General features: G+C 39.0%; 4 protein-coding genes and 2 pseudogenes across 5 annotated transcripts in view; 3 read left to right on the top strand and 3 right to left on the bottom strand.

Moving 5' to 3' along the window:
• LOC122348098 (heat shock 70 kDa protein 12B-like) overlaps positions 1-5,735 on the bottom strand; it is a 13,241-nt gene extending 7,506 nt beyond the window's left edge. Inside the window, 6 exon segments of the mRNA XM_043243364.1 lie at positions 453-557; positions 746-932; positions 1,031-1,155; positions 2,358-2,452; positions 3,524-3,595; positions 5,361-5,735. Of these exon segments, the coding sequence (XP_043099299.1) occupies positions 453-557; positions 746-932; positions 1,031-1,155; positions 2,358-2,452; positions 3,524-3,595; positions 5,361-5,364 (588 nt within the window). The 5' untranslated portion in view covers positions 5,365-5,735.
• A 6,915-nt stretch (positions 5,736-12,650) lies between these two features.
• On the top strand, positions 12,651-14,083 carry LOC122348107. Of its 2 annotated transcripts, XM_043243372.1 has the most exons (3): positions 12,651-13,717; positions 13,789-13,846; positions 13,917-13,931. In XM_043243372.1, exon 1 carries the CDS (start codon positions 12,676-12,678, stop codon positions 13,522-13,524), a length of 849 nt encoding a protein of 282 aa, XP_043099307.1. In that variant the 5' UTR covers positions 12,651-12,675; the 3' UTR covers positions 13,525-13,717; positions 13,789-13,846; positions 13,917-13,931. The 2 variants fall into 2 exon arrangements, with proteins under 2 accessions (XP_043099307.1, XP_043099306.1); XM_043243371.1 differs by having other exon boundaries at positions 12,651-13,846; positions 13,917-14,083.
• A 4,551-nt stretch (positions 14,084-18,634) lies between these two features.
• Positions 18,635-24,062, top strand: LOC122348110 (annotated as a pseudogene).
• A 1,071-nt stretch (positions 24,063-25,133) lies between these two features.
• Positions 25,134-28,073, bottom strand: LOC122348106 (N-acetyl-D-glucosamine kinase-like). The gene is given in 10 exon segments (XM_043243370.1): positions 25,134-25,373; positions 26,083-26,161; positions 26,240-26,337; positions 26,433-26,520; positions 26,620-26,702; positions 26,705-26,734; positions 27,399-27,509; positions 27,586-27,727; positions 27,810-27,908; positions 27,994-28,073. Coding segments are annotated over 9 exon segments (876 nt in total). The 5' UTR covers positions 27,870-27,908; positions 27,994-28,073; the 3' UTR covers positions 25,134-25,188.
• Positions 28,074-29,565: 1,492 nt separating this feature from the next.
• LOC122348102 (docking protein 1-like) lies at positions 29,566-41,018 on the top strand. Its single transcript, XM_043243367.1, is given in 7 exon segments — positions 29,566-29,950; positions 35,312-35,555; positions 35,558-35,604; positions 35,842-35,932; positions 38,474-38,604; positions 38,606-38,647; positions 39,599-41,018. Coding segments are annotated over 7 exon segments (1,713 nt in total). The 5' UTR covers positions 29,566-29,893; the 3' UTR covers positions 40,700-41,018.
• Positions 41,019-44,124: 3,106 nt separating this feature from the next.
• LOC122348103 lies at positions 44,125-70,126 on the bottom strand (annotated as a pseudogene).
• Positions 70,127-72,089: the final 1,963 nt, after the last annotated feature.

Raw genomic sequence — 72,089 nt, 5'->3', positions numbered from 1 at the left:
ACCACAGCCCACTACTGCTCTACATTATACTGGAGGTTCATGTTCAGTCTGGTCCTGGAGGGAGATTTAAGTTGCATAACTAAAACAGGCAACAAATGCCTGAATAAATAAAAGTATAACCAACATTTTTAAGAATGTTTCACAAATGTTCCATTTGTACCAACTTGATTAGTCAAAGTCTACAGGTCTAGATTAGTGGCTATTTACCCCAAGTGTAAATAGTGATGGATGTTATTTACACTGAGTGGAGAAAAAGTTTTGCTTTTTGGGGGGCAACTGCTTGTCACTAGTGCAGTACTCTAGTAAGGGATTAATATGTACTATTTGGATATTGACAGGTTCTCTTTAAATAGTAAATGTATCCATAGTGTATTTGGCTCCTTAATGGTTTGAATGTGTCCTTCTGAACTTTTGTTGAGACCTTGTTAAGTGTTTTGTGTGTTTATGTTCACCTTTAAAGCATGTTCTCTGAAAAACCTCAAGGCATGAGCAAACACCTCAATAGCCCGGACTCTTCTTCCACTAACAGACTCAAGCTCGGTCTCCATAGTGAGATCCTGTAGAAAGTAAGAGAGCCTGTTGCAGAAATTCTTACAAAGATGTGAAATAAATAAGACACCTCCCTTATGCTCTGCTTCAGACAACAGATGTTCTTTGACGGTTGTGTGATACCTTATGACCCAAGCTGAGCAATTACTCTACCTGAATAAAAACATAGTCGAGATACAATAGACGCTCTGCTTACACTGGTGCTGTGGATTTTCATTTTGAATTTGTCAAAGTAGAGCCAATGCCTGGCTTCCTCAGGGTCAAGGTCATGATAGCTGTCTCGAGCTGCAAAGCCAAAACTGTGGAACCGGAGATCAGGGGTCAGCAGTAGACAAGTTGGACTCTTCTGATTGGCTACACCAGGGTCGCCACCCTCCCACCTTCTGTAAAATAATAAATAATAAATGTAAGGGAAAATGTAAGGTAAGAAACGTATTGGGGAGTTATAATGTCATGTTATTTGTGTTAATGTCATAAATACCTCATCATGTGAATGGTCTCAGGATCTTCTGTGAAACTGAATGCATAGCCACTGGAGGTGGTGCCAAAATCTATCGCAACAACCACAGAAAATGGACGAGCCACACGTGGTCTAACCTCTGTCCGCTACAGAGAGAATGGAAAAAAAAAGCAAACAGAAAGAAAATAAATCTAAGGCCTTATCACTTTTTCAAAGGGTGACTTTACAAAACGTTCTCCTGGTACGGAGAGTAGCTGACCCCACCTTCTCCTTTTCTTCTCTTATCTATAAATCATTTCCCTGACCTGAGTGTTACTTTGGCCAAACACATCACATAAGAGTGTATCATTTATAATATTAAGGTCATGTCACTTGTTTTTTTTAGTCATGTAAAGCTGATTGGACTGATTTGTGTTGAAAAATGTGAGATGCAGAGCAGTGTAATGAAGACAATAAATGCAAGATCTAGAGGAATTTTGTTTGGAAGCTTTTCTTTATAGCACTTTTAGAACACTGTACTGCACAAGAAGCTGCAAAAGATGTCTGCATGTTTACATAAAACAATGGGCAAAGTAGCACAGTGGAACACAAAAGGTGATACTGGAATGGAAAAGAAAAGCAAGGTCTTTTTTTAGAGCTGAACACATTTTAAAAGCTTCGTTAATGTCAACTCTTGTGTGCAAGATACGTCAAAATACAAAAGATGCAAATGATGCTCTGTGTCAATGACTCCCAAGGGGTCACTCACACAAATGCATTTGTTCATAGAAAAACATGAGATGCAGGCACTGGAAAGGAAAAATATCAAGCATTGGGCTTCTGTTAACTCAGCTATGCTTTCAGAATGCCATGTTGTGCTTGAAAAAATGGAGAAGCAGCACTGACAATAAATACATATTCCATGTGTATAGCTACTGGGACAAGGCTATCGGCTCAAGCAGTGGCATGAGTCGAGTAACTGTGTGATGCCCAACCAATGGCAGACAAGGTGAGTGTTTAAGAAACCTGTTCAAAATGATTTTCACTAATCCTTTTGAGACACTATAGTTGCACAGAAACCTGCTTCAAGTTATACAGGAGTAAGTCAGTTTTCAAACAAAACATTTTTGTGCTGCCTCAGATTGCAGTGCAATTTAACTGGAGGATTAGCTAATGATAGTTCTGCTTTAAACCGACTGACTGACTGCTAAGTAAAGAAGCATAATTGCATATTTCTGGTGATACCACATCCTCTTTTAACATTATGTAGTTTAAGGAATCTGACTTTGGCATTTAATCCAGTTCAGAGGACAATGTTTATCATATAAAGGGTGCATGGTAGAGCCAAATGTGTCTGTTGAGATCTTACTGGAGAGGGGGATGGAGTAAGAGGTGTGATACTGCATTCATTTCTGGAAGGAGATGGAGAACCAGATGGAGATGGAGAGGCTGATCTATCTTCACCTGAAAGAGAATGAATAAGGAAGAAAGGAAGAAATACTATACGTCTATAAATTAGTAGTTGCTTATATACTGTACTGGAAAACACAAGTTTGGAGCTCTTAATTGCGGCTAGGCAATTAAGAGACATCTAGAATTTCTGGAAAAAATACATTTCTGCTGTCTGGGCAAGTGCCCAACTGGCATGTGTTTACCAGCATATAAGAATTTCCAATAGATGTTTTCTTTGGAAAAATAGTGCACTGTATTTTATATAACATTTAAGCTTATGTTTGCTGATTGACTGAATACATTTATAAAACAAATGGAAATACAGCTAGCTCACAAGTTTTTAAAATTATGATAAAACAAGTAAAAGCCATAACAGATCTACAGATCTTTCCCTCTCCTTTCGTGACGTGCACAATGACATTAAATAATAATACGATTTTAAGATATGGCTATTACACCTAACAATAGTGGCAGATCTGAATGCCGGCTTGCAATTAGTTGTGGGCACTGGAAGATTGAATTATAACATTTTTATAAAAAATGACAGTCAAAACAACTACACCACTGTGCCAACAACTGACATGAAAAATCAAGGGCAGAATTCCAAGCAATCCATAATTCCTAATGCGGTCAAATGAACATATATTTTCCAGAACAAAATGAATTCCATGGCAAACACTTTATTAACATGTTGTGATGCCGCCATCAAGGTTGCTTTAATATGCCTGCAAATGAACGCACACTCAAACATGGGTGGAATTCACTCAAGGGTATGACAGGAATGTTATCGACATGTACAGATATTCTCAAGAGTGCAGAGCGAAGATAAGAGAGGGTAACACCCCTGTCCAGTATTGTTAATGGAATAGACAGGAATTACAGGAAAATTCCTGTGGAAATACACGTGGATGACCACAGGTTTCTATTCAGCTGTACATTGTTCTACATGTCTTCTGTATATAAACTTGGTTATGTACTGTGCAAGTACTTGTTAATATAATAGCTTATGTAACCTACAGATTTAATTTTCCCAAGTGTTAATTATGGTATAAAATCACAAAGAATCCGTTTAATGAATGTTACCTGGCACTTGTAGACTGTTGGTATTAAGCTGAAGGACATCTGCCATTGTAGAGCTCACAGGACCTTTACAGCCTAGGAGGAAAAAAACTCAAATGAAACCTAAAAGTTTTTTTTTTCTATTTATTAGAATTGAAATAATGTTCTTTTTGTGTTATAGTACTTTACATTTTAATCAATATCTCGGATTGCATTACTAAGTAAATTGAAAAGATGTTTTTTTTTCTTTTTTAAACATCATAATAGGTCGTCCCAGCTGCAACAAGAAAATCATGGCATGATGCTGGTGGGTGTGTATTAGTCAGGCTGTCTCACTAGATTTTAAGCTTCCCAAAGCTCTTGTTGGGCTCGGTTTTCCTGACCAAATGATGTGAAACTGGAGAGAAACACAATAAACATTAAAATGTGATAAGTAAATGTTAAACTATAGTCTGAGTACTCTAATTCTGGGTTAGTTACAAAAAAAATGGATTTATAGTTATTTCTTTTATGTGATGAACACAGAAGTTTTTGAAATCCAACCTCATGCTCCCCTACCCCCCAAAGTGTTCCATTGCCCTCTATTTTCCCCATTACGGTTGCCATAATCTTTTCTTTGGACTCTTTCCCATTTTCTTTTTCTTTCACTGTTCATTTTAAACCTTCTCGGTGCCTTTAGACACAGGGTACGAGGGAAGCAGCATTCCCTTGACAGCGTGTGTGTGTGTGTGTGTGTGTGTGTGTGTGTGTGCATGTTGTACAGAAGAGAAAAATGGTTTTGGAAAATGAGAAAAGGTGGAGAGGGAGAGGTAAGGGGCCTCCCACAATGCTTGTTTAGGAAATGGATCTGACTGAGATATACTCTCCAGATGCTATCCGCACTGTTCTTGCACTAGCGCAACAAAGAAAAAAGTACCATATTTTGAGCACTTCACAGCACTTCACTTCAAAGAATAGTTAGCGGCTTTGGCAGAAAAGGTAGAAATATAAACACATTTAAAAGGTAAAAACTTTCAAGTGATTAAACACTGAGCTTGATTGAATTCAGATGATGATGAATTTTCACCGGCTCTCCATATGGTTTCAGACACACTTCATATAGATTACAAATGACATCAAAGAGGCTTTCTGGCACTGAGTCCAAGTCATTTGAAACAAAGACACATAATATGTTCATATTCCCAGTCACTGTAAAAAGGAAAAAGCTAACTAAAATTAAACATTAAAAGCATTTTTATTATAATAAAATGAAACACTTGCAAAAAAAATAGTTTAGTTTAAGTTCTAAAGCTAAACTAAAACTATGTAGTGATATTAAAAACAAATAGTTAAAACTTAAATATTCAAATGATCAAATATAAATAATAACACAGACGATACTATTATATCAGTGACATTAAAATAACACCATCTAGTAACCTCTTTATATTCATCAGCATCCGTGACGTATTGTCAACTGCCACCAAAAATCATTTCATCTCGTTTCAACACAAACGCAAACACACCTCCTACTTCCTCAAAAAGCTTTTTAGGAAAATCTTCTTATTAATTTCCACCCTTGAGACGCAGCGACAGTGATATTTGCAGAAGCCGAGGTCAAGTATGATTCACTTCTTTCCAACTACATTATAATTATAGCCGGTTTAAAGGTCAATGTGCAAAGTCATATTTTACTGTCTGTCAGGGAAACACAGTCCGGCTGTCAACTTAAATCCCATTTGTCTCTTTATGTCATACTAAAACATCTCTGGAAAACCCAATCCCATTCCCGTCGGTCATCACGGCACAGAACACAAAGCACTGCACCTGATGTTGGCTCCATATACATTTCGCTCTTTTAACACGTCAGCTTTCTACTCACCCATTTGTTTAAGAGTGTTCCGTTGTACCCTGCCTGGGGTTGTTCAGTCCCCAAAGTTTCGGAATCCCCAAAGAAATCGGATGTTTCTGTAGCGGTCCGTGTAGTGATGCCTAACGGAAGATTCGGCCAAAAGCGCGAAAGAAGAAAAGCCCTGTATTTTTGGTCCGGGGTAGTTTTAACTGCAAACGAAGAATATTCCTGTGACTTTCTTTGTTTCTGTGTCCCAGCAGTCAATCCCACATCTGCTGTGGAATGTCAGGGAGGAATGGTTGAGAGAACGGCACGCACACATTACAGGGACTGGATATGAAGGTTGCTGTAGTGCAGGGGGAAAGGGAGGGGGATCTGACTTCATACTGACACAGATTCAATCACTGTGTATCGGTGTGTGTTTGTTGGACTGAGAGAGAGAGAGAGGGTGGGGAGTATTTGGAGTGGCAGCGTGCACTGATTAAGTCATCCGACCCCCTTCTCTCCTGTTCCCCTCTTTCCTCCTCCTGCCCACCCCCTGCACCCCCATTCTTCCTCAGCTTCTCGTCCAGCTCAGTCTTTTTTTCTTTCCTGTCTATATTCTCTTCGCTCTCTCTTTTGTTTCCTTTACACTCTTTAAAAAACTTTATAAACTGGAACGATCTCGGCCAGATTAAAACTGTACAATATCCAAAAAAGCTTCATATGAATCCAGCTCATCTGTATTCCATTAGTCTGACCTGCTCATTGAAAGCCTTATTGAATGCACATTATTCTCAAAAGAAATAAACAGAACAGTACTGCTGACAAAATAAGCCGTGGTCACCATTCTGGGGTGTCGTTACGGGTAGCGGGTATGCGTTTGTCCTTTAGAAACAGGGAAGAGCTACACATGACACATAGAACCTAAAACTAAACTTAAATATGAATATTAGATGAACACTTAAAACATTCAGTAAAAACTTAGAAGGGTTGCATTGGCAATAACTCAAATAAAATAAGTTGAGTGCGGCTAAAAATGGCTAAAACTAATAATAATAATAATAAAAAACAGAAAAAAGCCTGGAACACTACATAAAACATTCCAGTGTACATAAGTATAAATTAATCAATAAGAAACAAAAAGAAAAATAACTTTGTATATATATTTTTTAACACATAAAACATAGGCTATTTGACTGTGAAAGTATATGTATTTCCCTGTTAAATATATTTTTACTTTATACTAAATGTATTTATTTAGTTATTCAGTTTATTTATTTATGAGATAATTCATATCATTTACTTTTAAAAGTAAAAGCATGCACCATTACCACCCTAGTAAAACAGTAATATTTAAAATACATTTATTTCATGCGATTGTGGCAGAGTGAGTACGCTCCTCCCCTGTATTTAGAAGACAGCCTATCAGAGCAGAGTGCTGCGTATATAAAAGCCGCTTGTTGTGCTACCCGGGATGCGTCATCGCTAGCTCCGCCCCTTGGTGTGTGTGGGTTTCCGCATGGAAAAGGTATGGTTTGGTGGCAGTTTGTCTGGTGTTAAATTTTAGTTAGTGTATATCAATTAATTGAATTCACTCTTGTAGCTGGAATAGCTTCTGGTTTGCGGTTTTGCAGTGGTGCGCAGGCTGTCATTGATCCCCGGGTAAGCCCAGTTTGATAAACGGTTTATATAAAACAATTACATCTGTTTAAATCGCATGTTTTTATTTCAGCTGGGTTGAGTCCACTTTCCGTGTGAATTGTCAAACATTATGCTGTGAGCAATCATACAACTTAGGTTATTTTGACGAAGATTTGGGTAGGTATCAGTGTATTTTTATGTATTACACTTGTTAATTTGGTTAACGGATTGTTAAATCTTAGCAGGATATTCCGTGGAGACGCTTCGATTGCAGCCAACAGATTGAGACTGTGCTGCTGTTTTGCTGCTATTTCCTCTGTTCCTTTTTAATGCTGAAACATAAGGCTATGGATATGGAGATGGTCGGTTCATCACTGTGCGCGTTCGGCGAGCGTTGACCGGCTCCCATTCAGTGATCGGCTTCCTGCGACCTACTTAATTTGAGTTTCGTTGTTTAGTTATTGCATGTTTTCATTTGTTCTTTTCTTGTGACTGTTTATTTACATCTTTTGTAATAGTCTCGTGGTTAAGTCTCTTTTGTTCCTTTCATATCTTTATTATATTTTATCGCTATATTGTGATTACTGGAACTTTCTCCCAATCCAGTTCTAGTATAATTGCGGTATTTATTGACTGTTTCTTGCATGTGTGTGTTTTAGGCCCTGTATGAGAAGGCTAGCTGTTATGATATCCTGGTGGTGGTATTTGGAGCACGAGGTGTGGACTGCCGTCTGATCACTTACTCCACTGGTGTGTGTGTGTGTGTGTGTGTGTGCGCGCGTGTGGTTTAACATTCACTTTACAGCTAGCCTAGTCTGCTTGTATGTTTAGGTCCCTGTTTGACTTGTTGTGGTTCTATTTTTGTTATTTTGGTCGTAAATGTTTGTTTTATTTGGATTTAATAAACAACCATGTTTTTATACTAATGTCCTTGTCTCTGCCCTCCATGGTCACGAACCTGTGTGTCTCAATTTAAACACTTAGTTCCCCTTACTTTAAAGGGGTGGCGTAGTCAGCATTAATTCCTAGGTTTTTGAAAATCGTCCTGTAATCTGAACTAGTTCCTGTGGCCGCGCTACAATCTGGCGTAGTCGGCAGGGTTCCGTGTTCGGCAGAGACGTGGTTATTGGTAGTTGGTTTGTGTGTTTCTCTTTTTGGTTGGTTTTTGTTTTTTTTGTAGTGACAATCGTGAGGGGTAGCAGCAGAGCAGCAGCACATGTCCAGTGGATTTGAATTTTCATTCAGTCTACTTGCCCTGATTGGTGAGTGTTATTGGGGTTAGAATTATGGAGGATGAGTTACAAGAACTCCGGGAAGTAATAGCTCAGCTGCGGGCAGAGAATGAGCGGTTGCGTCAAGAGCGCTTCCCTGCACAGCCTGACCCTAGTGATGTACCTTCTGTGGTGTCTGGTCCTTCTGCTGCCGCCCCTCAACCAAGTAATGCACAAGCCGCTTTGCCGAAAGATTTGTTTTCGTATCAAGAGACAGAAAGTGTCCAAAATTTAATGGCAGGGTTGGCCTGGGCATTGATGAATGGGTTGAGGAGGCCCAAGCTTGTATGCAGGCCCGCCACCTATCTGTTTCCGACCAGGCTTTCTTCTTGGTTGATCATTTGGAGGGGAGGCAAGGAGGAACTTCGATATCGCTCAGAGACTGAGCGGAGTGATCCAGATAAAATAATTTCAGTGTTACGAGTTGTATGGTTGTTCACAGTCCTATGTCTTTTGCAGGAGGCCTTTTTCTCGTAAACAGCAGGAGGGTGAATCCTTGTTGGAGTTTTCCTCGCTCTGATGGGCCTCCTGGAACGTGTTAAGCAGCAGTCACTGTATGCTATGCCAAATTCTCAAGTTTTGTTACGTGATCAATTTGTAGAATACGTGTGTGATATTTCTCTTCGTAGGGAATTAAAACAATTAATACGTCAACAGCCCACCTTAACCCTGCTAGAGGTGCGTGAGCGGCTCTTAGGTGGGAAAGGGAAGGTATGTTGGGGAGTCCGAGAGGCCGGAGTAATTCTGTCCCATCCACTTATGGAATTCAGTATGGTGTGCAAGGCGGGCCACGCAGGGGTCGATCTCCACAGCGATCTGAATTGACTGAGTTGAGGGACATGCTGAGATTACAACAAGAACAGTTAAATAAATTAACACAAAATTTTGCTCACTTGCAGGTCTCTCAGACACGTAGTCGATCCCCTTACCGTGGCCCTGTCATATGTAGGAGGTGTCAAAGACCCGGCCATTTTGCTAGAGAGTGTGATGGGGAGCGCTTTCTCCTCACCCTCGGCTTCCTTTTCCTGCTGCTTCGCCGTCTGGGGGTGGACAGCCTGGCCCATCTGGGTTGTCGGGAAACTAGTTCCCACCCTGTTGCCGAGCCAAGGCGCGGTTGGGGAAATGACTGGCTCAAAATTGTCGAGTGCGTCTAGTTTGATGTCTTCGTGCCCACACCTTGTTGTTCAAATGGGGGGAGTTCACGTTCCATGCTTGGTCGATACGGGTTCCATGGTATCTACAATTACAGAGAGTTGTTTTGGTGAACACTTTGAACCATGGGGTCAGGATCGACTTAAGTCATGCCAGTGGTTGCAGCTTCGAGCAGCTAATGGCCTCTCAATTCCATATATTGGTTATATGGAATTGGATGTCAAATTGTGTGGGCAAGTCATCTCAAAATGTGGAGTGCTTGTCGTCCGGGATCCTCCGGGCGGCATTTGTACTAAAGTTCCAGGGGTGCTTGGGATGAATGTCCTAAGTCGTTGCTACCGGGAGTTATTTGGGCGACATGGCTCCGCTTTATTTGATGCGGCAGTAACTGGGGCTCCTGGTTTTGTCATTCAGGCATTTCAGCATTGCCAGCGATTGGAGGACCAGGGTCCCAAAAGGCATTCTGGTCCTGTCCGGTTGCGAGGTCGTAAGTCGTGTCGCATTCCGGGTGGCACAATGAAGTTTGTAGCCTCAACCTGTTCTGAGAAATACTCTGGGGAGGTGGTATTGTTTGAGCCCCCAGAGTCTGGGTTACCTGCTGGTTTACTGGCTTCTCCAGCGCTGGTTCAAGTTAGAAGAGGCACTGCCTACTTACCTGTGGTGAATGTGGGAACTGCGGATGTGATGTTGCATTCTAACACCGTTTTAGGAGTACTAATTGGGGTCAGTGTGGTAAGTCTGCCTCCTGGGGTAACTGAAGTCAAACCTATTGTTGCTACCGTGAGTTCTCAGGTCCTAGGTGTGACACCTGCTGTACAGGAGCAGATTGAAGCAGTTGATTTGTCCATTCTGTCAGAAGTGGAACAGGGTCAGGTTAGGACCCTTTTATATAAATACCAGTCAGTTTTTTCAGCCCATGATGGTGACTTGGGGTGTACTAACTTGATTTCTCATGACATCCCTCTGCTTGATTCGGTTCCTGTTAAGCAGCGTTACGGCGAATTCCCACCATCGGAATATGAGGTAGTAAAATCACATATTAATCAGCTGTTGAAGCCAACATTATAAGAGAGAGCTGTAGTCCCTATGCTTCCCCTATTGTTCTTGTTAAAAAAAAGAAAGACGGTAGTTTGCGCATGTGCGTGGACTACCGTCAGCTAAATGTAAAAACCAGAAAAGACGCCTTCCCTTTGCCACGCATTGAGGAAACATTGGACTCCTTGACAGGGGCCTGTTGGTTTTCCACAATGGATTTGGCGAGTGGATACAAATCCAGGTCCCCGTCACTGAGAGTGATAAATCCAAGACTGCTTTTTGCACTCCCTTCGGGTTGTTCGAATGGAACCGGATGCCTTTTGGGCTTTGTAATGCCCCAAGTACTTTCCAGCGTTTAATGGAGCGGGTATTCGGGGATCAGCAGTGTAGGTCTTTGCTCCTCTACCTTGATGACATCATAGTGTTTTCCTCCTCAGTGTCACAACATATTGAACGGTTAGAAGTTGCCTTGCCGGCTAGAAAGGAGGGACTGAAAGCCAAATTGGGTAAGTGCGCATTCTTCCAGCGGGAAGTGAGGTATTTGGGACACGTAATTTCTGAACAGGGAGTTTCGACTGATCCGCAGAAGATTGAGGCGGTAGCTCAATGGCAACGCCCTACAGGCGTGTCGGAATTGCGTTCATTCTTGGGTTTCGCCAGCTACTACCGCCGGTTTGTGGAGGGATTTGCAAAGTTGGCGGCCCCCCTGCACAAGCTGGTGGCAGAATGGATAGCTGTTAGGCCCAGGATTCAAGCGAATCAGGGCTTTTCGGATGCCTGGACTGAATCGTGCCAGCGCAGTTTTGATGAGTTGAAGCGGAAGCTTACCACCGCTCCAGTGCTCGCATATGCCGATTTCACTCAGCCTTTTATTTTAGAGGTAGACGCTAGCTATGGGGGTTTAGGGGCAGTCTTGTCTCAGGAGCAGGGAGGTAGGGTGCGACCTATTGCCTATGCTAGCCGCAGTCTACGGCCCACTGAGCGCAACATGTCAAACTACAGTTCCATGAAGTTGGAGTTTGTGGCGCTCAAGTGGGCCATGACTGAGAAATTTAGAGAATATCTACTAGGGCATAAGTGCATTGTCTTTACGGATAATAACCCCCTCAGTCATTTGGGGACAGCTAAGCTTGGGGCTGCAGAACAGCGGTGGGCAGCTGAGCTTGCAGTCTTTGATTTTGATATCCGGTATCGGTCAGGCAAGAGTAACCGAAATGCGGACGCATTGTCAAGACAATATCCCCCTGCCCCTCTTGAAGTCAAGGAGTTGTTACCTGGAACTGAGATTCCAGTGGCTATGAAGCAGGCATTTGGGATAACCAAACGTGCACTGGTGACTCAAGCCGTTGTTTCAGCCTTGCCTAATTTTTCAGGGGATATGAGAGCCTTGCAGGAGGCAGATCCGGTAATTGGAGAGATTTTGGTTTTTTGGAGGCAGGGAATGCGTCCTACATTTGAGGAACGTAGACGGCTATCTAAGACTGCGTTGGTCCTACTTCGCCAGTGGGATCGGTTGTTGGAAACGGATGGGATTTTGTATCGTCGAATCTTCCGTCCAGATGGGGTGAGGAGACTTTGCAACTAGTTCTTCCATCTGTCTTGAGGGGAGAGGTCCTCACACAAATGCATCAGGGACATGGACACCAAGGTGTTGGACGTGACTACGGAATTGGTGCAGCAGCGCGAAAGTTATTGGGCCGGGCCTGACGGGGCGGATGTAGTCCAGTGGTGTCGAGACTGTGAGAGATGTCAGGTGGCAAAGAACTCCCAGCCAGTTGCTCAGAGTTTTATGGGCCATTTGTTATTGCAAGGCCAAATGAAATTTTGGCCATCGATTTTACTCTTACTTGAGCCTTCTCGGTTAGGTCTCGAGAGTGTCTTGGTTATGACCGATGTCTTCTACCAAGTATACATTGGCGGTCCCTACTCGGGATCAGAGGGCAGAGACAGTAGCACAGGTTTTAATAAACGAGTGGTTCTATAAGTTTGGTGTCCCTGCTCGTATTCATTCTGATCAGGGGCGCAATTTCGAGTCCTCCCTTATCCAACAACTTTGTAGTCTGTACCAGATTAAGAAGTCTCACACTACCCCCTATCACCCTGGGGGTAACGGGCAGTGTGAGCGTTTTAACAGAACCTTGCATAGTCTCCTACGTGACCTTACCAAACTCCCGAAAAGTGGATTGGCCTTCTGCACTTCCTCAGTTGCTCTTTGTTACAACACTACCCCCCATCAAACTACTGGTGAGTCACCTTACTTTTTAATGTTTGGTCAAGAGCCTCGGCTCCCTGTTGACTTTTTGTTGGGCAGAGGACAGGAAAGGCAGTCCAGAGGAATAAATGAGTGGGTGTTGGAGCATCAAACAAGGTTGCAGGTGGCTTTTGAGGGAGCCCGAGAACATTTGAAGGCAGCTGCAGATCGTCGTAAGGAGAAGTATGACTCTGGTGTTCGGGATGCACCACTGGGAGAGGGCCACCTAGTTTATCTACGAAATTATGGTAGGAGAGGGCGCCATAAGATCCAAGATCTCTGGAGCCCAGTAGTGTATCGGGTCATACGGGCACCTAAAACGGGTGGGTCTGTTTACACCATAGCACCTGTAGATGACTTGAGTAAGGTGAAGCATGTCCATCGTTCTCTGTTAAAGAACCGAGTGCAACGAGATCCCGCGGTTTTTGTTCCAACTGAAGCATCAGCCGTTGTGGAGGCACCACCTGTGGAGGAGTCCTCATCAGTGGATGAAGTAGACTTGTGGGTCGTGGTACCCGAACCTCCTCAGCTGGGTGGTGGACCAGTAATGCAGAATCCTGCATCTTTAGATCCAGCTGTATCCTTGAGGCCTGCTGCACAACAGGATGCAGTTGAGGGTGGTACCCTGGATGCTCTGGGGGCTTCTGGACAATCCGGTTTGAGGCCTAGAACCTCATCGCTTGGGGAGCCTTTGTTAGTGGAGCAGCCTACGGCGAGTGAAGTTTCTGTGCGACGTACAGGGAGGGCTAATGCTGGTCTGCATTCTAATCGTTACCATCTCCCAAGGGCAGTTGGTGGAATGGTAGAGTCCGGGGCTTCTGTATTGAATTCGGTTTCTGCCCTGTTTAGGCCCTGGAATTGAGTGGTCCATCGTCGGGGCGACGATTCAATTGGCGGGGGTAGATTGTGGCAGAGTGAGTACGCTCCTCCCCTGTATTTAGAAGACAGCCTATCAGAGCAGAGTGCTGCGTATATAAAAGCCGCTTGTTGTGCTACCCGGGATGCGTCATCGCTAGCTCCGCCCCTTGGTGTGTGTGGGTTTCCGCATGGAAAAGGTATGGTTTGGTGGCAGTTTGTCTGGTGTTAAATTTTAGTGTATATCAATTAATTGAATTCACTCTTGTAGCTGGAATAGCTTCTGGTTTGCGGTTTTGCAGTGGTGCGCAGGCTGTCATTGATCCCGGGTAAGCCCAGTTTGATAAACGGTTTATATAAAACAATTACATCTGTTTAAATCGCATGTTTTTATTTCAGCTGGGTTGAGTCCACTTTCCGTGTGAATTGTCAAACATTATGCTGTGAGCAATCATACAACTTAGGTTATTTTGACGAAGATTTGGGTAGGTATCAGTGTATTTTTATGTATTACACTTGTTAATTTGGTTAACGGATTGTTAAATCTTAGCAGGATATTCCGTGGAGACGCTTTCGATTGCAGCCAACAGATTGAGACTGTGCTGCTGTTTTGCTGCTATTTCCTCTGTTCCTGTTTAATGCTGAAACATAAGGCTATGGATATGGAGATGGTCGGTTCATCACTGTGCGCGCTCGCGCGAAGCGTTGACTGCTCCCATTCAGTGATCGGCTTCCTGCACCTACTTAATTTGAGTTTCGTTGTTTAGTTATTGCATGTTTTCATTTGTTCTTTTCTTGTGACTGTTTATTTACATCTTTTGTAATAGTCTCGTGGTTAAGTCTCTTTTGTTCCTTTCATATCTTTATTATATTTTATCGCTATATTGTGATTACTGGAACTTTCTCCCAATCCAGTTCTAGTATAATTGCATGTATTTATTGACTGTTTCTTGCATGTGTGTTTTTAGGCCCTGTATGAGAAAGGCTAGCTGTTATGATATCCTGGTGGTGGTATTTGGAGCACGAGGTGTGGACTGCCGTCTGATCACTTACTCCACTGGTGTGTGTGTGTGTGTGTGTGTTGTGTGTGCGTGTGTGGTTTAACATTCACTTTACAGCTAGCCTAGTCTGCTTGTATGTTTAGGTCCCTGTTTGACTTGTTGTGGTTCTATTTTTGTTATTTTGGTCGTAAATGTTTGTTTTATTTGGATTTAATAAACAACCATGTTTTTATACTAATGTCCTTGTCTCTGCCCTCCATGGTCACGAACCTGTGTGTCTCAATTTAAACACTTAGTTCCCCTTACTTTAAAGGGGTGGCGTAGTCAGCATTAATTCCTAGGTTTTTGAAAATCGTCCTGTAATCTGAACTAGTTCCTGTGGCCGCGCTACACTATGTATTGTTCAAATATATCAACATACATATTGTTCAATAAAATAAAAAATTTAATTATAACTATTTTTACTACCAGTGTAAAATGCAAAATGTTTTAATATTCTGCTTAAAATGTATTTTTATGTCACTTTAATGTAGCACAATCAAATATACTTTAGTATATAGTTGGCTTTCAGCATCAGCACAATTAAAATGTATTTAGCTGACTTATACCGAAACAGATGAAGGGTATTTTTAATAACCACATGTAAATCTATATTTTAGTAGCCTACACTTAGCGCAAAAAATAAATGTATTTAAAATACATTATATTATTTATAAAATATATTTATTTTTACTAGGATAACATTGTAAGTCAAATACTAAAGTCAAAATATAAAATTCCTATTGCAATACTTTCTGTGAAAATGAGTACATTTTAACAGAGTTGCTCAGATATGCTCACAAGTACTCTCCTCTAGCCTTTTCTCTCTAACAAAGAAAACTTTTTTATGAAACCATAGTTTTTCTGTTTTTCTCAAATATAATTTTCCTGAGTCTGCACCACATTACCAATGGCATTTACCTTCATAAGCCACTAGGCCCACTCTCTGACAAAGGTCAGGGACCAGCAGACTGGATACTTTTTTTTTTACTGACAGAGACACTCACATGTTCTCTGTTCCATAATTGACTGTAATTTGGAGTATTCATTCATAACTATCAGCTGACCTATTCCGGCATATTCTGGCCAGGCTATGTATAAACACTCCAGACCACACATTGCTTTCTTGGTCAGACGGGAAGCAACCAAGTGAGTGGAGAGGAAGTGAACAACCCCCGACCAAGCTAGTCGTGCTGCACACTGAACCAGGAAGTGCTTTGGCCCTGATCACAAACACACCCTAAAGCTTCCTCTTTTATACACCACCCTTCCGCTTTCAAAAGGGCTGCCCATAACCTTGCTAAACGTTGACTTTTCTTTAGCAGTCAGAATGACAATATGTCATTTTCTTGCTCATTTCATCCGTTGAAAAAGTTCAGTTAATTGTAGTAATTAGTTCTATAACTCATCTACGTTGTATTATTCACCGACAGACCTATTTTAATGAGAGCTTGAATGCATGAATGTCATGTGTGTGTAAGTACTATGTTCACATGAGTATATATGCCTTCCACCCCGGCCTTTCCTGTGACTGTTGTCTGTACTTGAGGAAAAGGTGGGTCCACTCCTCTGACCTCAGTCACACACACACACACACACACACACACACACACACACACACACACACACACACACTGCTGTTTTCATTGAGACTCCCAAGTTAACTCTATTGTATTGCTAGATTTTACTAAATGACTACAGCCACATCATCAAAATCCATCCGTCCACATGAGACTTTATAGAGCAGACTGGGATAGGCTGGAGGACCTTGGGACGTGGTAACCCAATATTACGGTGGTTTTCCTAAGTAATGACATTCTAATATTGTAAGGAAATAAGCAGCAGAATAGCAACAAATCCCTGGGGGAAGCAGCATTTGGTGAACTGATTTTTGTCAGTTAAGAGTTTTGGAGAAGAAAATACAGTTGTGATGAGAATCATTTCTAATTTAAGGATTCATAATGCAAATAAAATCTCCATTAAATAACTTAGCTATGTAAAGCGTATGGCCTTCTTCCAGCAGCATGGAGAAGCGGTGCTTTGGATTCGGAGGGTTGTATTAGTTTAAGCAGGTTTAGCAATCCTGGAAATAATCAAGACAACTGCTTCAGATGTAAAATGCACCTATGTACTAGGCCTGTAAAAGAGTCCTACCGAGGAATGCTTAGCAATCGAGAGTTGTTTAGCGTAGCTGAAGCATTTAAGCTTGTGGACTTCCCATATTTAGTTTCTGGTAAGTTTGAAAGTGACCGTGCATGCCATTTTAAATGCATGAAACTACAAAATACTATCCTGCATGTTGCTATAACATAAAGTATTAATGCAACTACCGGCCTTTCCTCCCAGCAGAGATCATTTTGTTAAACGTTTTAATACAAGATAGAGGAGTATAATTATAAACAGCTTCTTTACGCCACCTGCTGGACACCAACATAACCTCTTAAACTATGAAATCAGGGATCCTCAAAGTTTACCCCCAGAGTCCAGTGCACTGCAGAGTTTAGCTCTAACCCTGATCATACACACCTGAGCATGCTAATCAGTGTCTTCAGGATCATCAGAAAGTCACAGGTAGGTGGACTTGAACCTCCAGGGCCAAATGTGAAGAACGCTGATCTACACCAAGGCCCGATTTCACGGCGAGGGCTTAGCCTAAACCAGGATTAGGCCATAGTTTATTTAGGACGTTTAAGTATTTTTTTTACTTTTAGGATATTTTTAAGTAATTTTTTACTATTAATTGTTATATATGTGTTTAATGTGTGTGTTTTTATTATGTGTGTGTGTGTGTGTGTGTGTGTGTGTTTGAAAAAAAAAATCACAAAAATAGAGCAACATATACCAAATTTAAAAATACATTTCACAGGCTCACCTAATGAATCCGTAAAAAAATAGATAAGTGAATAATAATAATATAGTTTACAAACGCCTACGTCCAATTGAAAATAAGTTTTAACATTGAAAGTGATAAAATGCAACGAAACGCAGACATGTCCAATCAGTGAGCTGTGAGTGTGATCAGCTGTGGTCACATGACGAGCACGTTTGAAACATCAAGAAACGCTTCATCTGTCAGCTCTTCAGCGTGGGCTCAAACTTTCAGAAGTCACTATCCAATCAGATAGGCCCCCGTCTTGACTGTCTTTCCTATAGAAATATTTCCTCAGGTCCGTTTGTTTGATGTAGTTATCAACGGTCATCGGAGGATTGGACTGACTAAAAGTAAGTAGAGAATAAGAAGTTATTAAAACATTACACAATCAGATATGGAAATAGGCAATATATACCATATTAGAAACCAGTATTACAGTGTTACATTACTCCTTTTTATTGCGAACTTTGCATATGACATTTTATGAGAAGGGGGAATGACAATTTTCCTTGCTTAGCTTCGTATTGACATTTTGGAAAACAAATAAACCTGTTTTTCAAGCAGTTCTTTAACAAAAAACATCCCTGCATAAATATGCGAAAACAAAATATGGCGCTCAAATGAATAAATTGAGAATTGTTTGAATATGCGATACAGCGTGTAAAGACATCAAAAAGGAAGCTCGATTCATGTTTTCAGTGCCCCCTTAATAATGAATCTGTTGGTTTGAATCTTTTCGATGAACCTTCACAAAGCGATTCGTTTACGATTCATTGTGATTCGAAACGGCATTTCATGTGTAGGATTTGATTATATCGTTTATTCATTATCGTCTAAAAATTGTAATGGGTGAAAAAGCGCTACTACTATTACTAGTAATAATAATAATTGATTATTATAACAACAAGAACAATAAAAGTAATGAAGCGTCCGTCCTCGCCTGCACAGGCTGGCTTGTCAGGGGTCAGGTTATGACGCACTTACGTAACTACGCTCAACTGAATTGTGTGTGTTTTTGTTTTTTCACCAGCTCTTTGAAAACAAACTACTCGAAGGAACCGATTCGACGGAATGATTCAGGCTCACTCTTAGTACTTTATCAAACATGTTTTGTGCGCCTCGATCAAATAAACAAAACTTAGACACGCTTTCAAGCATTGTTCGGAGTAGCCTGTGAATTTTACTGAATAGGTCGGTGTTTTTGTTGTTGTTTAGCTTCTAAATGTCAATTAGCATGTCTTAAAATCTGTTCCAGACGCTGTTCGTGCATACTGTCATAAATATGCCGATTGATCAAACGATAGTGACTGCATTTTCTTCATAAACGCGTTGTGTTTGAAAGAGACAGAGGGAGGAGGGTTGATGCATGTTTGTTTAAGCAGGAACCACATGACCATCTTGCTCGTAATGTGTTGTGTTTCTCTAATGGCAGTCAGCCATCTCATCTCGGCTCAACTACCTTGCAAATTAGGGATTAATCATTCCGTACAGTGTTAACTGAAGCTTGCCGCTAGATCTGAAGAACATTATAAGCACCAGCAATGCCAGGTAAGATATTTGCAGTGTTATCGATCGGTTTTTCGCCTGCACGGTTTTCCTCTCGGTGTGTGTGTGTGTGTGTGTTTGCACGTCTCGACCAGAATTCACCGCGTCTCCGTGTCTGTCATTGACTTAGACGCTGTCTTAACGTCTAAAAAGCGACGGAGAACGTGGCCGCGCAAAGTCGTTCTTGTTCGGCTGCACGTTGAATTTGGATGGCTTTGCTCCTGCGCGTTTGACACCGCTTTATTCTGCTACTTGTATTTGTGTATGAAGTTCTAGATAAACCGATAACTCTAATGTCGTGTCTGGGGGTCGTTGTGGCCCGTTTGGGCTGTCGGCGACCTTTCTCGTCAGTTAACTGTCGTGTGCTCTGTCCCGTCTTGAAGGTACATTCGCGTTGCTCAGAGCTATTTGTTCGTCCTCCTAAATTATCCTGCTTTTCTCGGTGTAATGCTGCAAAAGTGGATTACATAATTGGCTTGAGTGTTTATAAAGCGCGTGCGGAGGACGGTGTAACGGATAGTTCGGTTCTCGGGTTGTTTCGGTGAACTTCGTTGCGTTTTGACGCTTTTTGTTGGTATTTGTTGTTTACTTTTTTCTGTTTATCTCTCGGCGCCTCAGTATCAGAATGGTCGTCTAGAAGGAGGACTAGCTGTGTCTGTCTTTCGATATTTCTGACAGTATTATTTGTATAAACACGCATAATATCGTGTTGTTCTGCAGTCTCATCTGTGTGTTTGAAGGAAACCACTGCCGTGGTCAGCTCCTTATATCCACCCTGTTGTCCAGACCTAGCTGTTTTTCTTGTACTGTAGGTGTGAGGGAGGAATCTTGAACCTGTAGTTATTGGAGGCTTTGATACGGTGACCTTAATATCGTTGAACATTGTATTTCTTGGTGGCAATAACACGCCATAAAACGGTAGATAGTAGGACACTAGTTTTGACTGTGGACTATGGCATGGTACATGGATGCTTGGGACTTAGGCCTCGTCCTATATTTTAAAATGAGGGCATGCTGAGATTCAAAAACAAACTGTAGCACAGTTTTCTGCAGTGCAAGTCTTCACCTGCTTACACAAAAATTGAATTGAACGCCTTTGTTGTCATTGTATCTGTCCGTTCAACAAAATTGGAAGAAATTAAATACTCGTCGAACAATTTCTGCAACCTGACACTCAAATACCAGAACCAGACCCCAAATCTGCGAAACCATACTCTAATGCTCCTTTTGCTTAGCTTTCAATTTTCTAAGACACTTTTTGCAAAACGCAACACCCAGTTTTCTATGTAACGCTAAAAAAAATCTATTAAAATGACTATTATTTGAACACTGACAGAAGGATGTCAGAGATCCATGTCATTTGATTTGATCCAATCAAGACCTCGGTTCACGTGTCAGATCTTCACGGTTGGAGAAAGCAGGATTTCAATTTCTTGCAGTCTACAAATATAATGGGAGCAGCTCTGAATTGCGCTCTACAAGACGACCGTAACTGCCAGTTAAGAGAGTAGAAATAGCTCTTTGTTACTGTAAACGCTGCTCTTAATGACCTACCAACTGTTGTTTAAAGGACCATTCCACAGGTGCAATAACGTGAAATAATTGTGCATTGAACAAGATCTGGAAAGTTTATTTGGACTTTATTTAATTCTATAAATTTCAGTTTGCTTCTTGTTGATTAGTAACTACGTGTAAGTCATGCATTGAAACAATGTTGAAATGTTTGTTCAAACATTAGAGATTGCAGGATTGATTTGTTTTGTCCTTGTACACCGTGAAGCAATGCATGCACTTGAGAATACTCCGTATACAGCCACGATCACTAGCTCCCTCTGTGCTAACTAGTGGCCTGCTTGTCTGTCTGAACCAGTAGTTGAACAGGTGGCAGATTGTCATATGATGTTCTGGGTTCTTTCTTTTTATAATCAAGGATTTAAACCGTTGAATGTTAATTGTTTAACCCAAAAAGTCAAGTTACAAAATTACAAATGGCGGTGGGTGCAGAATTACGGCTAAATATTTTGCCAGAAACCTCATATGTGCTTGTTTAAGTTAAGGTCTCGGTATGCTATTACCTGTCAGGTGTGTGTGTGTGTAGAGAGGGAGAGTTTAAAGCCCCTGTAGATCTCTCATCCTCTCATGTCATCACTCACAGATGAGCTCATTTCCTCCAGTGATGTCACTGCTATTATTAAGCTTTAAATCTCTGATCTCTCATACACCAACTTAACACACATTAGCCAGACAGCCACACATTTTCTGAGTGTGCGGTTGTTGGAAATGAACCGAGTACACTGCATATTACTCGCTCTCTTTTAATGGTATGGGCATTATTTCCCATCATGAACAGTAATAGTCCATGTTTATTTCAGTGAAGTGCTTTCACTTATAATAGAAATGGCTGATTTGCTGATTTAATTGTGTAAAACTACTATTTTGATCAAACCTTTTGTCAGTATGATCAAATTTAAAATTCTGTCAAAAGTAAATTTTTTAGAAGCATGACTGATTTTTATTTGCGCTTCCATCTCATTGGTGAAGGAAAGTCAAGTGTAACGTATTGTACGTGTGTATCGTATGCACATGCAACAATAAAAATGCTGTTGGTGACAGTTTATGCAAATATTTATGCTTTAATTGTCCGTCTGTGGGGGAAAAAACATGCAGCAGGCTAGTGTCTACCTATTGCACATGAATAATACATGATCTTCTTAAATATGATCTAAAATGAAGTGTTTGATCTGTTGTCCTAAAGCATCGGGGCACTGTTCCCTCTAGTGTTCACAGCAGGTATTACTGAAAACATGAGCATCTGATACAAACATGCCCGCATTTTGAGTTTTGATTGTTCAGATTTATTTTGCAGGGTACAGGGTTTAAATAATCTGATTCAAACTGATGAATATATAAGACAGGATTGATTTTTAGGTTGTATTTTGGTTTATTGTTTTGATGTATAAAGTTATTTACAGACTTTAATATTGCTTATAGGTTATTGGGGGGAAAAACCCCAACTAAAATAATATACATTTTTGTCATTTGTTATCGCTATCAATATCAGACATGATTTCTGTATTATACATCCCCGTTTCTGTATTTTTTCTTTTAATAGAGCCAGCAGAAATGAACGGGGCTGACATAGGAAAGACGCCGGGCAGCGGAGTTCCAGGGAGTGAGGGAAAAGATCCAGTAGCCAATGGGCATGCAGAGAACGAATCGAACCCCTTCGCCGAGTACATGTGGATGGAGAACGAGGAGGAATACAACCGGCAGGTCTGTGCTAACACCGGCCCTCCTAAAGACCTTTAAAGCCCACAGCTTTCACAAGCACTCCGTGGCTCTTGAGACGCTACATTTTTGAATCCAGTGCCGTCCATGTTAGGTGTTGTTCTTTTGTGAAATAAACTTGGACGGGAACTTTAGTCTTGTTTGTTTATACCCAAGGTGGAGGAGGAATTGCTTGAGCAGGAGTTTTTGGAGCGCTGTTTTCAAGAGATGTTGGATGAGGAGGATCAGGATTGGTCTATTCCAGAGAGGACCTCCCCTCAGTCGGTCAGATACAACAGCAGCTCAATGGACTTTCTGTCAGTGATGGAAACGCAGAAGAAATCTTGGTAAGTTTTAAGTCCTCATAGGCATTCAGGGCATATGCTAGGAAAAACAACTTGTCACCCAAAATGAAAATTATTTACTCACCCTCACATTTAGTTGAACCTGTAAGACATTTTGTTTTTTTTTTTTTTTTTTTTTTACAATGAAAGTGATAGAACTGAACTGGTGTTACAGTAACAAGTAAAACTGTATGTGTTCATTTGCTTATTAGCAATATCATACAAACACTTTCAAACACATTCAGACTGGTGATGGATGTTATATGCTTTTGTTGCAACCTGTCAGTTGCATTTTTTCAAATATATGAAAGCAATCATTTAACAGCAGAAGTTCTTGATTAAAAACTACATTACCCATGATTTTGAAAAGGATTCTCCATCAATCACAAAAAGTGAATGTTGACAAAGGTCATTCTTTATATATATATATATATATATATATATATATATATATATATATATATATATATATATATATATAAAATGTATATGTGTGTGTATGTATGTATATATGTGTATATATATATATATATGTATGTATGTATATGTGTGTGTGTATATATATAAAATATGTGTGTGTGTGTATATATATATATAATATGTGTGTGTATGTATGTGTGTGTGTGTATAATTTGTATATGTGTGCATACTATTTGCATACATAAGTAATCAAGAATTGTTTTATTTTTTTTTTTGAAATAAAAGTTTGTAGTATTGTGATTCACCTCATAGCTGGATTGTTTTAATTCATGGCGTATAAAAGTCCAATATTTTCTGTCAGATATGCATTCATTGATTTTTACTTTTACTTTGTTTTCCAGCGAAAGAGCATCTTAAACCCTGAAGCCAAGGAGTTTGTGCCGGGGGTGAAGTACTAGGGATCATCACTGTCCTCCTCTCTCTCACACACACACACACACACACACACACCTGATCATTTATGCAGAGACTGTTGTGCCCATGTTTAGGATGGTCACACAAATGCACTCTTCTCCACATTTTGAAGGGGCAGGAATAAGGTTTTTGTTGTTGTTGTTTTTTGAGTGGGAGGGAGGTGGGGTGATCATCTATAAGCTTTATGTTTCCGTTGTGTATAAACCAAGGGTATTACGTTGAAACATGACCTCTAGGAGGTGCTGTGAGATAATATCATACTCATTACCAGGCTGTTTTATTTTCCTCTACCCTTGTTGAAAGGGCTGTTCTTGTCAGCTTTCATTGTTTCACAGTTTGTGCCTGATCGGGTCTTTGCTTCTCCTCCTGTTGCTGTTGTCGTTTTTTTTGTTGTTGTTTTTTTTCTTCTTTTATCTTTGTTATTGTTCTTTTCGATGCATCTGTTCACATTCCTGAGTTCAAGGGGTGTGGCCATAGAAGACTGGGGGTGTGGCTGGTGGTGGGCGGAGCCCCTCGGTTGAGGTTGAATGCTGAGGAAAAGGTGTTGGGGAATTCACGTGAATTCAACTTTTGATTTTTGAATTGAATTAAGTACATGCAGGACTGAATTTCATTTATAAAATATGAAAGAATGGCAAAATAAAGAAGAAAAGTTTGTATTAAATTGTTGTTTGGTTGTATTTTAGACCTTTCATTACACTTACTTTTATTTTTTTAGTAACACAAAAACCGTTCATTGCTAGTTAATACATTAATGTTAACAAACGAGTCCTTTATCGTAAGGCAATGATTATCAATTCTGGTCCTGGAGAGCCCTCAGTGCTGCACATTTTATGTATTTCTAATCAAACGCACCTGATTCAAATCATCAGATCGCGTCATCGTTAAGCCTGAGGTTAAAGATGCACCAAACTGCACATCAATATCACACTGCTTCTCAGCCATCTAATACATGGCCAATACCTCAACTAGTTTAATGTACTGGTAGATACGTAGTATTTGAATGTTGCGGTATGAAAAGACTTGGGTGTTTGTATCCTGACTGTAAACAGACAGCCATGTCCAGGGACTTTTTCAAATTCTAACGGGGGTGTGTCATTTCAATAATACAAAAAATTAGATGGAAAAAATACCTAAAACACATCTGTTGACAATCCACACGATCTTGTGTCAGTACTTCTGTAAAGGACAAATAGAGGTGGGCCTTTGACTACTGTTTGCACACAGGATGTTGTAATGAGGAAGGGTGGGGTGTATAAACTAAATCTATTAATCAGGTAGCTCATCAGTTAGTAGTAACGCTCCTAAATGGAGACAAAGCTATTTTAAGCTTTTTTTGAGCAATTGGGAGATACAAAGTGTTTTAGACATTACCCTGTAAACAATCTTTCTTCATCCACAAGACTAACAGAACACAAAAGAAACTATCATTTCATTGCAGCACCAAATTTAAAATAACAATATAAAAACTATATAAATTTTTTTTTTTATGTTTTGCAATGTTTATTTAAAGAAAATATTTGATAACATTAAAAAAATACCAAAAATTACAAAAGTTTTTTTCTCCCCAAATGTACGGTTTGATTGTTGTTTAATATGATAGGAGTTTTGAGAAACACCACAAACAAAAGGAAAATCTTGAACCGCATCTCTAACGGTTTAAAAACAGGAAGTTCTCAATTCAAGCTCAAAGGTCCGTCTCTTCCAAATCACTGACTGAAGGTATGGCTGAAAAACACGTTGACGTTGGCTGAGTAGTCCAGAGGAAGGCTGGCTCCTGCATTCTGGGCCCCCATTTTGGCTCCACCCAGAGCAGACGACTGACGGAGAGTAAGCAGACTGTACTTTAGGAAGTGACTGGAACCATGAGCTTCTGAGAGGACCTGAGTGAAACCTGCAGCACAAAATACCACATCCACATCACAATGAATCTAAGCTGTGCAATTAATCAAATACTATTTGCAATAAAGATTTTGGATTCCAAAGACTATGAATACAAGATAATAAATATAACTGCATTTTCAATTTATATTTTGTTATGAATCCAGCGCACTCCTTTCTCAGCTTTCACTCTTCCCTTAGTATTTTTTCAAAGCGCGCTGCAACGACATATTTAATTTAATATATTTGTATTAATTGTTTTTATATAATTAATATTTTATTTATATAATTCATATGACTTTAGAGTTTTTTGACTGAATTATACTTAAAATTTTGTTACATAATCATGATTTCCGTATTGACATAACCAAGATTATGATTTTAAAAGCTCTTATGTTAATGTGGCCTTTAACACATCTGTCTTGTTTGGTCCAGAAACAAGACCTGTGTACATACGACAAATAAATAAATAAATATATATTTTAAAAAATATTTATTGTAGTGTTCCCCATATATTGTGCTATAATATATAATTATTTTTTCATATTGATATTTTTCATATTTTACATTATACTTACACTATATTTTTCATACTGTACAGCGTACATTTTAAAGAAGAAAAATGACCAGCCCTTATTTTTGTTTATTACTACATCATTTCTGCATCACTAATTTGAACTAATCTGTCTCTTGTGAAATTCAACACGGGAAGCTGAACTCACCGGCTTTCATCAGATCCCAGCTGTGCCACACAGAACCGACACACAGAACAGGCAAGCCCAGCTCACCACAAAACAGATCCTAAATGACCAAGAAATGAAAACGGTGAAATAAAACAAGAAACGGAGTGATGGAGGCTGGGAGTGAGTTTGTTTTTACCTTATGTACTTTAGGAAGGACAGCTACAATGTGGCGTGCAAGCACTTTTCCAGCTTCTGCGAACACGTGTTGGCATAGAGCATCACCAGCATTGCCACCTGATGCACAAAAAAATAAAAAATAAAAATCACAAAAAGTCATAATGTGTGGTATTAACATGCACACAACCTCACAGCACACATTTGAAGCAAACCTTCAGCTAATTTCCTACAGAACCCTGCAAAATGTGACTTCTGAAAGTTTCTGTACAAATGAGGAAGCATTCCCATCAAATCCGATACCTGGGGATGAACAAAAAAAACAATAAACAATGTGCTATCGCTTCTATTCAGGTATCAGATAAAGCAGAAGATGAAATCCAAAGAACAGTGATTCCTAACCTGGAAATACTCTTCCATGGCCTTCTTCACATAGGTGATGTCATGAGGGGGTGCGATTTAGAGGTTATCACTGGCATCAAAACCGCTTTTATAGCCAAGTGAGAAATCCAATATGCTACAGAAAGACAGACAGAGAGAATGTAAAAGCTTTCACGCCTAGTATTAACATCGGGGATCAGAGCAGAAATAGTCAATACAGATAGTTTGACAACAGATAAAGTGAAAATGCTTCATTAAAGTCACGTGAATGTACACTAAAAGTCTGGGAAACAAATGAATACTTTTTTTTTTTTGGTAAAGACACGTTCATTTGATACAGTGACAGTAAAGAATTCTATTCAATGAAATACTTTTGTTTCTGAACTTGCATCAAAGATTCCATGCCAAAGATTATTTTCACACACAAAAAGCAGCGCTGTTTTCAATACTTACAGCTAGAAATGTTACTAAGCATATTGTAATGATTTATGATGTATGTCACAAAGAAGACTGGAGTAATGGCTGCTAAAAATATAGCTTTTGCCATCACATAATAAATACAATTCTAAAAAACTTTTTACTTCATTAGCGATCACAATAAAATAAGATCAGTTATCCAGTGTTTAGAGGGCCAGAGTTCTTACCAGAGCACTTTTTTAGTGACAAAATAATGATTCACGACCTAAGCAGCTGATGGGACGAAGCCTTTGTAAGATAAGATAACATCTTTTTAAGATAAGACTGGGTGTGTGTGATCACAGCGCTGTTATGCCTATCAGTTTCTCTTTCCGTACTATTACCTGAGCCTTCGTCTCCCATCATGTGACCCCAACCCCCACAGCCAACTTGTGCCCCGTCTGGATTGACAAGCTTACAGTTCGACCCAGTGCCTGATATCACCACTATACCTCCTGTGACAAAAACATTCAGATACCAAATTAGATACCCATTAGATACCAAAGACAGTTGCAAAAACACTGCACCAACCACAGTCGCTGGCGGTAGCCATAGCGCCGATGGCGTCTGTTGTAATGAAGTAAGTTTGGCTCAGCTTGGGGTATCGCTCCCTCATGTCATCGATCAGCTTCTGGATAGCAGCTTTCTGCTCTCCTCCACTCAAAGACATACCCTGTCAGCACACAATGTGCACGGCTTTATAGCAAGCGGATGAAGGTGAATGTTGAGGATGACTGACAGATGAAAAGCCTCACCAGTGAACGAACCGGTGTGTTTGGGTCCAGCCCTGCCTTGATTTTAGCCCTCTGGACCATGTCATTGATTCCATTAATACAATTATCAACACCAACCAGCTATAAACCAATAGAAAAAGAGTTACACGAACATACACTCTTACGTACACACAAACACATATTAAAGTACGTTTATCGGTCTCACCCAGTGATTGGTACACGGCCCATCTGTCTCAGCGAGGATGTTTCCCTCAGCAGAAAGCAGTACTGCTGTAGAATGCGTCCCGCCGCTGGAAGAGAGCAGAGTATTGGGAAGCTTTCATTTCAAGCCACTTACTTTCTCTCAAGCCGCCATGAGGCACGCGCTTACAGCGAAACGTTTACGGAAATATGGATTTCGATAAGCGTGTATATACTGAAATGTCATTAAATTATGCATTATAAATTTCTTTAATAATAATGTTTTTTGTTATAAACTCACCCTCCACTCCTCCGTAGACCGCGCTCATCTCGCCTGCTTCCTCTTTAGTCACATGACCAGACTCAGTCAGCTGCTTAGAGTCGTCTTTCAGTGAACGACACACGGACTTTGACAGAAAAGCAGTTTTATTACTCAAATTCACATAAAATCTCGATTCACACCCATTTTTATCATCCGTCCATATTTAAAAGGAGATAAGATAATGTGATTCGTTTTTATGATATTTTATTAAATTTTTACACATTATTACAAGAATTCTTTGTTTGTAAAAACAAATAATTTGAAACATTTAAACTATAAAATCAAAATATATCTAAAAATAAAATAAACATACACGCAAGCATTACACATTCTGATCGGCAGATGGCAGCATGACTAAACGAATGTAGATCACGTGACTAGATTTACTATTAATTTTTATTAACTATTATTAATTATCGCCATTTTCATCCTTAAAAACCGCAACAACAAACTAAAAATACTGTTATATAATATGAAATATTTTTAAAGAAAATAATAATATTAATAAGAATAATTAAAATCAAAACAATAACGGAAAACGACAGCGGAAAGTCTAACGTGAATGTCAAGCTGACTTTTTGTGTCAGTGAGCAGTGATTCTGTTACTTCCTTTGCCTCCCACTGCGTTTGTGATTCACTCTTTGCTGACCCACATGACATGTCCGTCTGAGGATGAAATAATATTTTACAATGAAAACGCACCACCACAAATTGCTGATATGCGGTTGTATAAAGTTTTGCAGAAATCTCTGAATCACAGACACCAACTTTATCTTAGTAGTGCAGATGATTCACTCTCAGAATCATCCAGGTCTCGCTATTTATTCACTGCATTTTACTTATTTACTCTACTTTCTGATTTAATAACTTTACGCCTAAAAACCTATTTCTTCAACCCATTATACTTCATACCCTTTCCATTTTTTTTTTCACAATTAAATTTTTTTCTAACGGAAAACCAAATGTTTATGTTTGCAAAGTATGTAGAGTACAAGATCGAGGATGAAAGAAAATGAGAAATATGAGAAACAGCCCAATGAATGAATCCTTTCCAAAATAAAAAGACGAAGAACACTAATAGAACCATAATTAACGCAATGCTAAATGTTTTGCTAATGTGGGAAAAACTACATAATGGATGCAATTACAGACTAAATGAATGGACGTACATTCGGTGACTGCACCTGTCTTGTTATTTCTCACTAATATGATATCATGTATTTAGAAAAAGTGTTATAATTTCAAGTGAAAAGGTTTGAGGCGTCACGCTTTGCCTGTGTTTGGGCTGAGGAGGAGGTGGGAGGAAAGACTGTGGGCGCGCGCTTCCTCTCTGTGAGAGAGAGAGAGAGAGATCAGCAACAGAGCAGCGTCTCAAAAGCCAGGACCAGCAGCATGAAAACTTTTCGTTCTAACAATTCTCCTTTTCCCTCCAAACATCACTTTGACTTCTAGAAGAGTCTTAATGAATTCCCGTCGAAACGCCCCTGAAAGTAAAACTTAGCCAAGCGGAAGTTCGCGCGGTAGGAAATCGGAAAAAGTCGAAAGATTGAGAACTATATAATAATCGTTGATCTTGCTGTGAGAGCGAGAGAGCATTTTGAAAATGGACACTCACGTTAAGGAGGGACAACTGTACGTCCAGCATCAGAAGTTTGGAAAGGTAAGTGCTTGTAGGGTTTTATTGAAGAGGCTTTGACAGATCAAGATGCGTGACATAATAAACTGGAGGATCTTACAAAACGCATGTGCCAAGTCTTAGATATGTCATCTTCGTATTCACGTTTGAAAAAAGTTCTATATTTTGTCACTAGTTTTATTTAGTGACTCGGTAATGGCATATGGTGTAACCATTAAGTAAAAAAAAAAACCCATAAATTAAAATGCAATGCTTTTCTAGCACCTTTAATACACGGAAACGTGCAAGGCTGCAATGCACATATCAGGTATTTCTTTAAGCTGAAAGTATGGTTATAACAAATGTAACCTAATTTTTATTATCTATTATCTTACGTCTGAAACATTACTACCAAGATATCATGTGACATGAAATAAATAAATAATGACCTTGACACACAGTCATGAGAGTCTGATGAAGTGTTGTGATTATGTCACATGACAATATACTGAAACTTAATTGCATGACTGCTTATTTTTAAAGTGAGAAATACAATAAAAATGAACGCTGAATGCATCCTCCCCCTAAAAATATCAGCATATTAATGACATAATTTAAGATGCACATACATATTTACATAGACGCATGCATGAATGATTTAATATTTAATTTTTTAAAAATTCCAAATTTATAGAACTTACAGTGAAAATGTATCCAATCGTACAGAGAGTCCTACAACATCTACCAAAAATGATTAATGATTTAAATATAAACGTAACATTTAAAGACTCCTCTTCCTCCTCTGCAGCATGAGATGGTCACATGAATGAGTGAATAAGCTCTCAGCGTGCGTATTCTGTGCTTTTGTGCCACTAACAACATAAACACAGAGTTAAGACCGGACAAACAAGCTTTTCTTTCTCGTGAGTGATATCTAACCAAGAGCAGGTTACATGTCCAAATGATTTCCACTCTCTTGAGCGTCCATGTGCAGTGGAAAATGCTGCATCACAGACGCATGACCACAGAAGCTTCTGTTTGTTTTCTCTCTCGATTGAATAAGCGAGGCATGTATTTTTGTCATTCTTTAGAGTCACATGTCTTCAGTCAGACCTGCGTTGGATCAAACATTTTGCCGGGGCCGCGGCTCGTCATTAATTTATCGTTCACTTCCTCTGTCTGCCTCTGTCTGAAAGTTCTTTGTTATGTGGAAGTAAGCAAATTACGAGCACAGCTACATGTCTTCGCCCTGAGGCCACAGCGCAAATTCAAATCTAGCGTTAATGGACTTTAATGCCGCCGTTCATTCGCGTAGGTTTCGCTCAGATCGGGGGCCCGTGAAGGTTTTGGCATAGTTTAATAGCAAGTACAAGATATCTCGTCAACAGTAACGCGGCTAAAAATAATCTTGTGTGCGTTATGACACTTCTTTAGGAGCTCGGAGGCTGAAGACAGACTCGCGGTGTGATGGGCAGACTCACGCTGGGAGAACGTTTTACATGAAGGCCTGAAAGATAAATTGTTCTATACTTGCAGCTGAAACTGATTAAATATGACCAACATAACAAATGCAACAGAGTGAGCGAGAGATGTTGTGGAGGAGATGTTCTATTGAGGTCAAGCATGCAAGCGGTCCCTGGCATCATTAAAAAAAAAAACAAGGTTGCACTTTAGGAAACCCTAAAATGGCCTTCATTGCTGTTGTAGAGTTTTGTTCGGTGATGAAAGTCAAATGAGTTTGGATAGTTTCGCTGGAGGCTGGAAAAAGCATGTTACTTTTTACAGCCATAGGCTCATGACTGTTTCCCACGGCCCAAGGTTTAGTAACCGAGTACTCTGTTTAATAAATAATCAAAGACATAGCGTACAAGAAATGTTAAGCACTAATGAATTTAGTTGCTTTATTGTATAGTGCAGGTTGTAGTTTTTTCAACAATCAAACAATGATATGTTTGAAAGAAAGGCTGTGCAAAGTTTTTAGAGATACGGTGTTTTTGCATCCACCGACAGAACAACGTCTTGAGTTTGACAGTCTCTTCCTCTTTATCTAACAGCCCTATCGCTCTTGTGATTGATGGACAGACATTTTTGGTTCACGATGCACCTCAGTGAGCGTGCTACATGCGTTTACAGCATTTGACCAGAATAAAAACCCAAGGACTTGTTGGGTTAAAAGCGTGAGTGAATGTTTAGAACTGAAGAATTTAAGACGCATTCGAATTGCAACTTGTAGTGTTGGGTTGCTGTGGTAAATTGAAACGTTAACTTATTTAAAGTAAATATTTTAAGCCTTAGGTATTCACTGTTTGTCCAGGCTGCTCTTGTAAGAAGCAGTACTGAATACACAATGTGAGTTTTTTTAACCTGCGTCCGTCAAGCCACCAAACACTTGCTAATTCTTGCATTTTCCGCCGTGAACAAAGAGTTATATTTCACAGAGCTTCAGGAGTTTGAGCTTTTGCTAATTATTTGAGAATTAATATGTAATTCATACTGTTGAATGTAACCTTTCTAATGCTGGTCTTTGGAAAACAGTTGAAGTTTGATCCAGATTGTCCATGTTCATTTCTATTTTCATAAATGTAAATGTGTCAGAATACCCTTTTGGCGATAACTAAATATTTGCTGAAGGGATCATTAATTTGGTGCCGTGTTAGAGATAAAGTTAATGTTTTATCTATGAAAATAAATAAATAAATAAATAAATATATATATATATATATATATATATATATATATATATATATATATATATATATATATAAATATAAATATAAATATATATATATATATATATATATATATATATATATATATATATATATATATACGGATGAACTTTGAAGTTACTGAATCATTCACATTTGTGACATTAGCTACATATTCACAGGATAGTCACTGCATGCCCTGTGCAGTTTACTGTTTTACATCTGTATGCTTTGCTAGAAGACTTTTTTTAAATTTCTAGTACTTTGAGGTTAAAGGTATTTTACTGCTACAATATTTTCACATAAGCTGTATGTTACATACTTTTACATAATCACGAAGCCACAAAATGCAGCAGAGCAGAACTTTCAGATTACTTTTGGTTGCTGATTTAAGGAAGTTATCAGTCTCTTTCTTTCTTTCTGATCATTTGTATAATTTCCATCCTGCACTGCGCATTCTTCAAGTGATGCCTTATATGGCTATAAAAAGATGCTTTGTAATAAATAATTTAGCCCCAAGTTTTGCATTGGTTTAAGGGATCTGCGATGCGATCTGCATGATTTATTTCATGTAGAGTTTAGTTAAACCGAGGTTTGTATCCATAGGTATTGGTTTAGTCGTGTTGGTACAGTCCTCACTGAGTGCAAAGTTAAATAAAAGGGGCAGTTTTTAAAAGGAACATGGATGCACAAACACCTGCGGCGTGTGGAGGAAACAGTGCATGCTGGGTGATCTCATGCATTACGACATCCGCTGTCTCTACAGTAGCTTTTGGCATTGCGCAATGGTCAGGTGTTGGATGCTGTCTAAAATGTATACACTGATTTATTACACTGTTTTATCTTTCAGCTTCTCCTTGGATTCGGTCACTTGCAGAACATTAACCCTTCACTTGATGGTTGAACTCTCATGACTGTCTTGTTGTGCACAAGGGCTTGATTAAGGCAGATGGACGCTTGAATGAACCAACAAGACTCCTATTCAGTACGCTGAAAGTTACTACTGAGGAATGTAGACTTGTGAATAGAATTGTGGTGAGGTTGGATCGCCATTAAAGTGAAAGTATAACATTTCACAGAGTTTCACAGCAAATCACTTACTGCAAACTTATGTTCATCAGGTTACAGATTAAAGTCCATTCCACATAAACTCTGACGCTCATAAAATGATTCTAGAAGTTTTGTCCAACTGTTTTGAAGAGACATGATGAGCAAATGCTACTTTTGAATATTTTACTATGAAACTATGAACAGATATACATGCTACGTGTCAAAATGTGCATAACTGTGATGCTGGAACTGTGAACTTGATGTCATTCACCATACAGAGCCACTGAGTGCAGGACTGTGGCATCTTTCAAATATTCATTGATTACTATGGTAAATGACGTCAAATCAAACTGCTACAATATGGCGGATGGCCCATAGAAGGCCCATAGAAACTGATGCATCTAGGTGCGCGTGTGTGTGTGTGCGTGTGTGTGTGTATATATATTCACATTTTTCCTTTTAGAATAAAAACATTCATATTTTTATTAAAATTGCTCCCTTTGAAAACTTTAGCTATAAATCATTTTAGCTAAATGCAAGTACTGCTCTTTTGCCAAAATTTCCATTATCGCTGAATCTGTCTACACTGCGTGGTGAATCTCATATTTAGCTACAATGAGAGCATTTTAATAGTTGTACTTGGATGAATCTTATTTTATATGTAAAGAGGTTTCTCAATGATAGCAGAAAGGAGAAAGAAACCCAAAAGTTTTTAGTTTTTTAAAAAAAAGTCAATTATGACTGCTGTTGATGTAACGTGACCCCTGTAAGATGTCACAATGCTTTCTTAAATTTTACGTATTAGCCTGGCTTTGGAAACGTGTACACTGCATCAGTGAATACAACAATCTGCATATGAATAGTGAATCAACTTTTTTTATGGTCTTTATTTTTTCTTGTTATGTTACAAACAATGTGAGGAACTGACCCACACTCCTCCTCTCTCTCACACACACCCATATACACATAGATGTCTTTTGTTTGCTGCAGAATTAGCTTTTCGCTGTCCATCTGGAGGAAGAGAAGGGGCTTTAAAGTCATTGTCAAGTTCCTCTTGTTGACCTTAGCATTATGATCCAGATGCTAAATAAAGAAAGTGACACAAATGTGGTTTTCTTCTTGCGGAGATTTTACGGCCTACAACTAAATATGTCTAAAGAGTTTTCTTCCATAAACAAATGATTGAAACAGGGTGCGTGACTTGATCTTGTTGATTGGATGGCAGATTTGAAAGTGATCGTGAAATCGATTTTAAGGTTACCGTTGGAGAAACCAGCACATATTAGCCATTGTGTAGTTGACATTTTGACCGGCTCAAAAAACAAAACAATAAATGATTACATGATACAGTAAAAGAAAACGGATGGAGTGATTTTTCCAATTCACAAAGAACCTTTAACGTGGTTATCAACCTGAGACAACATGTCAACAATGCCAATGTGTCCAATGGTGTGACAGCAACCAAAAAAACCTTTAACATTTAGTATAAACCTCTCTCATGCTATTTGTAACTCTAAGAACGAAGATGCATTGAAGACAGTGTTTATTTGTCAAGTACCCATGTATTTTCAGATATCTTTAGACCCAAATGTAAATAGCGGTTGAATTCATCGTAAATTAAAAACGTTCTCTTTTCCTTCTCTCGTAGAAATGGAAGAAAAACTGGTTTGTGCTCTACCCTGCGAGTCAAAACGGCATTGCACGGCTGGAGTTTTATGATTGCTCGGGCAGCTCCACTGATAAACCTAGCACTAAGAAAATGGACAAGAAGATCATTCGTCTGTCTGAGTGCATCAGCATACTTCCTGCTGTCACTGAAACCTGTCCCAAAGAAAACATGGCCGCCTTCTGTGTGGAGACCAATGACAAGACTTATGTCTTTGCAGCTGAGAAAACGTGACCAACGAGTGGGTGGAGAAGATGTGCGAGATTGCTTTTCAGGTAAGATGACATCATGGACTTTTAACGGTTTTGTTCACTTTGAGGGCATAATTCCAGCACAATAAGTAAATAATTATAAAAATACAATTAGCATTTTATATAGCCTGGATTTTTCTTCATGTGATTCAACCATTAAGGCTTGAGAATTTCCAAAAGGAAGGAAACAGCTGCCTCTATACTACATCTGCATCTCTCTCTCGTTCTGTCTCACTTTCTTTCTGTCTTTATTGGTCTTAGGGAGGAACTGGTTCTCTTGTTAGTATTGACTCAAATGGACAGCAAGAGCTTCAAATGGCAGAAAATCTAATTTATTTCTCCAGAGAGGAAGGTAAGAAGCAACATGTGGCACAGTATGAATTTAATCATGCTTTTAAGTGTTTCCACCAACTTGTGTGAGCCAGCTGGGGTTTTTTTTGAGCTATACAGGTCCAAGTGCACATTCATTAATACAGCGTAGAACTTGATGTCACAGCCACAATCAATTCAATTGCTAGACTGAACTTTAATGCACACCTAGACACACAATACTGCTCTGAGTGAGTAGTCAGAAATGTTCTGTCAGATGCAAATGGACTGCACGCAAATTCCTTGCTCATGTTAGTCATAACGTCTGAAATATTAGAGCTCTTGAACGTGGTTGCACTTTGTCGTTTCCAGAAAGACCTAGTCGGCTGTGTCACACTCATTTTATTTTAATAGTCCCAGAGTAAACGGCGCAAAGAGCTAAGAAATGAAATGGAGGACAGAAAGTGGAGCAAAATCTCAAGCATTTCCTCTGCCCCCTCCTTTAAGGCTGGCACTCACTTCATCCAGTGCAATGCTAGGTAAACAGTCAAGAAGTCCACTCACAAACTACCTCCTGCTCCTGCAGTGCATTCTCAAGTGTTTCTAGGGAAATAGTTTGTGATCACTTCTGTTTTTAGTAAGGGCAGCACTGACTTCCTCAAACAGAGTTGGAGCTGACATTTAAAAGGCTTGCAGCAACACAGCCTTAGCACTAAATGATCTCATTTGTATAGAGCATTTCTGGTGGATATTAGTATAACGCATGTCGGTGCCCCGTCCAGTGTCTGCTGGTGTTTTATTTGAAATCCAATCCAAAGATAGACAGGAAAATGAAAGAGGATTAGAATGGAGCAACTGGTTTAGTATTTTTTAGAGGCAGAGGAAAGTAGGGTAATCAGCTCTTGGCCTGTAGTCTCTGATAAGCAGAAGTATATCTTTGCTGAACTTAGCAGGGAAATAGCATGCGGGACCCATCATATGAAAAACATCCTGGTTGTACTTTTGTTTTTACATCGTGGATTGCTGCCATGTGATTTGATAAAGACCAGCGTTGGCTAATTTCCTGAGATTCAAAGAACTTTCGGTTTTACTTAGAAGCCACGCGCAAAATTGTTATAAATTATATAGAACAAATTTCGGCTTTATATTGTCAGATGTAAATTATATGACCAGCCAAGCCTAGACTGTTAAACGTGGACATTTAGGTATTAAAATTATAAATGCTATAAAGCTGCTTTGAAATGACGTGTATTGTAAAAAGTGGTATGCAAATAAATAATTTTGTCTTACTCACCTGGGGGAATGTAGCTACATATATTTTGACTCCATTTTAGTTACTGATAAACCTGTTGGTATCTCGGAAAGGAGTGACATAAAGACTTGAATTACAGAAAAAATGTTCTTTCATCTTTGAGGTTTTTAGAAAAAATATCTTATAAATATCATATTTGATAAACTTTTGTACACCAATTCAGTTATTGTTTGGCAACCAACATGCAGAACCAAACACACAACATGTAAATGAAATCACAGAGGACTCCAGACCCTCAGGACTGTGTCAAGGTCAAGAAGTCAGTAGAAATATCAGATTTAACCTTTTAATAAAACCATAAAATACTTTTTACTTTAAGAAAAAATACATTTGAGTAATATTTTGATGAATAGAAGATCTAAGATCTTAGAAGATTCTTTGTAACACTTTTACATGCAAAACCCAAAATACATGTCCAAAATATTTATAAAGTATATGTACAGATTACTTCTTTTAGTAGGTTAGCCATTTTTACTTTTACAGTTTATATTCACATTTAAATACTGTATGTACTGTACTGTAGTAGTGCAAGGCATGGCATTTGGTTCTATTTGTTCTTTCCACATGTGCAGCAAAGTACATTTTGTTGTCCTGGTTGGTTAGTAAGCTATATCACACGTGGAGATGCTGCCGGTCTTTTCTGACAGCAGCTGGAGTATTTAAATTGATCATTTTGGTGGTGCATTGTAATCCAGAAAGGTCCATCTTCTGTGACAATTCCCTCCTAGTCAACAGTAGTTTACAGGTAACACTAATACACACTATACACAGTCATGCAATGGTGACATTAACATTTTGAGAACAAAGTATAACAATAATAACAATTAGCATGGTTTAATGTGATATAAGCTAAGTGTTACAGTGTTAAGTACCAGAACATCAGTTGGTCAGAACAAAAGTGGCAGACATGTTACTTATTCGGATCGTACTTGACAAGACGTAGAATCTGTGATTCCCGAAGTACCATGAATGTCCACACCGGTGCAGTGGTGCGATTAGGTGCAATCAGCCACGCTGAGGATCGGTGCTGATGCAGAACCCTCGTGAAGATGATCATTTCTCACATAACTGTAATTGGAGGTTTCAAATAGAGATTGCAATAAAGAGACAAGACTTACGCACTTCAGCTGTAAAGTTGATACGATTTTTCTGTTCTTTATCGTGCTTTTTTTGTTCTTGTCATTGAGGCATACAAATGATACCTCACCATTGGTAATAGCGTAAAATGTAAATCAAATACACACTTTCAGTTGAAACTGTTCTGTTTTGCAGTTAATGAGTTTTGGGTGAGTGTCCAGAGGACAGAAGCATCAGAGCGCTGTGGTCTCTCTGGTAATTACTGGCTCAGGGCTAATGTGGACAACCTTATCCTGAAGGACCCCAAGACTAAAAAGGATTTACTCAGTGTGGCCCTACAAGCTTCTCCGGCGCTACGGAAGAGACAGGGTGAGTTTTAGTCACTTCTGTTTTTGAAATGTCCTCAATTAAAGCATACTTGGGTTTCAAACCAATAAAAATCAACGTGAATCGCTAACGGTGATCAATTGCATGATATTTAATGCCGATTGAATTTCCTCTGTGGGATGGTAACAGGTGATAGATGACATTCAACGCTGACTGCATTCAGTCATAGCCTTGACTTTGTAAATATGCCGCTCTCAGACAGTCACTCCTTATAATGTAGTCTGATTACAGTGTGTCTAAATTAATCTAACGGCTGTTTGCATTAACACAGCATAGTTGCGAACAGCTGGCCTCATGCTACAGATGACATATAAAGCAGGAACTTAAGCCACTGTTGTTTCCAACTCTGCTTCCTGTCATTACTATAGAAACTGCCTTGGTACAGGAAGCTGGCCTTCCTCTCTCCTTTATGAGTGGGTTGAAGGCAGAGCTAATGTGGTGAAATGAATGCAGGTCATGATGGTTGAAAAGACTGTAACACTTTAGTGGAGCAACCCATTTTCAATGTTAACTAGTTGCTTACTAGCATGCATGTTACTAGCAATTATTAGTACTTCTATTAAATAAAATATATAAATGGAACAAACACTACTGATACAATTACTAAAATTACTATAAAATATATCAATCTAAAACACAATCTAATAAAAATCTTTATAATTAAATCTGTAATAGTATATAAATAATAATGAGAGGACGTTTTGTCTGATGAAGAACCTGCACGCTTGAATTTCATTCATTTTTGTATCCTTTTAGAGCTTTGTTGTTGCCGACTTTACATTTAAAACATATTTAAATAATATTGAAATTACAATAACGTGATGACATCTATTGGAGGTTCATTCAAAAGCAAGTTGAATGTCCATGTGCATAAATAAATAAATAAAACAAAAGTAATAAAATATCCCTAAATCTTTGTCACATTCTCTGCAGGTTATGTTCTCTTTTGAAGCCGGGAGAAGATGTGAATCTGGGCCAGGGAACTTCACCTTCGAGACAAAGCAGGGAAATGAAATATTCCACATTGTTGAGAAATCCATTCGGGAGCAGAAAGCCCAAGCTGAAGAACGACATCAAAGTTGTCCATCATTAGACTCTGACTGCCCAGCTCTCCAGCAGATCCGTGCTGCCATCTCAGAAGCAAGCAGTCGTGAACCAGACGGAGATTCTGGCGGTAGCAAGCCTGGGTCTCACCGGATGGTGTCTTTAGTAGAAAAGGAGAACGATGGGAAAAATTTAAAGGGCCGAAGCCTTCCAGAGCCGCCACCTCCCGTTGGTGGGACCCCACCGCGATCTCCCATGCCACGTGGGTCCAAAAACCTCTTGGAGGACCAAGGGAGTCTATACTCGGAGCCTGCCGACTCTGTCCGCCAGCCCAGTCCAGGAGACTGTTTATACTCAGACCCGGTGGACAGTATTAAAGTCATGCCCACTCCTAACCCACGCCTCAGACCCACTGGTGACGATGGGGCTAGCCGCCTCCCAGGCATTAAGCCTGATCCATTCTATTCAGACATCTATGATCAGATCAGTTTGGACTTGGTGCAGAGGACGGTGGGATTGGGACTCAATGGGCGAAGCAGGTATCCTGCAGATGGAGGTCCAACAGAGCACATCTACGATGAGCCAGAGGGACGTGCCGTATCTGCTCAGCCTATCATCATGCTTTATGACGAAGCACATCCCTGGAGAACCAGGGGAATGGAGGAGCCTCAAGGTCACGAGGTGGCTCAACAACCAGTGCCAGTGCCCAGACCAAAAGGCCCCAAACCTGTCACAGCACCCAAACCAGGTAAAGTAGCACTCCCCAAGAAAGACCCTCCTCCGCTGCCTCAAATTAAAGGCAGTGCTAACCTGAACAACAATAACAGTAGCAACAGCCATAACAACAAGGAAAGTGACAGAAGAGGTGCTGGTGCGGGAAACAGTGTGGAGCTTTACAGTAAAGTATCTAGACATCAGTTGCCTCCGAATGCGTGGCATCCTACCATGCAGCCTCCAGACATCATCTATGACAACTTGGGTGACATTTGACCTAACCTTTTCATTTAGTCAGTCTGGTCTTCTTTTCCTTAACCTTCAGATGTTTCATTGAAGGAAAGGCGTTTATGGTTAACAAGGGAGTCCTCAGCGCCAGTGCTCGGATCGAAACCTCAGTCATGTAGTCAATGACAGTCCGAATGATTGAGAGCTGAGACTATGCAAAACTTTTATGTGGATAATGCCCTCTGAAAGGGCTTGTACTGGCACATGCCAGATTTTTGCACTTCTTGGGCAAAGTAATCCTGTTTTGTAAATTTGAGTCTGTGACTTTTGTATCGGAAGAGATTATAAAGCACTTGTCATAACACTCTGCTCCTGGAGAATTTGAGTGTTGTTGTGTGAATGTTATCTGCCAGAAGCAATTTAACGGTTAAAGTGCAAAGCCGTTTTTGTACGTACAAACCTTGCATTGTTTTGCATGGGGATTGTAGCAAAAGGATACTAATCCACTGCTCTAAATGTGTGTGTGTGCGTGCGTGCGTGTCTGTTTTATATATATGTGCGTATGTGAATGAGTCAGCAGCTGTGCTGTTGTTTAACATGATGACGATGATAATAAAAATTATAGTATAACGGAATTCTCTAGTTATTCTTACTTTTCCGTTTCCAAAAATGTGCAAGTACATGCATATCGAAGGAAAAATCTGGACTTGGGTTTGTTACGAGGGCATGAAATCACCCTGAATGACCGGGCCCTCATTCTCAGTCCCTTATTCATCTAGTCCTCCGTTGTCCTGAACAGTGTCTGACATCTGAGGGATAATCCTGATGCAAAGTGAATATTAACCATCTGTGTAAAATAGGGGCCTTGCTTCAAATGGGAGTTAAATGTTGGCTGAGTTAATATGTGTCTGCCTGGCAATGTGTGAAGGTACAGACTGTTCCCTGTCCTGTTTTCTTTCTCCTTCGCCCCCTCACTCATTTCCTTTTGTCCTCTCTCAGTCTCCCCAAGTCTTTCTTTTAGGATTTTTTTTCTTTTGAGCGGACCGCCAAAATCTGATCTATTCATCACATTCTGCTGTATTTTCTCAAAGTTTTGTGCTCTTAAGCAGAAAAGCAGTGAATGTGTTGACAGAGCAGAGTCCTTCATCTAAAAAGAATGCATTCACGTGGTCCAAGGTTTGACTTGTTTACCATCGTACTGGGCTGCAGTGTTTCATTTTTAACAGCGGATTACTCATAGGTATTAAAAAGGAAGTGGACTGACAATATCTCTTTTCCACTCTTTTTACCATTGTCATTTGCAGTAGGTTATTTAATTTAATAAGACAGTTACTTGTTGTTGGATGTAATACAATCATACTGACTAATTATTGGAGACAAGCAACGTTTTTTATAAACTTGGTTCATGGTGCTAAACGGATGCTTTCTATTTAGAGACCTGTGATACCACTAGAGCTTTAAATAGCTTGTGTGTTTTAAGGACGTCAAGTTAACAGTTTCAGTTTTAGCATCATGTGAATAAAAAAAGTTCAGTTTGGTTCATGCTTTGGTTCAGTTTGGATGAACTTCTCGTGTTGTGCTAGTTCCTGTTTTGTTGAATGTTCCGTTTATGTTTTCGTTCCGCTGGCCGCTTGATGCTTGGATAACCAACGGAAAACAGAACTGAGCTGTTGTTCTCTGATGTATGAAGCAAATGATGGGGAAGTGCATTCGTTGCTGTCTTTCAACCAAAAGAATCTCATAGTAGGATCAAATAAAATCTGCACTGTACTTGAAGAACACATCAGTGAGCATATTTGCATTCATGTGCGTTATGTATTCCATTGAAGGTTACATTTATTCAAACATTTTCTTGATAACCCTTATTACTGAATCTTGGTGTAATTTAATATAATCAATATGGTTAGACAGCATTAATGTATAGTAAATATAAATTATACTGTTAATCTACTGTATATTATGTAGTAATATACTGACTTTAAAAAAATCAACAAAAATGACAGATTTTTTTTTCTTTTTTAAAAGATAACCAATTATTTTCTCAAGCCAGTTTTTCCAACTTTTAGGCTTGCCTATTTAATTTTATTCCCATGTAAAATGTCAATTTACTTTATTTTAAAGTCTCTAAACTAGTTGCTTATTAGCATGTATATTGCTAGAATATTAGCCATTTATTAGTAGTAATTAAGCACATATTAATGACTTGTTCTACATCCATAATCCTACCCAAAACCCAAACAACTATATTATTATATCATTATTCTAAAGAGTTAGCAAAAATGTCAAATTTTTATTACATTTTTATTTTATTCTTAACAGGCAAAAACAAAACAAATAGCAGTGATAATTTTAAAACCACGTATAACACAGTGTTAATAAAGATTTAATATAGAGCTAAAATTTAAATAAAAATTTACAAAGATTTAGAAGAATAAAAAACTATTATAATTCTTAACCCATGCTTAAATCGTTACTTAAACAGAAGTAAAGAGACATTTGAAAAACAATTTAAAAATAAGAAAAACTCCCCATTGAATATCTTTCGTAACAGCTGAAAAGGCTAGGAAATCATGAACGTAAAATATGAAAAAGGGGGGGTAAAATGACGCGAGATCCTCTCTCTATGTCTGCTTTTTGTGGCGTTTTGCACAATGCCAAACCTCAGCATGATGTCATAAAGACGAGGCGTAGGCGGTGCCAGGTGGGTGGAATGGCGGAAAACTTAATGAAGCAATACTGATGGGATCTAGTAAGAGAGGCCCATTGAGTAATATTAGAGCTCTGACCTCAGTCTGCATTCAGAATCGTGTCCCTCAGCTCTCGCAACTCTAAACCAGCGCCTCCAAAGCTGAACCTTGTTCTGAGAGGTCACGGGGCTACACAGAGCGACCTCTTTCTTTCTTTTCCCCTCTCTTCTTTCTGTAACTCATTGAAGGCCTTGAATTCCTGCTCATCTGAGTACAGTTTGTCTCCCTTGGGGCCGCACTGGAGGCTTCCATAAAGGAAGACAATGCCTCTACTTTTCCACTACTCTGGCCTTCTTCCTCCTAAACTCTACAGAGCCTTCTAAACACAGCTTTTAAACCGAGAAGACCGTTCTCTCTCTTTAAACAGCCTTTTTTCTTGTCCTTTTACTATTCTGTGGTTTTGTATTTGATTTCTTTTAGCAGCCTCAGCAGTTCACAATTATATTTTTTTTCCCAGTTGCGGTGCAGGCTTTGTTAAACCGTATGGAACAACAGTTAGTTTAATTGCGTCTCCAAGAGTGAAATCATGCTAGTTACTATGAGGACTGGTTTAATTGCAAACATCAGGGTAACAAAACAGCTTGTTTTTTTTGCGTACCGAGTGTCTGAAATATGAGGGCTGATTTTGCAGTGTCAGTCTCAAAGTTGCTGAAGTTTTAATTTGGAGAAAAAAATGAGGTTATTTAATCTGTGCTGTAATGTTTTCAGATGTAAGAAGATAAATGGGGCTGTGATGTTGCACTACCAAACTACTCTTAAAACCGAACAATTAACTTAACCTAACCAGTCCTAGTCTTGTTGGAAATAAGGAATGGTCTGTATAGCTAGCTTAAGGTGTTTATTGGGTGTTTAAAACTGGCTTTGAATTAGATGAGAGAATCTAAATTAGTACTGCTCTCCTTTGCACAATACAGTGTTCTCCAAACACTAAAGCAAATAAATGAGTTTAAAATAGCTATACATCTAAATGTGTATATGGTCATGTGCAAGTACGTAGCATCCTGTCTGTGGGAGTTTAGAAACTGTTGGTGTCAGTCAGTGTAAGTGTGAATGTAAATGTGCAATTTCCTCTTGTAGTGAAAGTTTTATGCTTTCTCTCTTTCTCCTTACTGGATCAGCACAGGGTCATCCTCCTCATAGTTGTCTTGGGAAAAGAGGGCAGAAGCACAGGGTCGTGATTGGCTGAAGGTTAGTAAACGGCGAGGCATCTTGTTTAAAGGGATGGAAGGCAGTGGGGCCACTGTGACTCGCACACGACTCTGAGATTGCCGAGCCTGTCAACCAAAAATGACAAATGAGAGTAAGGAACAGAAAAACATACAAAAAACCCAACTCTATTGCAGGATTCACTTTGTTTTCGACTGCAATCAAAGTCTAGAAGGACTTGAATGTCTATTTACTGCAGCTCTTCCTCCAAGCCTAGATGTCAAGATGAACTTCTAACACTCCTCTGTGTGTGTGTATATATATATATATATATATATATATATATATATATATATATATGACAGTGTTATATATCACAAAATGCAAATCGGTCATTGCTGACTCTGATTGTGAAGAGTTCCAAAATATGGAATCCGTTTATTTTAACTGCTCTTTATCGTTTTCATTCTCCCTTTCGTTCTATTTGTCTTCCTCTTGCGTGGGTGTTTCGATATTAGGTCAGTGCTTGGTTTCGTTTTTGCTCTCTGGGACAATAGTTTCCCCCTTTCAACATCACACACACTCAAATTTTCTCTTTATTTATTTTCATTTGAGTTTTTCTAAAATATGTATTCAGATGTAGAGCTCAACTAAAATAGCACAATGTAGAGAGTAGTGTTTGAAAGTTTCTAGTGCTTGACAAACACCGCTTTATTCTGATTACATCTAATCTATTTGGGCCAACTTATGTCAACATTACCGACACCTTATCACAGAGCTTTTCATATCTCAGTTTTTTATAATGAAGGTATGATAAAACTCCATTATTTCGTTAAATTTGCCAGCAACCAAAAGATAATGATACCGATACTTCTACAGCTTTCAAATCCAAATTACTGTCTAAAACGGCAATTATAGCAAACTGCAGAGCAAAATCTTTTCTTTAACATTTTGATCCATTCCACTCCTCTGACCTGACGCTGTGTGGAGCCCTCTGGTGGTCGACTGGCCCCCTGCGATGGACACTGCCCTGGCCTTGTGCTCCGAATGGTTGTGATGAGCGCGTGAGCAAACCTCTAATTCTAAGGTTTGAGTAAAGGTTGGTGTCCAGACAGAGAGGGTTAAAGACGGGTCTTTCTCAAGCTGATCCAGGGAGCTCTGGAAACAGCGGTCACATGATCATCATAGAGGTGTAATATCAAAGATTAATATGATCAAAGCGTAAGGTGTAAGTAATCTCATTTACATTTACTTTCAAATCTGTATGACTTATTTCATACATGTTTAGAGTGACATGAGGAATAGTAAATTATGACAGAGTTGTCATTTTAGGATGAACTGTCCCTTTAATAATACTAAGTATTCTAATTATAGAGTTCAGTTGTTGATGCTAAATATTAGAATTGAGCTGTGAGGTGGGCAATATTCATGCGTATTCTATAATGAAATGGTACCTCCACAGAGGCGAGTGCAGGAAGTGGTGGGTCCTCCACTGAGACAGGCAGGCAGCAGGGTAGCATAAGTTCTCGTGTCAGCACAGGCTTCAGAAGCAGAGAGACTGAACCAGAGGACTGAAGCATATAGTAAGAGAACACTGCAGAACCTGAACCTGCCCCCGACTCTAAACGCACCAAAAGGAACCAGTCACGGATCTAAGTAAACAAAACATATTCTGGTTTTTAACATTTTCAGATCCCTCACATCTGTTAACACACACAAACAAATGAACACAAAGTCAGACGCTGACTTTTAGAATGTGGCAGAGAGCATGAAATGCCTGCTGGTTTGTCTCCATTTCATCCCAGTCCAGCTGCCAGCATGAGGTTGGTCTGATGATTAGCGGTAGTCCATACAGCACAGACTGACACACACCTCCAGCATGAAGAACTCTATATCACACACACAAACACACGCTGTATACATCCTTCAGAAATCATTCTAATATGCTAATATGGTACGATAAGAAAGCTCTTATTCTCTTATTGACATCAGCAGTATAGAAAAGGACAGCATGTGATCAAATCTGAAATCACTTTAACTTCTGCCCTCATGCACCACTGACCCACATCCTCTCATATCCCAGGACCCAGCTAAACACAAGACAGCTCTCTGAGAATTTCTTAAAATGGATAAACGTCTCACAAACCCTGTGTGAGTAAAAGTGACAAAAAGATGCACATGTGTGAAAGGGAATTACACAAGTATATGTCATATTGGACCATAATGACTAGGTGGGGACAAGTAGTATGACTGTATCACAGTGCCCGGGAAGAATGACCTCATGTTCATGAAAATAATATGCAAAATACTCAGGGGAATACAATGTATGACTGTGTGTGGGAAACAGAAGACTCAAACACAGAGCTGTCTGTTTGATAAAAACCTGACTCTATCATATTGACTTTTGCATAGTCTGTTTTTTTCTTCTCCCTTTCACCCTCACACAGCATACAGTGCATTACCCATATTACAGAGGCCACACTTAAACTGAGTTTTTGTGTTCCTGTTGAATATACTGCATATGAACACAGTCATCAAAAGCACTATTGTGAACTTCCCTAGATCAGTCATATATTAAAAAATATACAGTATCACAGCAGTCTGTGAACTCTGTGATTAAACCCCATTAACAAAAAAGGTGAAATGAACAGATGTGACTGTACTTGACAACTCTCAGACGCTGCGGTGAGAGTTTCTGATTGGCCAGACTCTTGTTTGGAGGCTGGAAATCTTGCATGCTCTCAGTCTTCACCCAAGGTCATGAGTGCTGGGAAGTAGGGCTGGGCTGAGAAGTCTCTCCTGCATGTCACACTTCAAACAGACTGCAGAGGGAGACATGGGCATTCACAGTGGGGCAAATAAGCATTTGATACACTACCGATTTGTCAAGTTTTCCCACTTACAAAAAATAGAATTTTCATCATATGAACACCTCAACTGTGAGAGACAGAATAACAAAAAAATCTAGAAAATCATATTCTATGATTTTAAATAATTTTCATTCTATTAAATGACATAAGTATTTGATGCAATAGAAAAATGGAACTTAATATTTGGTAGAGAAACCTATGTTTACAATTACAGAGGTCAGATGTTTCCTGTAGTTCTTGACCAGGTTTGCCCACACTTGCAGCAGGAATTTTGGCTCACTCCTCCATACAGGTCTTCTCCAGATCTTTCAGGTTTTGGAGCTGGTTGTTGCCCTGGCTATGTGTTTGGGGTCAATGTCATGCTGAAAGACCCAGGGAAAGAGGTTGTTGCCCAAAATCTCAGGATACATGGCCCCAACCATCCTCCCCTCAATACGGTGCAGTTGCCCTGTCCCCTTTGCAGAAAAGCACCTCCAAAGCATGACTGCTTTCACCTCCATGCTTCAATGGTTGGGATGGTGTTCTAGTGATGGTGTACCCATCCTTTTTCCTCCTACAAACACAGGAAGTGGAGTTTATACCAAAAAGTTCTATTCTGGCCTCATCTGACCACATGACCTTCTTCCATGCCTCCTCTGGATCATCCAGATGGTCTTTGGCAAACTTCAGACAGGCCTGGACATGTGCTAGCTTGAGCATGGGAACCTTGCATGGGCTGCAGGATTTTAATCCATGACAGTGTAGTGTGTTAAACATTGTCTTCAGGTCACTGACCAGGTCTTCCAGAGTAGTTCTAGGCTGATCCCTCACCTTTCTCAGGATCATTCATATTCCATGAGGTGAGATCTTGCATGGAGCCTCAATCTGAGGGAGATTGACAGTCATCTTGAATTTCTTCCATTTTCTAATAATTGCCCTGACAGTTGTTGCCTTCTCACCACACTGTTTGCTTATTGTCCTGCAGCCCATACCAGCCTTGTGCAGGTCTATAATTTTGTTCCTGTTGTCTTTAGACAGCTCTTTGGTCTTGCCCATAGTGAAGAGGTTGAACTCTGAGTGTGTGGACAGGTGTCTTTATGCAGGCAAACAGGTGCAGTTAGTGCAGTTAATGAGTGGAGGACAAGAGGGCTTCTTAAAGAAAAACTAACAGGTCTGTGAGAGCCTGAATTCTTGGTATATGAAATATTTATTTCATGCAGGAAAATGTAAATTAAATATTTTAAAAAAATTATACAATGTGATATTCTGGATTTTTGTTTTATTCTGTCTCTCACAGTTGAGGTGTATCTACGATGACAATTTCAGATCTCTCAATTCTTTTGTAAGTGGGAAAACTTGAAAAATCGGCTTCAAATACTAACATTGAACATTAAATACCCAAACAGACACAAAACTCAACACAAGCTTAAACAAAATATTCATTATGCAAATATGTTAAGCAAGAAATAGATTTCTGGATGAATATTTTAGTGGGTGCTCATGCAGATTCCATGTGTGTGTTTTTTACCCGGGCTTGGCCTGTTGTTGGCGGGGTGTGATGTAGAACCCTGTGATGTGAGAGAAGGGGGTAACAACAAGTGCAAATGCTCTCTGTCTCCGCCCTGGTCATGTAGCCACATTTTCAGAAAGTTCTCCAAGGCCACAACTGTGCCCTCCACCAGCTGCAGATCCATCTCTGTACCTAGCATCAGGCTCTCTACAGGATGAAAAGAAAGAAAGTATATATGAATAAATACCACATTCCTGTAACATGGCAGCATTATTCTACATTGGTCCATTAAAAATTAGTTTTCCAGGCATGCAGTGTTTAAACTTTGACCTTGACGTCCTTATGTCATTGCCACAATATGCTATGCTGAGGGAACAACTTATTTACCTAATTGTGTTCTGTATAATTTTGCTAGATTTGCAACCATATATTTTGCAAATACTGTAATCACCTGACAATTATAACAATACTTTATGATTGTAGATAATTTATGCCAGTGTTTGATGATAAATGAGCATTCATTTTCAAATTAAATTCCGAATGATTTATTTGTCAACGAAACATAGGCAGTAGGCTCTATTATAATTATTAATTCAGAGAAATAAAGTTAAATATGTTCAATTCAACCTTTAAACTACCTTTCCAGTAGGATGTAAATCCCAGGCAAATTGTCATGTCAATTTACATTAGGCTTATTTACAAAACCTGTCAGAATGATAGGTAAAGAGATCGAAATGAAGGAAAAAAATGAATATAAAATGGAATAATAGGCTAATAATAAAGATGGTGAGAATAATAATAATAATAATTATAATAATACAAACAACAAGAAAATGCACAAAGTGTTGTTGGATGATGTTCCCTCAACATAGCATCTCAAAGCCACAATTTCACATCGTCACAATATCACACAACATAATATCATGTTTCCAGGAGTTAATATGATGTTGTAAATTTATGAAACGTATGTCCTGTCAGACATAACGTTGTGGTACCCAAAAACAACCAGTAGAGGATGCTGTCAAATCAATTATGTATCTCATCAAGGCTAACCATTTTCAAAGAGAGCTTGAAATCTCAAAATGTGTTTGTGCTTATGTAACATGTATTTTGCATATATTGTGCTGTTGTTTTTTAGGCTCAGTAATCCAGTAAACAAGAATCCTGTTTCACTGTATGTGACTCAAACATCTAACTAAAATAAAAATAAAGTGTTATGACAGTAAATTCTGAATTATTAATGTCTTGTAATACATATATTTATATTCTGACTTTAATGTCAGTTAATGCCTTTACTGTCTTGCATAAAATTCTGGCAAAAATATTAATTCTACTTATTTATTCTTGTCAACATTCTTCAGTAAAACATGGAAAGGATTACAAAGAATGGAGAGTAGGTCTGTAATGTTCATCGTAGCTATACCTCTCAACTGTGAGAGACAGAATCTACCAGAATCAAACTACACTCGCCATGCTTGGAGGAAGAAGGAGGATGAGTACAATCCCAAGAATACTATCCCAACCATGAAGCATGGGGGTGAAAGCGTGATACTTTGATGGTATTTTGAGGGTATCTACAAAGAGGACAGGGCAACTGCACCGTGTTGAGGGGAGGATGGATGGGGCCATGTATTCTGAGATTTTGGGCAACAACCTCCTTCCCTCAGTTAGAGCACTGAAGATGAGTCAAGGCTGGGTCTTTCAGCATGACAATGACCCCAAACACACAGCAAGGGCAACTAAGGAGTGGCTCCGTAAGAAGCATTTCAAGACATTTCTCCAGACCTGAACCCAATAGAAAATCTATGGAGGGAGCTGAAACTCTGTGTTGCTCAGCGACAGCTCCAAAACCTGAAAGATCTGGAGAAGACCTGTATGGAGGAGTGAGCCAAAATTCCTGCTGCAAGTGTGGGCAAACCTGGTCAAGAACTACAGGAAACATCTGACCTCTGTAATTGTAAACAAATAAGTTCTATTTTTCTATTGCATCAAAATTTATTTCATGCAATAAAATGGAAATTAATGCGAAATTAATACGTACAATGCGATTTTCCGGATTTTTTTTTTCTGTCTCTCACAGAAAATTACAGATCTTCGTTCTTTGTAAGTGGGAAAACTTGAAGAATCGTCAGTGAATCAAATATTTATTTGCCCCACTGTGTCAGGTAACACTTTCGGCATGAACAGGGGTAACTGGTCTGCTACAATTTTTAGCTACACTTTTGGTGGGTACTAAGCATTGCCTACTCGGAACACCCCACTAGATGTGCCTTTATTGAGGTGCTCTGGCTATCACTTTTTGTCTCCAAAGCACTCAGATCTTTTCACATGCACATTTTTCCTGCTTCCAACCCATGAAGCTCCATAACTGACTGACCACTTGCTGCCTAATATATCCAGTTCCTTGACGGGTGCCACTGTATAACAATATAACCAATGTTATTGACTTTACCAGACAGTGGTTTTAATGATCAGTGCTGGCGAACAGACTAAAATGTAAATATTTATTACTTTTATCAAATCATTCAGACAAATAAATCTTAAAATAATAATGAAACAGAAGTGCAGATGTTTTCTTCCGTAGTGTGGTAAACATCTGACTGTAATAAATTATTGGAAAAGAAAAAATGTAGGGGATAGGATTCTATAAATCAGTTACTAAAAAATTTGTCCTGTATTGAGGTCAAAATAATTATAAAAAAAAAGATCTAAAATATGCATTTAAAAATGCATAATAAGGTGAACGTTCATTTCTTGCTTAAAGTGGAAACTTAAACGTATGTTAACAATCATTGCCACTCTCTCTGGATTCCCAAGTCCCTCTAAATTATTAATTTGCTTTCAGCTCTATAGGGCCTTAAGAGGGTAATGGGGTTTCACAGTACATCTTTAATGTTTCATTCCCAAACAAACTCTAACCGGGAGAAAACCTGAGTAAGAGAAGGAGAACTATCTCAACTGTGATACAATAGCTGTTGTGGATGTGTTGCGTTTTCAGACCAACAACAGACAACAATGTAGTGCATGATCAATGATTTTCGTTTTTTTTAAATTGAGAATATGATCTCCGATATTCAGGTCAAACCTATCAACACAGGCATGTCTTTGGAGAACACACATTCTAAAGAGTCTAAACAGTTAAACTTAACCTCTCAGGGTGAAAAATTTGCATTTAAATCAATTAGATACGATTTATTACAAGTAATTGCTTATTCCTATGCCTCCAAACAAACTGTCAGCCTATATTGGAATCAATTTCTACTGTATCATTGAATCAAATGTGCACTAATGAGGTGCAAAACAGTTTAGGTCAGCACTCCTTGAATTTGAGTTCTGAATAAATAGTCGGTATGTGCATCTCAGCACTCTGTTGCTCATATCCAATAGCTGTGGCCCAGATGGAGAGGGTGAGAAACATGCAAGTGTGAATGGAGAGTGTAAATGGCTTAGAGTAAAAGGCAAATGACACACATCCCCCGTATCACTTCCATTTGACACATCTTACATCTAGTGCATCTAGTGATGCCACGTCTTTCTTTTCAATCTTCAATCCTTTTTCATATTAAACTATGATTCGTCAAGGTATCGTTGCAACAGTGCCCTTTTCTGTTCTATTGAAGTCCCATTGAATTTCCTGTTTATTCTTCATCTTTACATCTTTCAGATCATTTTATTTACATTCAGTTAGAAGAGCTCTGCTTAAATCATTTTGTGAGCAGTGATGCTGTCTATGAGCTATGCCTTTAACAGGTTCTAGAGGGCGCTAATATATCGATAGCCTAAAGCCCTAAACCATGCCACTGGCCAAGCAACCCTTTGTTTATGTTTTTCAACTAAAAGAGAAATTTAATTCAAACTGATTTTTTTTTCAGGTTAGGGAATATTTAAGGAACTATTTTTTTCGGTTAAGACAACGTTCCCTTGTGTGTATAACAGATAAATAATCTCCAATCCATTTATGCAAACTGTGCAACATTCTTAAACCAACCTCCATCTTAAAACAAATGCAGGTTAATTTATCATTTAAAATCAAATGAGAATAGAGACTTGGGTCATTTGGATGGCAAAATAATGTACAGTTAGTCTTTGTGATAACTGAACAAATGACCTTAGCATTCGATGTAATGACATTTAAGAGTAACAGATTTTGGGAGGAAAAAAAACAGAAAGAAAATATCACAATAAGGGAAAATGCACCTTTATTATGCACAAAAGGAATGTTAAAGGTTGAAGACTAGCCATCATCTGTACACACACCTGCTAACATTTTGATGTAATCACTACCATACCAGTTATGATTTTCTGTGACCTTTACCACTGTCAGGGACAAGGGTAGTTTCCTGAACACAGACTGCTGAGTTCAGCATTTGAACAGGATGGATACTCTTCCAACTTAGTACACAGCAAAAAACTAATTTTCAGTTAAAGCTACTCGTATCAAGGTATCAAAGAATCCTTAAAGGTGCAATAGAATGGAAAACTGTATTGACCTTGGCATAGCTGAATAATAACAGTTCTGTTCATGGAAATGACAAACAGTGAGCCTCAAACCCCAATGTTTCCTGTAAATCGTGTGAATGAAAAAGACCAATGGCAAATCTGAACATAACTCCAGCCAGTAAAGCAACGTGGTTAGCTTTTAGTTAGCAGTAGCCTGTTACATTACAGTACATAGGATTTCACTAACCACATAAACATAAATAGTAAGATCCTGAGTACCACTGACAAGTATCTGGGCTTGTATTCACAAAACATCTTAACACTAAAAGTAGCTCCTAACTTGCTGATTTAGGACAAAATCTTATCTTATCTTAAAAAATAGTGGGCGTGTGAGTCCTAAATTTAGGACTCGTACATTTTTACCATAATAGTATTTCACAAAATGTTTTAGCACTAAAACTAGTTCCTAAATCTGTAAAACATTATGAGTAGTGAAGAGGACTTCTAAGTAAGACCAACTCACTACTGTCCTAAAATGGCTGTTGACGGCAATCTGTCCTGAATATAAACTTTAATATAAATTCATATATAAATATAAAAAAATATAAATACATACAAGGAATACATTCTTGAAATATATTTGATTTAGTTAACAGATAAACAAGGGGAAAAAATCAGGTAACGTAGCCTATATATGATGAGTTTCAGTAAATTTTTGTGATGTGCTTAATTTTTTCAGAAAAAGAAAACTCAAATAGCACAAAGCAACATCTTATCTGTTTTCTTTATTTTATCTCGAATCTCGAAAGTGAAAGTAAAAAGCGATCATCCATTTGAAAGCAGTTTCAGTGCCCAGCATACTAATAGCGGCTCCCGGATGCCCTGCATTTTATTTAATTACCGTCTGACATAACTGTGAAAGTGTTTCCCTGTATTTCCTTCCTACTGTGAGCTTCTAAAACGAGCCCACTGTGAAACAGCCAATCAGAAGAGCTCAAAATTGAAATCACAACGTAAAACTGCCAATCAAAGAACAACTCAACATTATTAATCAGGACCCTTCCAAATAAGCCAATAAGAGAGCATTTTATTCTAGGAGAAATCCTAGGGTTGTAAATGCACATGTAAAACTGCTTGTGGAGAATTTCTGCCCTTACCTAAGCCCCATACCTTTTATGTAGATATCAGAGACCAATTTTAAATATTATATAGATGCATTCTATGGCACCTTTAAAAATGCATATTGTTTTCAACAAAAATTCTGAAACTGTTTTCAATATTGTCAGTAGTAGGACAAGTTATTAGAGCAGCAAATCAGCAAAAAAAATAAGAAAAAAAATACAGTTTAAAATACACTAAAACATCATACTAGAAATCATTTCACGATTTTACATATTTACTTATTTTCACAGATCGGAAAATTATCATCCGGTTAAACAAATCAGTTCTATACTGGCATAAACTGCCACCTCAGGGTAAATATGGTATTAACGTTGCCAAATTGAACAAAGATGTCTCTTTGTTGTGTAACAATTTCATCAATTGTAATTTACATTACAGGTACAGACACATCAAACTGAAAGAGTCAACAAGCAGAGCCAGGCATAAACCCCCTCATTCTTTGAGCGCTGCTTTAAACAGGTAAGGCGCAAAATGAAAGACTGCTCACTGAAAATAGCTCTCCTGTTTTTAAGAGAAAGAGTCAAAGACAGGCCGAGATCAAAAGCAAAAAGGGAGAGAGAGAACATTTTACTTTTAAATCCTCAACAAACAGAATCATCGCCATAGTCGTATTCTCATGGGAAATGCACACTAAGTGATGAAACTGAGTGTGAGGACAGACCACCATGCCAGCTCCCATACACACACACACACACACACACACACACACCCACGCACTTCTACACCATCATCTCATTTCAAAGAGCTTAATTCTCTCCATTTTTGAAAGGGATAAAAAAAAAGATGAAAAAAAGTAAAACAAAACTAAATATCTGAAATGCTTCTTTTCTTTGTAAAAATACTAGAATGAGAGTGTCATGTCCTTGCATCAAAAGGCAACATGGCACATTAGCACCAAATGAAATGTTAGATTCTTCGAATGTTACTAGCACACAAAAACAACATGTAAGAAAAAGCCCCAATTAGTTTCGAGGGCATGTTTCTTTTTAATCGGTCTCTCAGGGCAATGCAAACAAATAACTCCAATCTTTTGACTACCAATGTTTTACAAGAATTCTTGTAGTGAGCTTCATAGAAAATGTCCTTCTGATGCTTTGGCATGTGGGCAGAGGACACAGATTCTGCATGATCCAAGAGAAGAGCCAACTGAATGTGTACATCCTCAAAAACGGCTCCTACTGATGAGTCACAGTTAATCTGTCATGGATGAATGGGAGTTTATGGTTACTCTTTGTTCTGCACATTCGCTTCAGGCAAAAGATGTTTTTTGACATCATCTTCCTTACCACATTCTGTTTCCTTTTATTGCTGTCTTAAGTTAGTCACCGTCCTTCCCGCTCACACTTTGCCTCTCGTTTTTCTGTGAGACATCTTTCTTTATTCCTACCAATCCTACGTCTTGTAATTCTCTTATTGTGCACTGTTTTTCACCCACCCTTTCTTCCTCCGGTTCCCTTTATCCAGCTTTTACCTACTCTCATTTGTCTCCACTTTCTCCATGGTTTTTTTTCTCACCTTATATGCCATTTTGCTCTAAGCATTTTGACCCCTAATAATCTGATTTGTCCTACCTATTAATCCAACATTACAATTTGCATTTATTTAAAGCAGTTTACAGTCTATTCACACAAAGTTCTGTATTTGTATTCTCTGGGAGTCACAAACTTAAGCTCTAGGAATAAGGGGTTTGCAGACTAAATATGAAATTAGATATTAATTAACTAAACTTTAAAACCAGGACTTGTAAGGAAAAATTGAGATTAAGAAACAATGAATGGTTACAACAAAGATAACCTGGATGAATCAAAACACAGCTGATTGATATCAGACATTACTGAGAACTACATGAAACTAACCACTAATGAGGCCAGATGAGGATATCTCCAACAAGAATATCTGAGACCAGTCCTGACAGAGCAATGAAAACAACATTCAATCCCAGAGGATTGATGAAATTATACCTGATTGATGAAACGCTATCCAGAACTTGGATGAAGTGTTTACACGGTCTATAAAAGATTACTAGGCTGTCTTCATTACTCGGCACAGATAGCAAGTTGCATCAGGAGTCTCCATGTGTACATTAAAGAGAATATGTAAACAGGAAGAAAGGTGCTTTCGCTAATAGACTCTCTAAGAGTGTATTATGTTTTACAACAATTTTCATTTTAATTGTGCTACAACTACAAGTATCAGATATGCAAGCATCAGTATAAACCTGAAAATAGTTTTATAATGTATAATAACACAATAAGTTTCAGGATTATTTTGAACACAATATTAAACATTCCTAAAACTTGGTACATACTTTGGTCAAAATGAGTCTTAAATGCAAACTAATAAAACAGATTAGGAATAGATAAGATCCATTTCCAAAAGGATAAACATACATTTCAAAAGTCGTAATTACTACTCTCAGTTTGTAAAAATGTTAAATATGGTTAGAAAGTTAAACATTTTTGTTAAATGCAGTATTGCAGTCAATCGTAACAAAAATGAATGCTTACGAAAAAATGATATTTTTATTACATTTTAGTCTCGTCTTATTTTTGTCAATGATACTGCATGTTAATTTTGTCACTTTTAGTGTCTAATGATATCCGTGTCATCTCGCCATCTCTCGTCTTAGAAAAAAGATGACAATATTTTTCATATTTTTACACAAAGGAGCAAATAACACTGCTACAGGCAGGCAGGTAGGCAGAAGATAAAAACCACACATATTAACGATTTAAGATCGGACAAACTGAACTCAAAGGGAGGTTCTGGTGGGAGGGGTTGGCAAACAGAGTCCAGAAAACAAACAACAAACAAAAGTCCAAGGAGGAACAGATGGAGAAAGAAGCCAGGGAAGAGACAGGAAGAGTCAGAAGAAGGAGGAGATCCGTGGGATCAAGAGTGACCGATGCAGAGACGGGGAACCACAAGGACACGGTGGAGCCGAAGCAACAGAGGACCAATGTGGAGCCTGGGGATGGAGGAGCCTGACAGAGCCGGAGGGATGGAGGGACGAGGTGAAGTTGGAGGAGAAGAATCCCAATGCAAAGGATGGTCAACGACAGACCAAGGCGGAGCCAGAGGGACAATGGAGCTTTGCGGAGATTGTTTGAAGAGCAGACTCTGGAGGAGCGCTGGCACTGGAGGGCGCACTGGAAGTGCCGGCACTGGAGGGGGCCCTTGGGGAAAAGTCTCTTGAGGGTGCCCTTGGGGAATGTGGACAGCTGGACGGAACCATCTGGGATTCTGGACGGTTGGACAGAACCAGGAACTCACAACACAGGGGAGGTGCCAGGTCTAACTCCAGATCACAATCATCCAGATCTTCCTGTAGATCCAGCAGCCCCAGAAGTATAATCAGCTCATCCTCAGCTCTGCTGCAGTGGAAGTAGCTCTCACAGTACTTAGCATTCTCCACCGTGGCGTGCTGTGTATCCAGCTCACGCACCTGGTCTGACGCAGTCTACTCAGGTCTGGTGGCGCTCCACAGCTCTGTTGCTCTCTCCAGCGATGGCTCTGTGGTCACAGCAGACCCCGTAACTCCGTCAGCGGTGGGGCACTGGCTGTGGCTCTGCATTTCGGTGAAGTGGTAGACCGGGCTCTGGATCTGGAGTGGGGCTGGTGTCGTGCAATTCGACTGTTCAGCCTGAGGAAAGCGACACCAGCCCCACTCAATGTAAGTGGCAATGCTCTCTTGAGGACCATCCCCGGACAGCATTGCTCGTGTGGATGTGTATATTGGTCGGAACTCTTTTTTTATTAGGCTGATGTTTATTTTTATTGCATTACACAGTTGATGGAAACACGCAGAATAGCACAATTCTTCTCCAAAAGCACCTGTAAAAATATTTTGGATTTTGAAAAGCATGTTGACTTCTACCATCAATCTACATTAGTTTCTCATTTATTTGGTTCCACCGTTTTAGCTGATTTTTGTTTTATTCAAACTGTATTTTTTATTATTATTTTACATCAAAATATATGCCATCCGTGCCTCCTAATTTTCTTACTCGTTTTGCTAATAAATGTTATACATTTCATAATTTGTTCCTCTGATTTTTAATCTTAAAGACCTAGGCTATTCAAACTTTGTTTACGTTATAGCATAAAGCATTGTATTTTTATTTATTTTGTTAATAAAAGTTCTATGTTCTATGTTGTATTTTGTTGTTTAATGAACTGAATTCCCACTAATATAAAAGTCAAAGTGAAATGATCATGATAAAAGAAAAAGAGGGAAATCTATAATGAACTAAAAAGCAAACAACTGCTTGTTGCTCAATTGCTGCAAATTTACAAGCGAAAGTAAAACATGCGTGTCACTTACAGGCTATTTAAACCCGAGGGGAAAAGACAGAAAATATCCCTTTCATATCTATTCTAGTCTGTACTATAAGAACAATCTTTATAATCACAGCACCTCTTATATTATTGCTTTCTTGATGAACCGCTTTGTTTTATTGCTCGTTTGAAGTCGCTTTGGGTAAAAAGCATCTGCTAAATGAACAAATGTAAACGTAAGAATAAAGATTATGAATTTCTAGGCTTTGAATTTTGGTGGCATTATGGTGAATGAGTTAGCGTAATTGAAAATGTACTAGATGAAACCGACAATAAGAAAACTTACAATGGCAACAGATGGTTTGTGAACACAGAGCTAAGCCTTTCAGCACAATTAACAAATTTGAAAAATGGTTCATTCTGTCTGTTGTCGAGGCCAGGCCAGCCACATGGGGCTAATCTACAGACCTATTTTGCTGTAAGCTTCTAACAACTGGCAATATATCCCAAAATTCCACACCCTCACACCCACTTACACTTTATCTTACAAAACAACAGGCTGTGACATTAACATAGGTCCTGCTTTTCACATCAGCATGTTATCCTAATCACGCCATGAAATTACCATGGCAACACTACAGACCCAGAGGAGGGGGTGAGTTGAAGAGGGAGAGATGGGCATGGGTGGTACGACAGGACCTCTTTTGTTCCCATGACTCTCCCAAACCACATCGCTAAATCTGTCACTTCTGAAATGGATAAAACAGGCTTGCAGACAGGGAGGGGGAAAGAGGCATGGAATATATGAGAAAATGAGTAACTGAGATTTAAGGGAGATGGACAGATGAAGTATAGGGAGACAGAAAGACAGACAGAGAGACTGTCTAGACATGCTATGGTGTCTTCTAGTTAGCCAGTGGTGAAACCATGACTTCAACCAAGACAAGTGAAAAGAGATGTTAAATGGTCAGTGTTTTATGATACACCTGGTATTGTGGGCTAGGGTTATGCAAGTAAAAAAACATCAGTTCAACAATTTCTCTTGCCTTCAACTCACTGAAAATAAGTACTGCAAAAATCCTGCAAACGCCATTTAAATTTTTCGTTAGTGAAGAAAGAAAAACTAAATGCTCAGAAGAGTTAGGGCTTGCATTAAACCTCATGTTGTGTCCTTGTTATTTTGACCAGGACAGTATTTTTTACTATACTGAAAATTCTGTTGTTCTAAAACTATTTCCTGACTTCGCTCACACATGGTTTAAAAACTTCTCCTAAATACAAAAAAAAGGATAATTATTGTACTTTTTTGTGATTGATCGTTTTATGTTACATTATTATCATCAAAATGCAATCTTTTGTAAACACATTTTGTTCTTTATTTTTATTATTGAACTGATTGAATCATAAGCCTCACCAGTGATGGGAATAACAGCGCTATAAAAACGTAACGCTTTAATCAAACAAAGTAATGTTTTCCCATTACAACGCCATTACTAGAATTTATTATGATATCATTAGAATTCAATTTTTCAGTCCATCTGAATGGGTGCTCAGTGTAGCTGTATTTGACATACCATAAAGTCACTGACTACATGATTAATATTCATGAACAGAGCAGCTTATTAATCCTTAGTGCATTTTATATTGTTATTAGTAGTAGTAGAATTTGTAGTAGTTTTGTTCTTATCATTTTTTTATACAAATACCTAATAATAAACAAGCATCGCCACCATTCCTAATTCAGTCAACATGACATATGCATTCATACTGGGTAATTCTGATTACTTAAGTTTTATCATCATATGCTAAATTATAATAATATTGTATTATAGTTCTTGACTGACTGCTATATGTCAGTAGATAAATAGTGTAGATGAATGTACAATGTTTTATTATAATTGTTTATTATATTTAATGCCTTTTTCATTAACATTTTATACATTTAACATCCAAGTTTGCTATTTGAATTATTTATTTATTATTTTAACACAATAGGTTACTTTTAAATTTGGTAACTCAGTTACTATTTGTAAGAAGTAACTAGTAACTATAATTACTTTTAAAGTAACCTTCCCAACACTGAGCCTCACTGATCTTTTCACTCAAAAAGTTGGGTAAATAAGATCAGATCAATGATGTCAACAATCAATTAGTTCTAAAAATAAATACAAAATCTGTGCACATATATTAAAAATAAGATTAAAATAATAGAATAAAGATTTGATTATTATATAACATTTAGAAGGCTAGTCATTTTTTCCAGGAGCAGTATTTAAAAGGATTTTAAACGGATTTTCCTGAGGTAAAATGTATGCAATTTATTTTTACAAGTCATTTAAGGTAGTTAATCTGTGTTACATGGGTACAGCACTAGAACTTACTGTGGACAAATCATAAATCCTGCACTATACCTATTTTAACAGAGCACGTAGAAGTGATTGAATATAGATCCTCTAAGATGAAGTGAGGTTGGTAAATATACTTGACAGTGATATACTGTAGTCCAGGATTCTCTGTTTATATCTGGACAATATACCACAAAATAATAACTTAAAGTACCTGCTAAACATGAATATGGCAATGTGTAACATTTTCCCAAGAACTACTCTCCTAATATTCCCATTACAGAGAAATACCACAGCTTTGAGAGTAATGCTTAATGTTGTTTTAACAAAAGTTCTAAAATTTCTTAATCTATTTTTTGTTTCTTTGTAAAACTGGAAAAGATAGTAATGCACTAGCCACACTGTGAGAAGTATATTATGCATTAAATGTACATTCCTCTTTTGCACATTATTCACTTAATCTCCTGTACCAGCAATCAGAGGTCAAGTATCCACTGGCTCCAACAGTCCCAGAGTGTGTTCATTGAATATACATAAACTTTAATGTTATGGTAATGTAGTCACTTCTGAGTGAGCAATTGAAATCTCTTCTAGCAACAGTTTAATCCAGATACTGTAAAAAGACTCTCTAGGAGCCTGGTTATCAGAGGATTCATCATAACAGTAACAATAGGTGGATTATCAATAGGTGGTTTAAGGTGAATTGTGTGTTAGCAACCTGAGTTGGTTGCAAAAAAACCTCCACAACTGTACATTCTATTTAAAAAAAACCTCTGACTTGCAAAATGAAACTTCAAAACACCTCAAAACAGTTTTACTTGTGTTCCAAAATCAAGCACTGCCTCTAAATCATAAAACAGTGTGACTCAAAATTATATACAGTACTGCAAAGTTTAGGCAGGTGTGAAAAAATGCTGTAAACAAAAGAATGCTTTCAAAAAATGGGATTATTAAACATTTTTCATATATAGACAAAATGCAGCGAACAAACAAAGAGAAATCTAAATCAAATCAATATTTGGTGTGACCACCCTTTGCTTTCAAAACAGCAGCAATTCTTGTAGGTACACTTGCACACAGTTTTGAAGGGCAGGAAGGTAAGGATTTGTTTCAAACATCTTGAAGAACTAAAGCAAGATCTCCTGTGGATGTAAGATTTCTCACATCCTTCTGTCTCGTCATGTAATCCCAGACACACTCCAATGATGTTGAGGTCAGAATCTATGCCATCACTTCCAGTACTTCTTTACGTTGAAGATGTTAGTCCTTAGTGACTTGATTTGACATGTTTTGATATTGTCCTGCTGCAGAATAAATTTGGGGCCAATCATACGCCTCCCCTGATGGTATTTTTGTGGATTGGATCACAATGGAAGTATCTGCCTGGCTCTCAGCATTGAGAACACCATTAATCTGACCAAATCTCCTTTGTTGCAAATGCAGCCCCAAACATTCAAAGGAACCTCCACATGTACTGTTGCCTGCAGACTTTGCACCATTATTACATGTCCACCGTCGATGAACAAACTGCCTTCTGCTACAGACAAATATTTAAAATTTTGACTCATCAGTCCAGAACCTGCCATTTTTCTGCAACCTAGTTCCTATGTTTTTGTATACTTGAGTCACTTGGCCTTGTTCCACGTCAAAGGTGTAACTTTTTGGCTGCAACTCTTCCATGAAGACAAACTTCTGTGAACTTCTCCGGACCGGTAGATGGGTGTACCTGGGTTCCACTGTTCTGCAGGTTTGAGCTAATGGCACTGCTGGGTATCTTTCGATTTCAGGGAATGATTTTGATGTGTCTTTCATCTGCTGCACTAAGTGTCCTTGGCCGACCACCATCTGCAATCCTCAACATTGCCTGTTTCTTTGTGTCTCTCTGTTTCTTGAACAACATCTTGAAACACCTCTGTTTCAGAAATCTTTGTCTAGGAGAGACCTTGTTGATGCAGTATAACTTCCTTGTGTCTTGTTGCTGTACTCCAATCTTGCCCATGACATAAAGCGGTCTTTCACAACCTCAACTTGGTTGGGATTTGCTGTTCCCTCACCCAGTCAAAGCCTCCTGCAGCTGTTTCTGTTTCAGTTCATGATTGACACAAACCTTAAATGAAAGTAGCAGAGGAAGCAATCACAGTTTATGCAGAGGTAGAGCTCCCTCTGCTGGCTTGGCCCGTAACATCAGGCATAATGGGAGACCCCGGGTGTGCTGAGACCTGAAGGACGGAAGACCTAAGAAAGTAACAGATGGAACCGGAACCCTCCAGACTGGACTGGCCAGGGCAGCATACATGGACCAGGGACTGAAAGAATCCAGACAACACAGACAGGGCATTTCCTTGGCCCAGAGGACCCTAGACTTCACAGGCAGCCTCTGTAGCCATGGCTGGAGCTCACAGAAAAATTCACAAGCAGCCTCCACATAGCTGCAACTGGACAGACTCATAGGTATTAGTAATCTCTCTCTAGCTATACCTGGGCCAAGAAGATCCATGGGCCTCAAGAGGCCTTCCAGTAGGTAGCTGAGACTGGACAGGCAGTGAGTTTTTTTCCGTAAATGATACCAACTCTAGAGGTTCTATGGTTGATGCCGTACCTCTGAAGCAGGCTGGCGGACGGGAGAGGTCCCAGGAGCAGACTGCAGGGTCAGGAAAGGCCTCAGGGCAGACCTGTGCACAGAAAGTCCTCTGGAGCAGGCATTATTGGATTTGATTGGGCACTGGGTGAACTGGTGATGGGCAGGAATGGGCTTAGGTGGTTGCAGACTGGTGTGCAGGAATTGAGCAATGTGTGGCCCAAACACACAAAATGGCATTCGCCATTGGGATAGAATACAGAGAGTCCAGTCTCAGGGATGACATTGCTGAAGCTCTGGGGACCTGGCTGCCTCACTGATATCACTGGTAGGAGTCTGCCAGACTGGACACCAGCCCTCAAAACACCCTTGGGCGCCCTGGGTATTATCAAATGCTGCATCTACAATGCTTGGAAATATTGGAGGCATCTGTGGTGGCTGAGAACTTTGTGGCTGGATAACTGCAATAACTGAAACCTGGTGTGGTGGCCAGCAGGCGGTGGCTCTGGGTTGAGCGGCAGACTTGGGCGGTGAGTCTAGGTTGGTGGCCATCTTGTGCGGTGGCTCTGGGAGCGGCAATATTGTGCGGTGGCTCTGGGAAGAAGGCCATCTTGTGCCGTGGCTCTGGGAGAAAGGCCATCTTGTTAAATGGCTCTGGGAGGCGGCAATCTTGTGCACGTGGCCATCCCATTCTCCCCTCCGCGATTCCAGCGTGAACACTGAACCCACAGTCATTAAGGCAAACTCCATAAACTGTGCAGCGGCCCCAGTGACCCTCACAAACAAGTTGTACCTGATGATTGTTTATCCCTACAAAAGAAGTCGATCAAGACACAGTCCATTAAATCTGAGAATAAGCAAGATCTAGATATTCCTGGATGCAGTCCTCAAGCATTCGGTGCTCCTGCTTGGGGGTTTAGTAATAACCAGCTAGACACATACCTGGCCATAGTTCGAATGAAAAGCCGCTGGATCACCAGTTCATTGTAGTATTTGCATGAATGAGGTGCTCTGGGCATGCGGCTCCATTAACAAACTATTTAGCAAGACAAAGGTCAAAGCAGGCAGACGACAAAACCACAGCAAACAGGAATATCAAAGGCAAAGTCAGGCAGAAGTCAAGTCCAGAGACTATCCATGAAGGACAAACAAAGGGCTATGCTAATTTCAATGCTACATGCTGAGGAAAGGCCCATTAACTAGAATATAGTCCACAAACAGGAGCAGTAGCAGAGGAAGCAATCACAGTTCATGCAGAGGTTGATGCAATTAGCTAAACGAGTTCAGACAATGAGAACTTTCAGCCAATGGGTTTTAGTGTTTTAAAAATTCTGAAAAACTGAAGAAAATTATTATGACCATTTATGATATATTTCATACTTTAAGTGATTCAGAAGATTTAAAAGTTTGAATGCACTATACTGTCAATACTGAGAAAAGCAGCAAATAAAGTTTTTCAAACAATCAAATCAATCAGATTTTCTTAGAAAATACAAGTATCAAGAAAGTAATAAAGTAGCTAAGTTAATTTTAGAATTTATGACCCAGATACAAACAGAACCAACATAATCTCTGGTATCTCACTTACACACACACATATACACACCCAGAGCTCTCATGTTGAGTTCTCACACATATACACATGGACTTGGCCTTTGCTTCACATTTTGGTGTCAAATGTTGATTTTGAGGTTTCTCATGCTTGAGTTTGTCTGTTAGAAGTTAAAAACAGGATGTCAGACAGGAGGGATACTGAGACCTTAATGTCATTCTAGTTAGTCACACCTATAGTTGCAGAGCATCCATCTGTCAAAATAGAGCCAGTATGTTTCCAGAATGTGTGTGTGTATGTAGGTGGAAATAAACTGGCTTGTGAAGGATTTTTATCCCATTAGCTGCTTTCATGAGAGCAATCAATAATGAAAGCTGGTATGGACTTGATCCAGCAAAACACATTGGACTACATGACCTCAAACTTCCCTTTCCTACACATATCTGTCAGACTACAACAGCCCAGTCAGATAAGCGCTGTCTGTGTCTATAGAGGGCAGTCAGGACAAAGTCTCCCTTCAAAGGAAAGCATGAAGCAAGCCTAAAAACCTAAAAATTTCTACCGGAAGATGGAAAAATGTGGGATGTTTAAGGGGTTTGATTTTCTGTGATAAATACTTTGTTTTAGATAAGCTGTATTTGAAGTATGCTATGAAAATAGGTAAGATTCCTTTACTGTCTCTGTATGTTTTGAAAGAAGAAATGTGTAAGGAACCATTATTTATCTGTAATGATAAACTTGCAATTTAGCACAATATAAATTTAAATAGTAGTATTGACTTAAGAAATTTTTGTTTGTCTTTTAGTATTTTACACAACCCATCAAAAAGTACTTTCATATAAAAAAAAATATTAAAGCGTCATTTAAAAATTTACATTTAAGTATTTATCTGTAAAATGCTGTAAAGTACCTTTTAAAGGTTAATTGTTTTTGTTGCAAAAAACTTATACTATGGGGGAAGTTGAATACTTGAATATAATTGGCTGTGAAAGCTCCAAAGTGTTACATTCTGGAAAATTTGGAGATCTCCGAAAAGGAGAATCCATAGAGAGAAAAAAATGAACAAAATTAAAGCAAAAATGTGAAACTTACACCGCTTACTTTTTCTTTATGGTTCAGTCTTCAGTCTCAGTGTGTGTTAAGAAGGAGCACATGAAGATGACAGGTAATGTGATCTTTCATAATCACAATAAGTAAATTCCACAATGGAGGACACACACACACACACATAACAAAGTGTGTAAAAAATACCGAACAACCTGACACTGAAACGGAAACAAACTTATAAGGAAGGCAATGTTATTAGAGTAAACACACCTAAACATAGCCTTGCGTTCTTGAAAGCTCACCATAGCAATAACTGGATTAGTCTGCTATCAGCAGCTAAAGGCATCTGTTACTACATTTGAATTACGCTTTGAATTAATAACGGAAGCATTGGATGAGATGCGGAAGAAATAATCCTACTCTGGCATAATTACAAAAACCTTGTAAGTAAAAATGCCTTGAAATATAACGGCTGATAGATGTGTAGTTGTGCCGTAGTACAAATGGAATAATTGACTCTGGGCATTCAGTATTAGAAAAATATGTTGTTTATATAAATGTACAGATATAAACATTGCCCATTCCCCCACATCCCTTAAATTTCTAAGAAATTAATACATATCAGATCACACAGAGAGACTTCAATGTTGGGCTCAGTTTTCTTTAATTGCTGAATGCCTGGTTTGCTCTTTACCCTGATAATCTTATTTCACTCCAGTCTGTAGTGTAACTTGAAATCCTGAGTGTCAACCACAAAACCTTAATTAAAGAAATTATGCAGAAAACAAGAGAGGGCTCGAGTTTTGGCAGATTCATTGTACACAGTACAAAGCATCTTGCAAACCCCTTTTGAATTAAGATTTGTTGTGGCCTGTAGTTGACTCCTTTTTATTTATTGAATATATTAAGCATGTCTTTTTGCAGAACATAATGACCATGTTGGATGATAGGTCTCAGTGACTAAGAATATCTGTGTCAGGTTATGATAAATATGTTATCCCTACCTTCTTGGTCATGTTTAAGAGATGGTGTCTCTCAATGCTGCAGGGCTGGAATCCCGTCTGAGAGACTCTGCTGTAATGTGATCTGAACCACAGAAGCCTGCACCCAGACTAATCAGATCAGAGTTTTTTCAGGCCCTGTTCCAGCTGTTGGAGGACCGTCTGTATCTGGCTGACAGGTTAACATATCACCTTTAAAAAAATGTAAATTCATCAGCATTGTAGCATGCAGGTCAAAAAATTAGCGCTAAACGGGCTTGTTTGCTAATCCTTCACTTTATAGTTTATCCAACACGTGTTTTTTGTTAAATGGATTCAAGATTCAACAGCCAGCAGAAAGTGATTTGAGAAAATACCCTACATTTCATACTTAGAATTCTTCAAACATTTCAAACAATAATCACACAAGTACCCATAAGGCCTCAAAGCCAAAGCTGTAATGTCCCTGCTTTTTATGACTGCATGGATGAAAGCTGATTAGGGTATTAGCTGTCTCTCTTGTTGTATATACCAACTTAGAATGGGGAGGGAGAGATCTCTCATAGACTACACAGCACAAAAACATCTTTCTGTGTGGTTTAGCATGTGAAGAATGAGTCTTCCAGAACATACCTAGGATACAAAAATAAATCAGTCATCAAAAGATGTGCCTGTGCCACAGAAATGGCTTGTACAAATCACTGCTACATGAGTTCGTCTCGTATTTCAACAGGGAGTCACAAAGAAAGTGCTACAATCACATACATCAAAGCTTCTGTGTTACTCTCATCTTATGATAGACATCTGTGGCATAATTACAATAGCTGGTGTATCTGTGTAACTGCGAAGTGAGACCAAACCCACATATACACCATATAATCCCATTTGGACAAAAAATATTCTGTAAATCGATTAAGCACGCTTGTCCTCTGCCAGTACTTCCTGTGAGAGGACGTGGTAGTGCTGGGTTTTAATGGAGCCTGCTGAAGGAAGTGGCTGCTGGGGGCCATGTGGTCTGTGTTAGTGCGCCAACATCTTCATTCCAGGCTGATAGTAGAAGAGCAAATGAGCTTTGGATTCATTGGTAGGAAATCTGAATGCTGAATGCACTGTGCTTTGAAAAAGGCCCAATACAGACAAGACAATTTCTTTACTTGTGATGTGAGGTTTAAGCATAGCAGTGGGTTTGAATCATTCTAAAAGCGAAGCCTGGGGCAGCGCATAGATCGAAAGGCAGTAGTTGCTGAACTAAAGGATGAATTACCAGGGCAGCTCTTTATGAAGACAGATTACTGTGTGAAAATTCAGACATTCATGGGTAAATAAAGCACTATTGAGATATTACTTTCCAGGACAGTTGATCGCACTTTACTGTCTCATAATTCTCATTTGCGTAATGCAATAGGTATCGTTTTTAATTATTCTCATTCCTGTAATACTTAGGAGCCCTACGAAATAAGTTTTATCAGAATCTGGCATTAAGTTTGAGATCTCCTATCCTGAAATGTCTGTCCTTGCAGATATTGTGGACTATTCCTTCAGTCACTTGCCACTCACAACTCACTCTCAAGCCTATATAAAAATCAGTCTTAAAGGATTTCACTACACTTCAAACATGTTATTCTTATTAAATGAGGTTATTTTTGGGGATTTTGTACCCAAGCAAAGCCTCTGAGGACCTGAACCTTTGTACCTGTAGAGAGTTCAGGAAGGTTGCAGTTCTGGAAAATGATGCCACTGGAGACTAAACGGTTCCTCATGATTTCTCACAAATTCTTGACATTAATTTCTTAATTCTTTTGCAGTTAAAATGTGTTTTATTCTCTGTTATATTAACCCAATGAGCATTTCGCTGCCCAATGGGTTATGACCAAGAAAAGCAGCCAGAATTTTAGCTTTAATAATTTGGAAACGCAGTGTACATATTGCCAGCAGACACAAGCCCAGATACTTAATAGAATGAAACTGCACTGCTCATTTACATAAGACAAATAATCTTTAGAGCTATTATTTACATACACTACTCACAGAGTAAAGCCATTCATTTGATTTGTGCGCCCAAACTAGACATGAGTGGCTATACAGAAAATGTCACAAAACATTTAGAGTTCTACTAGTACATTTCTTTTTCAAAATACTATTTTATTTATTTTTGTTCTTGATGTTTGGTATAAAAATGTGACCAATTATAACTAACTTCTTCCTTGAATTCATCTACATCTAATTAAAAAGTAAATGTCTTCAGTGAACATGCCAAAACAAAATAAGTTCTCACCTCCATACAATTGCTTTTGAAGTCCCCATGAGCTGTATGACATGTATTGTTTTAAACTGCTGCAGGCTGTCCAGCACTGCCTGTTTAAGAAGTGCGCCTCGTTGCCCCTACTTGCCCAGCCCTCTCTGAGGCAAAGATGTAACCTCCTCTATACAGGACAGCAGGCGTGTCAAATTGCCCTTAACTTGCTAGGGAGGAGAATGAGATCAAATGAATACATGTAACTGCTTGTCTATTAAAATCAACCTATACTCTCGCTCAGTGAAACATTAGTGTAAATACACACATACTTATCCTCACCACAAAGATAAGAGACCTCAGCTGTGCGCTGATGGCAAGGCGGCAGCAGTGGCAGACCGAGCAGGTCCTGCCAGACTGCTGGCCAAAAAAGGAAATTCTCTAGGGCCTGACACAGAAGAGTACATGTTCTGACCACCAGGGTGGAGAAGCATCGACTATCAGCACACATAAAGGCTGTCTGGTAAAGGATGATGAAATGCATGCTTGGAGAATGGAGGACGAGCAGGATCTGTTTCCCAACCTCATGGTTCACCTACACACAGAGAGGAACATGAAAATAGATTATACTAAGCTGGAAATCTAATCTAGAAACATCATTAAAGATACAAAGTTGTTTCATATTCATTCACTGATTGCCTTTGTTGTTGTTTTAAGAGCTGAGAAACTCGATCAAATTTCTTCCATCACTAACAACTGAGATCAAAATCCGATTGTTGGAAGTCACTTTATTTAATGAGAAAATTTAAAACTAATATCTGTAATTAAGTGTCATTTTACACTGGAACACAAATGGAAAGATTCAACATAACACAATGTCTTATAACGTCACCATAACAACATAAGAAGAAAATTAGGTAATCATAATTCAACATGGACAAAAATGTTCTTCTGAAAAGAAAGAAAGACTGAAGAGAAAAAGAGGCTATCTACAGTTCTTTTTCCCAGAGCACAATATAACACAAGAGTGATAATGGCCATACCAGGGCAGATGGGGCAAATTGGTTGAAATAAGGCAGCAGCACTCTGCAATCTAAGGACTCATCAATGCCTCCCACTTGACAGAGAAGCTCTTTGAGAGCGCGCTAATGCTCGCCTCAGGCCTTTCCCGCCGCTTAAGCACGACACAGGCGACAAAGACACTTTGTCTGCTCTAAAAACAGCTCCACAGACTTCGCTGAGATCTGTAGATGATAGTACTACTGATGCCAGTGAGAGGAAGAATGATATGAGAGGTAGGCAATTGTTTCTTCAGTATTCATGTAGATGCTAGAAGTAGGCTAATGGTATGATACCCTCGCGCTCTCTGTATCAAACTAGCGTTAGGCGCGACTTCAGGTAAATGGATTTACAGTTAAATATCGTTTATTTGTTCATTATTTAAGGGGCGTATTTAAATACTTTGTTTGCTCCAGCCAGGGTAAATTTACCTTTTGAGTTTAAAACGTAGATATTATAGCCTCCCAAAATATAAAAAAATATGATTTCCTACCAGCGCTCAGTACGTTTAAGTTATCTACAAGATGCATTATATTTACCTTAACGTCTATTTGGGAGCGCAGAATGACCAAGTAAATAACATACACAGCAAGAATTTCCACCACTGAATCCAGTCCAGCCGCTCAGAATTCATTAAATGAACAAATGGCTCTTTTGAATGGATCTTGTCATTAAAGATCGGTTAATTGGTCTGACTGAATCGGTCTACTTGGTTCTCGGCGAGTAAGTAAATTTTAAACGGTTGATTGAAAGTCGATTTTCCGTAATCACGGAGATGTAAATAATTGTATAATAATAATAAAATTAATAATAATAACAATTATAATTACAATATTCCTTTCTCTTTGTACAATGAGAGCCAATTAACAAAATAATAATAATAATAATAATAATACTAATATATTTTCCCCCTTTCTCTTTAAATTTTCGCAGGAGTCACTGCACTCTTATCACTCTCTCCCCAGATGCTGTTTCACAACTTCCAAGATTTCAAATTATGAAATCTAATCTGTACTATTCAGTTTCCTGCATGAATAAAATCAGTGATTTACTGCAGGAATGGTTACAGACTCACTTACTGAAGCCGTAAGAAACTTTAGCTGAAAACTGTGTTGTGAAATCCAGTACTGACGCTGAAGACACATCACCTCTTGTTATGAGGCAGGAATCAGCGTAAATCCCGTCTGTTCATTGGAGATAAGGGAAAGCAGGCAGAGCTTCAATCCCAGCAGTGACGTTGTTGCAGAAATTGGCAAAGCGAAATCCAAGCTTTGGAATGCTTGAGGACATTTCATCTCAAAAACAGTGTAGCCTGCAAGTTAAGAAGAAATGGGAACACAAGATGTTTAAACGGAGTTCGTTGAAGATGTTTGCACTGTGGGACTTACTTTGCCACTGTAACATGTTAACAATTACCAGAAGCAATTTAACATCTCATAAGCATTCCAGAAGCCTCGCTTTCAAATCCCACCACAACCGAGCTCAGAGTCCC

This window comes from Puntigrus tetrazona, chromosome 7 (assembly GCF_018831695.1).
Source record: "Puntigrus tetrazona isolate hp1 chromosome 7, ASM1883169v1, whole genome shotgun sequence".
Classification (NCBI taxonomy): Eukaryota; Metazoa; Chordata; class Actinopteri; order Cypriniformes; family Cyprinidae; genus Puntigrus; species Puntigrus tetrazona.
The sequence above is the reverse complement of the archived record's forward strand: the minus strand, read 5'-3'. Positions and strand labels throughout refer to the sequence as shown.

Bases quoted from the DNA above. Each gene is read 5' to 3' on its own strand.
- LOC122348107 (XM_043243371.1), top strand. From the start codon at position 12,676: ATGTTTGGTCAAGAGCCTCGGCTCCCTGTTGACTTTTTGTTGGGCAGA.